At 47.4% G+C, this 60,948-nt stretch overlaps 1 protein-coding gene across 1 annotated transcript; it reads right to left on the reverse strand.

Annotated features, from left to right (window-relative positions):
* On the reverse strand, positions 13,806-38,053 carry LOC8075225 (protein PYRICULARIA ORYZAE RESISTANCE 21). The gene is made up of 3 exons (XM_002447694.2): positions 37,906-38,053; positions 15,458-15,541; positions 13,806-14,347 (listed from the first exon to the last, which is right to left on the reverse strand). The coding sequence occupies exons 1-3, from the start codon at positions 38,051-38,053 to the stop codon at positions 13,806-13,808; spliced, it is 774 nt and encodes a 257-aa protein (XP_002447739.2).

Below are 60,948 nucleotides of genomic sequence, written 5' to 3' on the forward strand. Positions count from 1 at the left end.
AAGGTCTGCGCACATTCTTCCATGAAGTGCATCAAGTCTGGACCACAGAGATTCTTCCCTGCACTATCGGTGATGCCTATGTAAGATTCCTGAGTCCTCTTGACAGAGAAAGATTTCTTGGACCTGTCTTTCAATTTGGAAACTATGCAATGTCTCTAGTCAAGAATGATGCTGCAGAAAATGCTATATCCTTTCAGTTAGATCGTGAAGCTTGGGTACTGCTAGTGGCCTACCTAGAGGATCTCAAAAACTCAGCCATGGTGGCTAAGGCGGTATCAGGCTTTGGAATTATGGTAGACTGGCATGAGATGGAAAATGTTGCTAGAGTGATTGTCAAGGTCTATCTGAATGATGACGCCAAAATACCAGACTCCATCAAAGTCAATGCCAGAGTTCCTCAGACAGGGAGATCATAGATGGTACCATGTTACGTGCTGAAGCGCCAAGGTGTGCAGGAACTGATGGATGAAGATGCCTCATGTAGGACCCCTTCACCCCGTTCCACCTCAAGCTCCTAGATGGATGGGACCAGCTGCAGCTGCTGGATCAGCCAACATCCAGGTGGGATCCAACAGCGGAGGGAACAAAAATACAGAGCCTGCTGATCGTGGTCGCTGGCAACAGAGAACTGCCCCAGTTGTCAGCGATCCAGATAGAACTATCACTCAGAACCATGACCTGAAAGAACATAGCATGCCCAATCAGGAGAAGAAGACCAAAGATGTCCCCCCTGCTGAGGCGGTACCTGGATCATCAATCCACCATAGAGGAGTTAACCAACCACCCCGAATGAAATCTGTCTTAGTGGGTCCTGCTGCTGACAAGGAGCCCCTGATCAGAGTGATTCCCTCCCTCCTGAAAGAAAAGGTACCGTTTATCATCTACTCATCACCCTCGCCTACTCCTTTTCGATCCATTGAGATCCTATTCATCGATTACAGTACCCCAATTCCTGATTATTTCAATGACTCTCGTCTCCTAATCCATTTGGCCTTTGCTCTTTACCCCCAGTTTGGAGATCAGGCCCTAAAGAAGATAGTTCTTGACTATCTAGACAGTGAGGAATAAGAGAACGAAGAGAGAAACCCTGATGTTGATGTTGATATGTCAATTGATGATGATGAGGAGATGATTGCCGCCAACAAAGAGGGGGGAGAAGAATCTAAAAACGAGCTAGAGATCTTAGAAGATGTGCCTGCTGTTTTTAAGACACCCAAGAAGAAAAAGACAGTGAAGGTGAAGGAACAACTAGATGATAGCTTCCTGAGGCGCAGTAACAGGCTCTCAATCAAGGCAGATGGTTACAAGGATGCCAGAAGTGCCAAGAAAGCCAAGAAGCCTGCCCATGCTGATGCCAGATCGATCAAGAAGAAGAACAAAAAGGCTGGGAAGTCCAAGACACCTGCTGAAAGTGAGGATGAACCTGTGCCCCTTGCCATGATCCCACCTGGCTTCACCCCTGCCCCGTATCTTCCCCAGGAGATCCTCCAAGGAATTGGGTAAGGGTTCCTATAGATTCAGCCTGAGTGTCTCAGCTGCCCTCCTGAAACATGAAGATATCGATGAATAGGTCACACATCAAGTTTGTTGGACCAGGATGGGTCCTGATAGTAGTGACATGTTTCTCTAAAGCTCTAGTTGATGATCACCCCCAGTCTGCGAACTGGTTGAATAAACTAGATACCTTTTGCTGTAATCGGTGTGCCGAGAACATCTTTTGCCCGTACTCTGTGATCTTTATCAATTTGTGTTGTTTCTGGTACTTTTTCGGGTTCCACTTTCCATCTTGTTATCCATGTGTGATGAGTTTCATGCTTCGATCCCTCTCCCTCTTTTGGCTCCTAGTGACCCAAATTTTATCTACTGCATGGTTATTTTATCATGAATAACAACAGACATACCAAAATCCTGTTTTGGAACATAAGAGGCATCAACTCCTAGGAAAAATGGGACGCAATCAGAGACAAAACTGTTGAAAGTGCTTGCCAAGTTTTGTGTTTGCAAGAAACAAAAAGAGAAAACTTCGACCCCTACTATCTTAAGAAATTCTGTCCCAGAAACCTGGACAGCTTTGCTTTCGCTCCATCCATAGGATCCTCTGGTGGGCTCCTTGCAGTTTGGAACAGTAGACTCTTTGATGGTATAGTTGTGCAGACCAACTCTTACTCCATCACAGTTAATCTTCTGGGGAGACTTGACAACGAAAGTATCCATGTGACCAACATCTATGGACCCTCTCAGCCTGCACAGAAACTACCCTTCATCACCTGGCTAATGAACCTGGATACAGATAATTATCAAAACTGGGTCTTAGGAGGAGATTTCAACCTCATCAGAAGCCCTGAAAACAGAAACAAACCTGGAGGGGACCTAGGAGAGATGAACCTCTTCAATGAGATGATCTCAGATTTAGACCTTGTGGAAATCCCCTTTAGTGGAAGAAATTACACCTGGAGCAATATGCAGTCTGACCCCCTTTTGGTAAAACTTGATTGGGTCTTCACATGCAGTAATTGGACCTCATCCTTCCTAGCAACCTTTGTCCAACCTCTATCCAAACCCACCTCAGATCATATCCCTTTTGTTCTACATATTAGTAGTGGGATCCCCAAAGCAAAGACCTTCAGATTTGAAAACTACTAGACCCAGCACCCAGGTTTCCTAGAGACAGTTGAACTCCACTAGAACAACTCCCTAGTTTTTAGCAATGCTACCAAAAATCTCTCCTCCAAACTAAAACAGGTCAGAGCTGGACTTAGGAACTGGAGGAAAAAGCTCTCCAACCTTAATAAACTCATATATAACTCCAAATGGGTGCTCCTTCTGCTCGATGGCCTAGAGGAGCAGATAATATTGTCAAGAATGGAGAAAAACTTTAGAAATCTGGTCAAAGCACATCTCTCAAACCTCCTTGAATCCAAGAGAATATATTGGAGGCAGCGCAACAAAACCAAATGGGTTAATTTGGGGAATGAGAATACTAGCTTCTTCCATAGCATAGCGATGATATCACATAAAATGAATTTCATAGTATAATTTTGTGATCACAATGACAATCAAATTTCTGATCATGAACAGAAAGCAAATCTTCTCTGGACAGCCTTTAAAGAAAGACTTGGTCACAGTGATTTCACCAGCATCTCCTTTGATCTAGGCTCCCTTCTTCAGAGACACAATCTGGAAGACATTGACAGCAACTTCACCCAAGAGGAAATTCAACGGTTTATTCATCAAAAAATGCTGGAATGTTATAAAGGGAGATTTTACCAGATTTTTGATGGATTTCTGCAGTGACAATGTAGATATTAGCAGCATCAACTCCTCAGTGATTGCCTTGGTCCCCAAGAAGGAAAATCCAGAAAAAGTTGATGACTTTAGGCCTATATCTCTGCTCAATTACAACCTCAAATGTATACCCAAAATACTCTCCATTAGGCTTCAGAAAGTGATCCTTGAGCTAGTGCACCAGAATAAATATGGCTTCATCAGAGGCAGAACTATCCAAGACTGTCTTGCATGGGCCTTCTAGTTTTTGCACCTCTGCCATCACTCCAAGAAGGAAATAGTGATTCTAAAACTGGATTTTGAAAAGGCCTTTGACAAAGTGGAGCACCAAGTCATCATTCAGGTCATGAAACACAAGGGCTTTCCTGACAAATGGATCAAATGGATTGAAAACATCCTAGGATCAGGCACTTCCTCCATCCTCCTGAACGGTATACCTGGTAAGATCTTTAAATGCAAAAGGGGTGTGAGACAAGGTGACCCACTGTCCCCCCTGCTCTTTGTCCTGGCTGCAGATCTGTTACAAAGTATTATCAACAAAGCATGGTTAATGGGAGTCCTGACCCACCCAATCTTAGATAACTTTGGAGGAGACTTCCCCATCCTCCAATATGCTAACGACACCTTGCTGGTCCTACCCGGCAATGCCAGAACTCTCTTCAACTTGAAAAGTCTTCTTAGGACCTTCTCTGACTCTTGCGGCCTACATGTCAATTTCAGCAAATCATTCTTAGTACTCATAAACATATCAAATGAAAGAGCTCAACATCTGGCCCGGACCTTTGGTTGCCAGTTAGGAACCATGCCTTTCACTTATCTTGGGCTCCCTCTAGGCACTATGAAACCTTCTATAGAGGACTTCACCCCTCTCCTTAGCAGAACTGAAAGAAGACTATCAGGGTTCAGCAGGTTGCTATCTTATGATGGATGACTAATCCTGGTCAATTCTGTCCTCACTGCTCTCCCCACCTTCTATATGTGCAGTCTCAAGCTTCCTCCACAGGTTGTCAAGCAGATTGATAAATACAGAAAGCACTGCCTTTGGAGCAAGGGTGACATCAATAGAAAGGGCTCATGCTTAGTAGCCTGGGAGACAGCCTGTAAGGCCAAAAACAAAGGAGGTTTGGGCATTATAGACATTGAAAAACAAAATGATGCCTTGCTGATGAAACATTTAAATAACTTCTACAACCATGCAGAACTCCCCTAGGTGAAATTGACATGGTCCAAATTATATGGCAGCAATCAAACCCCTCCACAAGCAAGAAGCCCAGTTGGATCTTTCTGGTGGAAAGAAGTCTTAAAATTATTTGGAGAATACAGGAAACTCACAGAATGCACACCCAATCAAGGAAACAGTGATCTTTTCTGGTCGGGTAATTGGTGCCCGACACCCCTGAAAGACAGATATCCTCAACTCTTCTCCTTTAGCAGAAAACCCAAATGCTCCATCAGGTTCTTCATTGATCATGAAATGGAAGTAAATTTTAGACTGCCGTTATCAACTCAAGCTGCTGGGCAATTAAGTGACCTACTGAATTCTGAGTTAGACAGAGATTGGGATGAAAATGTGATTGATATTTGGAAACTGCCTGGCAACAACACATATTTCAACAGCAAGAAAGTATACAAAGCCCTTAGTCAAAATACAGAAGAAGCTTCCCCATAGTTCTCTTGGCTCTAGTCCTCCAGTAAGCTTGGCAAACAGCTTATACCTCTTCTTTGGCTGTTCTTTCAGTCAGGGTTGCTGGAATTTCATATTAATCAATTGGAACCTGAATCTGCCACCCCTGGACATGGTACTAGAAGCTAGAATACAGTTTGGAAATACCATCTTCAGAGAAATAGTCATTACTGGTTGCTGGGTTATTTAGACTATGAGAAACTCCATCATCTTTGATAATGGATCCTGTAGCCTGTCACTCCGGAGAAGTAAACTCAAGGATGAGTTGGATTTGGTGTGCATCAAGGCCAACGAAAAGAGAAGAACCCCTTTAACAGCCTGGAGAGATAGTGTCCTCTGAGCCTTTTTTCCTCTTTTGGGCCAAAGAGCCTTGTAACTTACTTTTGCTTTGCCCTTTTCTCTTGTACAGTACATTCTTTTATTCAATTGAAATACAAAAAAATATAGGTAGGGAATTTCCCTACTGATTCCCTTCAAAAAAAGTCAGTGTGTTTAAAACTTTAGGCTACTAAAATAACTAAAGTTTAGCTAGGTAAAATTTAGCAATGGGAATCAAATAGGCCCTTAGTCTCGGTTTGGTCCCTTGCACCTTGCTTGGTGATTTGAAAAATCCTTGGTCCGAGGAAATCTAGTTTTTTTTTACAACAAACAACTTTATTCATTAGCAGCAGCGTACTGCAAGTAGTGTTACATCGTGCAAGTCTACAAAGTGTAGAACTTGAGAAACAGAGCAATGGTCATTGCCATGCTGATGGGAACACATTGTTTGTAAAGAAGATCCCTGTGAGCTAAGAGCCTGGCGTGCTAAGGCATCTGCTGTGGTGTTGTTATTCCTATTGATCTTGATGAGTCGAGCTGATATGGTATTGGTGAGGTTAAGATAAGTCTGGGTGAAAGGTTTAATTCTCCAGTCAGGTGGATCCGAGTGGTCAGCAGAGATTATAAAGTTCACCAGTTGCTGACAATCAGATAGGAAGCTGCATTTTGTGATGTTCAGATTATGCATGATCTTGATGGCAAGTGCCAGACTTGCCGCCTCTGCCATGAGCACTGAAGTGCATGCAAGCAGTCTCGCCCTGATGTAGATTGCTTGGGTCGGTTGGACCTGCAGATTGAGTATGAAGACACCAATGGTTAGAGATGGATTGTGGATGGTCAGAGATGAGTGTAGAGGCAAGATAAAAAAAATTAGAAACAAATTTTGCCTCCTTAATATTAGGTATCATAGATATAGGCAATGAACTACACACAACAAATTGCTCATTTAATTTAATTTGATTAGTGGGATTGAACCAAGTTATAATAAAATAGATTTTATTTCTAACAAAAATTACGACAAAAACTTCATGGTGAAAACCTCTAGTTCTTAAGAAATGAGTCAAGGGCTCAAAGATCCATACTCATTATATTTATCATTTATTATGATATTTATATTTATGGAAAAATAAAAAAATAGAAGTATTTAGAAAAGAAAGTGATTACGTGGAGGGCAAAATCCGAAACGGCCGCCACAAAAATAAAAAATAGAAGTATTTAGGAAGGAAAGTGATTTCGTTTCGCTGATAAACCATGACAGAAAGTATAATTTATTGTGAGAGAAAAACACTGCTGAATGGCTGGTAGATTCGGCTGATAACCCCAAACGAACAATTATTTGCCGACACAAGGAATTGAAACGGAGAGACCGAGAAATCTATTTGATTAGGATTGCAAATGGAGACAGTTTCTTTATTTACATAGTTAGTTAGAGGAGAGCTGGACGAAAAAAAAAATAGATGATTTTTTAATATTAGATATAAATATAGATAGATATATAGTTATAGAGCAAAAAAATTGTGCAGTAAAATTTTCTTCTAGCCATCTGCTTCTCTGAGTCGTTTTTCGTCAGGTCTCAAAGTCTTTTCTCTTTTTTCCCCTGCCCACGTCCGCTTTTTCTTCCATCGGACTTTCACCTTCCGTGACTTTCTTTTTCTTTATCACTTTATTTTTCTTTATCTTCCATTTTTTTCCTTGCAAACATAAAAATGTCGGCTGTTTCTCTTTTTTTTCTTTTTGCCCGGGTCAATTTTTTTCCATCGGACTTTTTTCTTTTATGTATAAATGGAAACAGAAATGAAGTATCTTCCATGTTTTCTTGTATATAAACATACAATTAAATAATAAATACAGTATTATGCGTTTATAAATATTGATCCTTCTCTAATAAATAAATATTTGCACAACTAAATTATTGATGTACGTAGTTTTCATATGAATAAAACTTATTACTGGGAACAGTACTCTTGCCCCTGTCTAGCAATCTAATTATGATTTTGTCATCTTTTTTCAATTTTATGATTTTCCCTTGCAAATTTGAAATGAAATATTTGCCCTGGATGTCCATCAGTTAAGGGTGAAATAAATGATTTTTCTAAAAAAGAAAACCTCATGGAAAGTAGGGGAAAACGAAGTTGCCCTTTATCCTTATCTCTTTCCCACTCACCCTACCCACATCAGAATTTTAGAACCCGAGCTTTTGGTCACGGTGGTGGTGGTGGTTGGAGGGGGGGGGGGGGGGTGGCAGCAGTGTGTAGACGAGACAGCTAGTGAAGGCGATGCGTGAGGTAGGTGGTGCGCAGGCGAACGCACCAGGGCAGGTCATGTGGGGGTGGCCGAGAAGTGAGGCGAGCAGCGCAATGACCACGACAACATTTTGTTCATCCTAGAGGGGTAGGCGTGGTTAAGGCCGTCTTTAGTTCTCGAAGCGAAAAACTTTGCGACGCTATAGCACTTTCGTTTGTTTGTGGTGATTATTATCTAATCATAGAATAACTAGGCTCAAAAGATTCGTCTCGTAAATTTTGATCAGACGGTGTAATTAATTTTTATTTTCGTATATATTTAATACTTCATGCATGTGATTCGATGTGACGGAAAATCTTAAAAAATTTTGGGTTTTGGAGTGGAAGTAAACAAGACCTAAAGCGACCTACTCTGCACGCTCATCGTGGTGCTGGGTAGCGGCAACTTTGTCGCGCTAGGTGATCCTACTAGTTAGGTTGTCCCTAGGCCGTGTTTAGTTCGTGGATGAAAAAAATTTACGATACTGTAACATTTTCGTTTGTTTGCGGTAATTATTGTCCAACCATTAACTAAAAAGACTCAAAAGATTCGTCTCGTAAATTTCGACCAAACTGTGTAATTAGTTTTTATTTTTATCTATATTTAATACTTCATGCATGCGTCTAAAGATTCGATGTGACGGAAAATTTTGAAAAATTTTAGATTTTGGGGTGGAAGTAAACAAGGCCCTAGTGGGGAAGCGATTCGGAAATGAATGGTGGACTTCTCAAAGAAAATGCAATGACTGGGGAAGGGACTCGCCCACCCAAACCTGCTCCCTATCATCACCTACCTCTTCAAGGAGGAGGAGAAGCCGCTGGTCATGGACTACATAGGGTCTATTTGGTTCATGTTCTATTCCAAGCCTGGCTAGCTTTTTGAGCCAGGTCACATTTAACTAGGTTAACACAAGCCAATACCCAGTTGTTTGGTTGGAGTGATTGCTGAAGCCTGGCTAAGTTTTGGTTTGTTTGGTTGCTGACTTTGACTTGTATAAAATCACCATATCCTAATATTGGTAAGTTTACCCCGTTGACACATTTTGCCAAACACATTACCTTCGCCATGGCCACTGCAACATCTCCAGCATGGATCGAGGCACCACCGTGCACACGCACATCAATCGGCGAGGCACCACCCACCACCGCTCTCGCTAGCTTCGTCCCGGGCTCCACCTCCACTGGCGATGTGAGATGGACGAGGCAGCGGCGAGGCGTCCTTCGCCCATGCACACTGACGACGAGGAAAGCCAAGGACCCCGCTGTCCACCCGCGGCGGCGAGTCGTATTTGAGCGCGAACGCCGAGGATGCTCGGACTCGGGCACGGACACCATCCCCACTGACCTTCCTACACGGGCGGAGGAGATGCAACATGGTGATGTGGAGGAGATGCGCGGGCGGGCGGACGAGGAGGGATAGGGCGAGTACGGAGGGGCTGAGGGAGGAGGGGGAAGACCTCCTACAGTGGTGGACTCAGAACGCCAGGACCTTGCCGCGGGGCGAGCACGGCTACCATGGCAGACTCGGTCGCGACCCACCCGCCGGATCTAGAGAAGGAGGAGCCCTGCCAGCGGCGTGGGGGAGCGGTGCGCCCTCTCCACGACGTTGGGGAGCGGCCGGATCCAGCAGCAGATTCGTCGGAGGTGGCAGATTCGTGTTGTTCGCATCGGTCGGATCCAGCAGCACCGCCGCGATGCCCTCAGCCATGGGCGGCGACGGCAGCAACACAGGCTCCGCGCGCAGGGGAGCAGCGTGTGGGGGAGGAGGAGGTGAGCGCGCCGGGGAGCAGCGCGTGGAGGAGGAGGGGAGCAGCACGGGCTCGAGGCAAGGGAGAAGGAGGTGACCGGATACGGCTGCGAGGGCTGGCCAAGCCAGGCTTGCGGAGAACGGCCGAATCGGCCGTTTCCAGCAAGCCACCCAAATCCCCTGATTTGGGCTTGCTGGAGCTTGGCTAGCAGGCCATCCAGCCAACCAAACAGGCTTAGGTTGCATTCCACAAGCCTGGCTAGACCCTTAAGCAGGCAACCAAACACACTCATAGTGAACAACTGCTTGGCTCACGCTCGATATCTAACTCTATCAATAATACATAGATATTATGAAAATTAAAGTTATGATATATGATATATTTGCATATTAATATTTCTATGCCTTACAATGAAAGAAAATCTATTAAGGTTGTATTTTAATTTGATAAATACATAATAGGACATACTCCCATCATACTCACAAAGGAAATCGTTTAGGAAAGCGACACCATCTCCAAAGCCTAACTTTGACTCCTTGTTTTTATAAAAAGAATTATTAGAAAGTGGAATATGTATATTTTTATGAAAGTATTTTTCAAAACAAATCTATTTATCTAATTTTCACATTTCCAAACTCAACAACTTAAAAGTTATTCATAATTTATATTCCCAATGTTTGATCCAAATCTTATCCAAAATGACTTCTTATATGAGTACATAGGAGACTAGTCATGTTATTGCCAATATTAACTTATATTACAATGCAAATAAATTATAGTTTTTCAAGTTACGTAAAGAATATATATATATATATATATATAAATATATATATATATATATATATATATATATATATATATATATGAAACATTCATGTCCTTATTTCCTATTATGCTTGATAGGTTGTTTTTCCCTCTGATTGCAATGCGCAAACATATTTGCTAGATTTATATATTATTTTCCTAGAGAAGAATCCAAATCCTCAATTTTGTCAAAGAACATCTTTATTGAAAAAATAGCTATTCAGATGCATTTGGAACTTGGGAAAAAATAGCTATTCAGATGCTATTCATCGACTTACACAAGCACAGAAAGTTAATTACGGCCCGGTCTAAGGTTTATTTGCAAAGCCCCCACTCTAAGAAATCTGTAGATTTCCTAGAGGTAGTCACCTATAGCTCTAGGAAATCCTGGATCTAGAGGTCCACGCATGTTAAATGCATTTATATAACACTGTCAGCCCTGTTTTCCTCTTTCATAGTGAAATGATAATAAACTCAACCACTGCCAATTTTAGATTGATAGTAAAAGTTATGACCACCACTGGATTCTTATACAAAACGACTACAATAATGGGGAAAAAGAATCTAGCTATTAGAGGACTAGGCCTGCTTCTAGCCCATTGCCACCTCCACCATCGTCATGTATTCTACTCTGCAAGTACATCGGTGGCTTCTTACCACAACCCATTGCCATCTCCTCATACAGTTTGTCATTGCTACTGCTAGATCCAAGAAGAACAATCGAGAGGGCGAGGGAGATTAAGAGAGGTAAGAGAGAGCAAAGGAGCTCAAAAGGGAGAGAGACAGAGGGAGAGAAGGGGGAAGGCTCGTGGGAGTGGGGTATCTTCAATTCGTACGTGGCCTCTGCGTGCCAGCCAACCTAGGGCGCCCCATGCAAGGACCCACTTGTAATTCACTGTAAAGAAACACAATATATGCAGATTGATTGGGTAGCAGAGTGACGCATGTGGGTGTGAGTGAGTCTACCTTTACTTTTCAATGTCAGCTGCTATATATGCCAACCAGAACTTTCACCTCTAGACCGACAATGATATGTTAACCATGGTTCTTATTAAAACCAGTTGGTGAAAACTGTTTCTATAGTAGTGAATTCTATCGAAAAAACACCAGAAAATTGCCAAAATGTTGTGTGGAATCAATTCGCGCCCTCCGCAGGTTAGCCGCTGTAAAAAAATATGATATATGTAGTTGATTTGGCAGCAGAGTGGCACACGCAGGTGTGAGTCTGCCTTACTTTCACCGCCCATATTTTATTATGAACCAAGAGTGATATGTTAACCATAGTTCCTATTAAAACCGCTTGGTGAAAACTATTTCTATAGTAGTGAACTATACCAAAAAAGAAACACCAGAAAAATGTCAAATGTCATTTGGATATACACACCGCATGAAAATCATAAGGACTTTCCTGATTGTGTTAACTAGACTCAACAAAAACACGACTTTAGACACCGAGAGGCCAGAAATGAAGAGATCAGTTTGTATTTATAGGATACTGAAGGAAAAAATTTTGGCGTGATGTTAGACCTGAAATTTGTCCCCTCCAACATGTCCAAAGATAGGTGTGTCTGGTACCAACCATTTTGAAAGCAAACTGGTGATCGGAAACAACATCCATATATAGGGGATTTATTTATTTAATTTTGTGTTGACATGCTACAAGATTCCACACAGCCATATGCTTTGGGAGGCTCCCCTAGGACCACCTATCTATAATGCATCAGTTTTACATGAAAGTAGTATATATATATCTCAAATTTAGTGGATATTAGAGCAGGGATCATCGAGATGGTGAGTATGGCAAACAGCTTACCCTGTTGGACCAGCTACTCGATCGCCTATACTCTCCACACAAAGCAAACAAGGATTGTTATCGAATTAAGCGTCGATGTCATAGGTGTAGCTAGCATATTGCCGGCCGGCCCGGCGAGCCCTGCCGGTCGTCGACAGTTTGTGGACGGATCGACGATATGTATGCTGCCACTATCAGATCGATCGTTTTCTTCTCGTTTTGGCTCCATTCGGCGTCGATGGGGGCTAGCCAACTACTGCTTCCAGCCAAAGTGTACTGCTGCTGGGGATGGACGGACGTCGACTGGGTGACAGGTCCGGCGAATAAGGCAGCACGCCTGGATCAGTATCAACCACGCTGGAACACAAGTTAGTGTTGCCAACCTGACGTTCCGCACACCATCCGGTTTATGGTGCCTCTCCGCGGACCACTGAATTGAAACACGTCTGGACTCTGGACTCTGGAGAAGGAATGCTATATATAGTATAGGCCGTTTAGTTTAGGAAGTGATTGAGTTGAATATGCAGTAAAAAAAAATACATTAATTTGATGTGTTGAAGTAAACATTTGATGTGTTGATGTGTCCTGATAGCTAGAACACAAAGAATATACATTGATGTGTTGAAGAGAATTTTTTTTTCTTAAATGAATGCAAATGACACGCTGCTGTGCTAAAGTCCCAAACAACATTCATTTTCATATATAGCTAGTACAGTAGTCAGTAGGGTGGATGGTAAACAGCCACTAAAATTTTAAAGAATCACTCTTTTCTTAGTAAAACCTCGTCTAGAACACAAGAAGTTTTCCCACAAGCACTAGTAGAAAAGAGTACAACGCCGATGCCCTCTTTTTATGCTACAGACGGTTGTAGTTATCACACGCCTGTGGTGTAAAAAGGGCGGTGTTAGAACTACGAACCGTCTGTGAAGATGCATTTTCACAGGCGGTTTTTCTAACTGAACCGCCTGTAGAAATCATGCATTTCTACAGGCGATTTTCCTAAGGAACCGCCACTAAAATATAATTTGAAAGTCGCCTATAGAAATAATTTGAAATTGATTTTTTTGAGTTTTTTAAATGACCTTGTTTGAAAAAACTGTCAAAATAAAAGTTGTAGATCTCGAAAAGTTACGAAACTTTGTAGTTGATAATTTTTTCATTTGACATCATCTTGTCGTCGAAAACTACGTTTGAATTTTTTAAATTTGAAATTCAAATTTTGTAAATGACCTCGGATGGAAAAACTTCCAATATAAAAGTCGTAGATCTTAAAAAGTTATGAAACTTTATAGTTGACAACTTTTTCATTTGAATCCGTTTAGGGCCTCAAATAAGCCCTATATGCTCGATTTGGGATAATATGTGGGGAACTAAACTCTAATATAGACACAAGTGAGTGATAGGTGGAGTGGTAGAGGAGGCTACGCGCAAGGGCAAGGTCTTAGCGAATCCCACCGGCCGCGAAGCACGCGATTTTATACGAAAAAAGCGCGACTTAGTTACCAATGGGCCTTTCCTATAATTAAATTTTTTTTTCTATTTTTAAAAGTCGATTTTGTATTTTCTGTAAAAACATTTCTACATGCGCGTGGTTCACATAACTGAACCGCCTGTAGAAATTCATTTTATTACCGCCTGTAGAATTGGTTCATTTCTACTGGCCTTCAGCGCAGGCGGTGCTGAAAAACACCAGTAGAAATAGATTTTCGGCCGCCTTTACAGTATGCCTCTGTACTAGTGAAGAAAACAACTACAGTAATTAATTGATAGTAGAAGGAACACACCACAACACATACAGCTAGTTATTAGACACGGGCATATACATATATGACGATCAGTTGAAGTTACATTGCATCGTCAGGCAGTAGTGGTAGCAGAATGGACGTTTGCAGTTACATGATGGCGCAGGTCGGCGGGCTGTCCTCGCAGACAACCATCGGGTACGGCATGGGCGGTGGGCAGGGTGGTGGCATGGGCGACGGCATGCACGGCTGGTACTGGTAGCCGCCGCTGCCGCAGTAGTGCGCGGGCTTGGGCGGGCTGGGCGGAGGCATGTACGGCTGGCCGTGGCCACAGTAGCACCATGGCGACGACCACGGCGGGCACTGGCACGCCGGCGGTTTCGGTAGCGGCGGCTTGGACTGGTGGCAACCACAGTGCGGCGTGGGGCAGCTGCTGCACGGCCACGCGCCGGGGCCGGGCTGTGGGCACGGATTTGGGTAATAAGGGCAAGAGTATACCAGCTTGCACTTGGGTTTGGGCTTGGGCTTGGCTTTGGGCTCGGGCTCTTTTTCTTTGACGACCTCGATGTTCTTGATGATCCTACCGGCCTTGGCCCAGAGGCTGCAGCTGAGCTTGTTGGCGTCGAAGGGCCCAGAAACGGTAACTTTGTCCTTCTCGTACTCCACCTTCTCGATCACCAACTCGCATTGCTCTGCGTACACACATTTAATTTGCTTTGCCTGATGAGTGAGTGAACCAGAAATTTTTTTGAGCTGTGCCTACCCGTTCCAACATAATCTGAGATTGATTTTGTTACTACTCAAACTTCGTCAAAGTTGAACAATTACTATCTATGCACAAAAAGGTTAACATCTACTCTCTCCACCCCAAATTATAAGTCATTCTAAGAATTTTGGAGAGTCGAACCATCTCAAATTTGACCAAATTTATATGGTAAAATAATAATATTTATGGTTTCAACTTAGTATCATTACATTGTTCATTAATTATATTTTCACATTATACCTATTTCATGTTATGAATCTTTGTAATTCTCTCTACAATTTTGGTCAAAGTTGAGATGTTTTGACTCTCCAACATTCTTGGAATGACTTACAATTTTGGATGGAGCACTAAATGCACAATTTAGAGTAGCGGTCCGTAAAATTGTACGGTGGTGTCATCTGGGTTCCTCACTCTCAAATTATGATTTATGGGTCCCTAAACTTGTATGACATTGTCATGGATCCATAACTCTAGAATTTTGATGTTTTGAGTCCTAGAACTTGTATGATGGTGTCATCTAGGTCCTCAAACTTGTGCATCAACACACTAATAATGGCATTAATAATGTGCCATGCTAATCATGTGTTAATGTGCAAGTTTAGGGGACCTACATAACACCGTTATACAAGTTCTAAGACTAAACAAAAATCAAAATTCGAGAACTAGGGAGCTGAATGACACCGCTGTACAAGTTTAAGAACCCATAAATCAAGACTCTGAGAGTTAGGGATCCAGAAGGCACCGCCGTGCAAGTTTAGGAACCGTTGGTGAATTTTACTCCATATTTGCTTGACACATTTGTCTAGTACATGTTAAAAATTAACATCTCTAAGTGTTTTTTTATAAATATAATTCAGTTGAAGTTGAAGATGTTTGACTTAGGTAAATTTATAAAACATGCATACTACATTAATTATTGTCGAACAAAGGAAATATATATATATATATATATATATATATATATATATATATATATATATATATATATATATATATATATATATATATATATATATATATATATATATATGCACACCTTGGATGCAGCACAGGACCTTCTGGATCTTGGTGCTGCAGCGGCTGCACTCCAGGTCCACCGTGATCTTCAACTTGCCCATCTCTGCAACAAACAAAAACTTTTCATGCACATGACATTCATGCGTGAACTCAAAACTTTTTCTTCTACTAGGAAGGGCTAGAAATTAATAAGTAAGCTAAAAATATGTAGCTGCACTCTGCCTTTTAATCTGTTTTTCCTGCATGCACTTTTGCATATATAGATCGAACCAACTCACTAGCTAATATACTGCAATATGACAGGCTACGAAAGTTCACCTTAATTCAAGTGAAGACGATTCTTATGAGGAAATGACAGGGGCTACAAGTGTGTTGATGAGCAGCTATACATTTGGGAGGCGCGAGACTTGCTACAACTCTACAAGCATGTGACGTACGTTGTCATCTCAGCAATCCGGTGAGAGAGCAATGTATGTACATGTATTATGTCTATATATAGATGATATATAGATGGTGTCTGTTGTGTATATATAGATATATACCTGATCGACGACGCGACGCTGCAGTAGTAGTCACAGCGCAGCATTTGGTGACTGGTGTAGGGATCACGTCTGCAGCTTTGCAATGGCCAATTGAAACGGCGCAAGCACATACATGCATGTCTCGATCAATTCTGGAGGGTTGTTAGGATTTCATGCATGCGAACACTGGGTTCAACTTCTCCCTCGTACGTCCTCTCTTCCTTTTTCTGTCAAGAAAATTTGGTGCACGATTGGATTAGAGAAGAAGGCGGAGTTCGGAGACGTACAGACGATCCTGCATTATACTGCATTGCATATGGGCTGGTATGAGAGCGAAATAAATAAATATATTAATTGAGTACGAGGTTTAGGTTACGACTTGAGTTTGTGTGTTCTATAGTCGTCCAAGCGGGTTGAGTTGTTGGATTAGTTGTTGCTAATTAAGGCCGGTTGACGACGACGACCTAGCTGCTGCTGTGCAATAGGCTGCTACATACGTCAACTTCAGCTTCCTAGCTACCACAGCCACAGGTAATCATTGACGACCACAGCCTAATTAAAGTCAGTTGTTGCTCGGTGGTCAGCAGGATGGTTCCAACGTAACGCTGACTGATTGCCAACTAACCAAATTGCTAATGATTGATTACCAACTAAACAATTGCTATTTTCGTTACCTCTACTAAATTCGATCTCAAAATTCAGTTCTTGTCATGCTCTTCAAAATTGGGATGCTCTTGTCTATCACCCATGGGCGGACCCAACACTAGCTAGGGCAGCTCAAGCCATGGCCCTAGTTAGCCCATATAATAAGGGAGTAAGGGGGTGTTTGGGACTGCTCCACAAACTCTACTCCACAAACTCCACTGTGGAGTAGCTCCACAAAAAACTGGAGTTTGTGGAGTACATCTTTAGGTGCTCTCACAACTCCACTCTTTTTTCTCGAACTGAGTGCGTGGAGCTGAAACCGTTTGGCTAAAAAACGTGGAGCGGAGCTGAAAAACGTGGAGCAGAGCAGTCCCAAACACCCCCTAAGTCTTTAGTTTTTGGCTCATCAAGCAGCCTAACACAAGCAGCCCAGGCTGCATGCAGCAGGCCAATAGCTCTCCTCTGCTTTTCTCATGTAGAGTACGCTCGAGAAATTTAAGGCTTTGCACTTATTCCTTATTTTCCATCCTATTCAGTTTTAGTTTAACTAGATTGAAAACTGAGTTATAAATTATGGTTAAATGATTGCTCAGTTTTGTACTAAAATTATTTTAGTTTAATTGGATTGAAAATTAAGTTATAAATTATGGTTAAATGATTGCTCACTTTTGTACTAAAATTACATATTTGCTTGGTTGTTCATGTTCTATTGAATCATCATCGTGATTAAATAATTGCTCGATTTTGTCTTAAATTTTATACTTTATTGGTTGTTCTATAAAATTACATACTACAAACCTGTTCGAAGAAATCATCTAAACTATTAGTAGTACTGTAGTATCTGTGGTACGTTCTTATTCAAGATTTACTATGCCAAATTTTGGCCCTAGTTTTGTCTAATTCCTAGGTCCGCCACTACTATCACCTGTCATTTGTTTCCCTGGTTCACTGACACGTGCTTCAGCTTGGGCTAGAATATCAAGAGGCATAACCATTAGCTACTTTGTTCCAAATTGTAAGTCTCTTTGACTCTTTTGGTATTCGAGGTATCAAAAAAAGTAAAAACGACTTATATGGAGGAAGTAGATCTTAAGCTAAGTACTTGTGACTAATAAAAATTGCAAATATTATTTTATATGTTTTTCTCTGCTTTATTTATTTTCTAAGACAATAGACATATATATGCTATGTACTAATTTGTATCCAATCATGATAAACAACTCAATTAGTTATCTATATTGCTTTCTCATATGTATCCATAGTTTTCCCTTTCCATATCTACTTTGTGTTTATTATGTAATAAGACAATAGACTTGTGATGACTTCAGTGAGGTGGAGAACAATGAACTCGTGAATGATGTGGAAAGGCTCAAGAAAGAGTTATCTACATTGAAACGCAAGTACAAAACATTGTCCAACCTCCTCAAGATATAATCATGACAACATGGTGAAAAAGCTTGAGTAGGGTGCAATTGTGACATGATTCAAGTGTCACAAAGAAGGCGACAAGTCCATGTGGGCAAGTTAATAAGGGATGATACAAGGTAGAAGAAAAGAACATCCATAGCAGCCACTACATATATATCCTTTGCAAAGTGAAGAATGAGATTGTGGTGGTTCATAGGCTAATCACAAGTGTAAGCTCAAAGGCCTCTCTCGAACTCACTCTCATGAGCTCATCCCAAATCCAAACACTTGTATTCATGTTGGATGAAGGAGAAGGTGAAGATCAAGGCTACCATCTCCATCTCAAGTGTAAGCTTGTTGTCGGTGTTTTTCCCCCGGGGGGTCACACCAACGAGTAAATTTGTATGTGTGCTCCCTTTCCCGGATGGTGATGCAAGAAGACACAGAGATTTATCCTGGTTCGGGCAAGAGAAGGCCCTACGTCCAGCGGGGGGAGAGAGTTTGTATTATCTTGCACCTAAGTGCTTGTACAGGGGCGAATACAAGCGTGGTATGAAGTGTGGAGCTCTACTACGTATGTGTGGCCTTGTGTCGTCGTGTGTTTCCCCGTTCTATTCCTGAGTCTCTCCTTTTATAGCTCCAAGGAGAGACCCAGGGTACATGCGTAGTCGCTAGAGTAGGGGTCGATAGCCGCATGGAGCGCTGACCTACTCGAGGCTTCCGTACGGCATGGCCTCGAGCCGTCCCATCTTGATAGCCCGGTGATGATTACGCGTGCTCCTGCGTTCGGCCCTGCCCGCCGCCTCGCGCTGGTTCTGAGGTCGCATGCCGGTACGGTATGGCGGCGGATCCGGCGGGGTAGCTGTGGTGTTGTCAGTCGACGCCCAACTTGCCCCTAGGAAGGGACCCTGTTCGGTCGAGGGTCGGACGCCGTGTAATGTGCTGATATCTGGAGCGCTGACCTTGGAGGTCTCGAGGGGGTCCCGATTAGACGTTCCATCCTCGTTTCCTGCGTCCTGACACGCCCTGGGTCGTTCGGTGGGAAGGCTGCAAAAAGATTGATGGGACGGAAGCCTGTTCCCTATCACGCCTCCCGTGACCTGTGCGTTAGGTGGGGAAACATCAGGCGCATTTAATGCTCCCGCCCGCGTGCGCGCGTCAGGCGGCGGATGGCGCCCTCGCGCTCGACGCCCCCCGGTTCGCATGAGCCTATTCCGTATTCGACGGTAACCGGCGCTCGACGCCTGATCGATTCGCTCGACGCTATTTCCGTCTTCGAGGTTACGGCCGTCGATGGCGGCGCATAGGTAAGATTAGAGCGTCGAATTGAGGGTCTCGACCTGCGTACGGACAATCTCATAATGCGCATCGCTGAGGGTACCCCTTACTGATACCCTCGACAGTAGCCCCCGAGCCTCCATTTGAGCGCTAGCGCTCGAGTGGGGGCTTTGTTTTGCGGTCGAATTTCCGTGGGGGCGCGCGAGCGACCCCGCGGGGGTAGCCCCCGAGCCCTCGAGGGAGTATTTAACTCCTTCGAGGGTTATTTTGCCAAATTTGCAGAAACGCTGTCAACACCCGTGGTGGAAGGTTCTGTTCGGCTTTGCTTTGCGTGGAGGTTTCGACGTACTCTCGATAGAGCGAGCGTCTTCCACCCCGGGTTGAGTTCCTAGCGGGTAGTCTAAGTGAGAACCTGTGCCCCTTTCGAGGGGGTCAGCTGTAGCCCGGAGGCGTCCTCATAAAGCAGGGTCGACGTGGTCGGGGATACCGGTCTCATTCGATAGAGTCCAGCGGCTCGATGCCTCCCTTCGGGGGGATTCCTCTCGACTGTCTCGACCCTACCTTAGACATCGCCAGCGAGCCCTCGAGGCGGGCCTCGATTTTCGACCACTCGCTGGGGATCCCTGACTCTTGGCGCTCGAGATCGGCTGTCGAACCCTTTCGATGGGCCAGCCATCGACCTCTCGAGACTATTGTGGGCGCATACCTTGGCTTACGAAGTAAAGAAGTGGCCGTGGCGGTTCGCCTTTCTGCCCGTTGGGCGCGCCTTTTTAGGCGGGTGACGTTGCGACACTGTATCGACGGGGAATTCGGAGAGTCCGGCCTGTGAGGAGAGAAAGGACTGTCAGACGGCGCATTTATGGGGGGAGTTACCTTATTTCTCGGATCTGTCCGTTGGCGGACTGCTGGCTATAAATACGCCGTCGCGTCGCCGCCGTTCTTCTCCCTTCTGCATTCTCGCTCTTATTCTCTTGTTGCCTTTGCTTTCTCGCCGTCTCACGAGCACACGCCTCCTCGAGCTGTAGTGAATCCACCGTCCCTCCAGCCGAGATGCCTGTAAGACTCGTCGCCGCCGACGACTGGCGCCCGTCGTCGATGACGGAGCGCCGGCTGTTAGAGCTTGAGAAAGAGGGACTGCTGCGCCGCCGCACCTCGCTATCGTCGCCGGAGTAGATCGCGCCGCCGGCGAGTCACAGGGGGCCTCAGCCGCCTGAGGGCTACGTGGTGTCGTTCGCCAAGTTCCACCGCCACGGTCTGGGCGCGCCCCCGAGCCGCTTCATGCGGGCCCTCTGCTTCCATTATGGGGTCGAGCTCCAGCACTTCTCTCCGAACGCCATCACCGTAGCAGCGGTTTTCGCCGCCGTGTGTGAGGGCTACCTGGGGATGATGCCGCACTGGGAGCTGTGGCTCCACCTCTACAGGGGCGAGCTTTTCCACGCCCCCACCGGAACCACGGGCGTAAGGAAGCCCGTGCGGGCGGGATGCCTCAATCTGGTGCAGAAGATGGGGAAGACGGACAGGCCGCGGGAGTACATCCCGGTAGGGTTGTCGACCAACCACGCCGGCTGGGACTCCCAGTGGTTTTACCTGCGGAACGACGACAATCTCCTGCCTTCCTACTCGGGCCGTCTGATCTTGGAGCGTCCAGCGGACTAGACATACGGCGTCGTCCAAGCTCATCAATCTCGGCTCGACCCCCTCCTCGATGCCCTGAAGAAGCTTCGCCAGGAGGGTTTGACCGCCGCTCTCGTCCTCTCGGCCGTCCATCACCGGAGAGTTCTCCCTCTGATGTCACGACCGTTGAGGATGGACGAGATGGGCCCTGGCGTCTCCTCTCGGGACCTCGAGGCGTGTCGGATGTCCAACGAGGCTCCGGCGGACGACGAAGTCGCGGCCCGAGTCAGGGCTGCAATTGCCGGTGATTTTCAGCCAGAGCATGTTAACGGCTTCCCCATGAGACCTGACGCAGGCTCGATCGATCTGGTACGCTTTCTTCTTGCGCGCAGCCTCGACTCTGGGTTTCCTTTCTCCCCTCTCTTTTTCCTAAGTCCACCTTAGTTTTGGCAGGGTCGGATTGATGTCCTGTCCTCGAGGCCTCCGGTAAAGGAGGACGAGGTCGATCGTGACAAACGGCGCCAATCTGCCGAAAAGCTAAAGTCTGCGAAGGACTCTGCAAAGAAGGGGGAGAAGAAGAAGAACCTCGACCGCCAAGCATTAGAGGCGCGTCGAGCCAAATCCAGGCAGAGGGGGGAGCCTGAGGAAGAATCCCCCAACGATGACGACGATGACGACGAGGACAGCGACGACTCTGAGGGGATGGCGTCGCGCCTCGATCGGATTCTCGAGGGCCCTCCTCGAGGTGACGTCGACGCCCCCCGGACGGAGGCGCCAGAGGAGGGTCCGAGCGGATCCCGTCGCCCTCGGGCCGACACCCCTCCCGCGACCAAGGCGGGCCAAGACGCACCGCGCCCTCCCCCAGTGCCCCGGGAGAGCAGTCTGGCTAGGCCCCCGGCGTCGGGGCCGCTAACTCGTGGCCGCGCCGCGGCCTCTGAGAAAGGAGATGCCGGCCGTAGGAGCGCCAGTCCCGGCGCCCGCTAGGCGGGGACCGACGCGCCTAGGCCAGTACCTGCCCTCGAGGGGCCTGGAGCTCTAACGCGGGGTGGCTCGAGGCCCACTGGTCGGGGTAGCGGGAGGCGAGCTGTTCTCCCTGTGGGGTAAGTCTTTTTTATGTTGCGGTTTTTGTCTTCCCATTCTTCCACCTTTCCTCATATGCCAACCTTTTCTCAGGCTGAAGCGGACCCTTGAGCAGGCCCAGCCGTCCATGGCAAAGAAGCTCAGAACGGGTGCCGCCTCCAAGGAACCTGGTTCGTAGTTTATTTCTGGGCGTTGCGATGTTCCTGTGTCGGTTATCGTAACGTCTGACCCTTACCCTTTGTTTCGTAGGCTCCTCCAGCTCCCAACCTCCAGCCGGCGTCGAGAGGGCTCCGCCTCGTCCCGCGCCTACTCCGTTGCCGCCGACTGGTGGTGAGGCGCCCCAGACGCAAGCGTCAGAGGGAGCCCCCGAGCCCCCTAGATTGGGGGTCGAGGGGGAACCCATCACCATCAGCGACACGTCTGATGGTGACGGAGCGTCTGGGGTGCCCGCCCCATGGAGGAGGAAACATCGACCCCTCATGTTAGGGGATCAACTCCCTGGCCCGCCGGCCTCCGCACCCTCGAGGAGCAGAAAAAGAAGAGGGAGGAGGATGAACAGCGGGAGCGCGAGGCGGCGCGGCAGCCACAGGAGCAGCAGCAGCAGCAGCAACCCCAGCCGGAGGAGCAACTGCAGCAGGAGCAGGGGGGCCAAGAGGACGAGCCACTCGAGCCCCCGCCTCAAGGTTTGGCCCAACCGGCGCCACTGGCGCCGCAAGAGCCCAGCGATCAGGAGGAAAATTTGCCGGTGTATGGCCCTCCTACCCCAGCGTGGCTCCTTCCGGGGGCGCCTGCCGCGATCCGGGCAGAGTCGGGGCGAGCGGACGGAGTGGTGGCGCTCGCCTGTATGATGCGCACCCCCACCGACCCCGAGTCCGAGATCAAGAGGACGATCTACGGCATGGACGGGATCGCCCCAGGGTTCCTTCGGGAGCGTCGAGCATGGGAGGACCACTTTCCCTCTGAGGAGGATGAGATTGGGTCGTCAGGGAGCAAGGACGGTACCTGGAAGACGGTGGATGACGACGGGCGGTTTCCTTGCCTCGCCGACCTGTTCTTGTGCCACGGGGGTTCCCTCGAGACCGTCGAGAACTTTATCCGCGGCGTCAAGGCGCGGGCTGATCGGGAGATGGAGAACTGGTGTCCCGATCGGATTCGTATCCGAGCTTCCACCGACCCGTCCGAGCCCAATATCTTCCTCGACGACAAGAAGGAGGTCGAGAAGTGGGAGCATGTCGAGGAGCTCCGCCTTTGGATGAAGCATGTGGTGGGGCTCCTATCGGACGTCATCAACAACGGGCTCGGGCCTGCTTATTTTGTAAGTGTTTCTCGAACTCCAATTTTCATGGTGCTTTCTGGTTTCTGTATTCTAATCCATCCGACCCTTGATTCGCAGGATATGAAAGAGACCTCTCGCATCAAGTCCAGCTTCATACACGCCACGAGGGGCGGTTGGGAGCAGCTCCCCCTCCTCAAGGATCAACTCCTCGAGTCGCAGGAAAAGCTCCTTAAAGCTTACAAAGATCTCATAGCACTCGAGGAGGAGAAGAAGGCGAGGGAGGCTGCTTTGGCCGAGGCCCGAGAGGCCTCGAAGAAGACGGAGGAGGAGGCGATGCAGCTACGGGAGCGGGCTCTTACGGTCGAGGAGGCCGCGTCCAGAGCCCGGGAGGAGGCCCTGTCCTACAAGAGCGTCATTGCGGACCTGGACAAGGAGAAGGGCCTTCTCAAGACCGACCTGGACTCCCTCCGCGATTCTTTCTAGAAGATGAAAGTGGCGTACGTGGACAGTGAGGTCGCAAGGGGTGCCGCCGAGGACGTAAAGAAGAAGGCCCTCGAAGACCTCGAGGCGGAGCGGGCTCGATCCCGCAGTCTCTCTGACGACGTCGAGCGTCTGAAGGGAGAATTGTTGGAGAAGAGTGGAGCCGTTGCTCAGGCTGGCAGGGTGATCGAAGATCTCCGCGTCGCCAATACTGAGCTGGCGCGCTCCAACAGAGAGATCGAGCGTGCCAACACCAGATTGGTCGGCGAGAACACGGCCCTAGAGGAGAGCATCAAAGGTATGTTTCCTTTGTCGAATTTCTTTTTCGAGGTGTGCTTGGTTTTTCCTAAGGTCTCTTTATATTGGCTCTTACAGGGCTCAAGGACGAACTCCTGGCCGCCCAAGCCGAGGCTCGCAACGCCAAGGCTCAGCTCGAGGCGGAGGTTGCTTTGAACCGTCGAGTGCGGACGGCGATAAGTGATCTCTCGACCTCTTGGGAGGTCGAGCCTATGGATGAGTCGAGGGAGGACGCTCGAGGCGACGCCCTGGTCGACCAGTTGTGCTACATAGGCGCGACGCTGCGAGATCGGGTGCGGGACGCCCTCCACATCGGGGTGAAGCGGGCGATGGCGGTTGTCTGCTCGGGCTTCTCCTACGACATGGAGGTGGTGTCCCATGGCTTCGTCACCGACATCTCCAAGACCGACGCGGAGAACGAGGAGAGGCTCCATGCCTTGATCGACGACGCGGAGGCTCCTGGGGAAAGGTTGGCCAAGCTCTTCGAGCCTGAGGTGCTCCCTCCTGAGGCTAGCTCGGGCGGAGGCGAGGGCGGTGAGGATCGTGCCGCGGACTGAGGCCTGCGAGCCTGCTCAGGGCGCCTGGGGCCCCTTGTATGATATTTTGTTGATTTTGTTGCTAAGCGATACGGTGTCTTTTTGTAATTGTTAAATGCTTATTTGTCTTTCCGCTCGAGGTCCTTTTATTTCTCTTTGTTCCTACGTTTGTATCCCTTGCTAGATCTTTCGTCAAAAAACAACCTCGATTACCTCAAGGGTAAGGAAGTGAGTAGAGTTTCCGTAGCCCGGGGGCGTGGGAGTTCTCCGGCTCGTTATCCCTCGGCCTTTGGGGGGCTCGAGGCGCCTTAACTACTCGAGCCATGCAAGGTTTACTAAGTAAGAAAAGAAAACTTCTTGGTTTTTTCGACGCTTGGGGGGGGTCGTCCCCCTGGTAGCCCCCGAGGGGGTGCTGACTATGATGGGTCATGGTCGGCATCCCCTTTTAACGTCGAGACTATGACTCGTAACTATTTTTAGCACAAAAAGAAGTCGCTCGAGAGAAAGACTTTATTTATTCACGCGTTCGTTTACAAAGTCTTCGTACAAAATGTAGGAACGTAAGTTTAGGACTTCTAGGGGTAGAATCGACGTAGCTGTTCGATGTTCCATGCGTTGGTGAAGATTGCCCCCTTTTCGTCCGCCAACTTGTACGTTCCTGGCTTAAGGACCTCGGCCACCACATACGGGCCTTCCCAAGGTGGAGTCAGCTTGTGGCGTCCTTGGTTGCTCTGCCGGCGTCGTAGGACAAGGTCGCCTACGTTGAGGTCCCTCTTGCGCACGTGCTTGTCGTGGTAGCGTCGGAGTCTCTGCTGATATCTGGCAGAGTTGAGGAGGGCCATGTCTCGAGCCTCCTCGAGTTGGTCGACCGCGTTTTCTTGAGTTTCTTTGTTCGATTGCTCGTTGTAAGCCTTGAGTCGAGGTGACCCGTACTCGAGGTCTGTGGGGAGGATAGCCTCAGAGCCGTAGACCATGAAGAACGGGGTGTATTTGGTGGCCCTGCTTGGCGTTGTCCTAAGGCTCCATAGGACTGAGGAAAGCTCCTCGACCCATTTCTTGCCGAATTTCTTCAATCGATTGTAGATCCTTGGCTTGAGTCCTTGCAAAATCATGCCGTTGGCACGCTCGACCTGGCCGTTAGTTCGAGGGTGGGCTACTGCAGACCAGTTCACACGGATATGATGCTGATCGCAGAAATCCAAGAACTTTCTACCGGTGAACTGGGTGCCGTTGTCGGTGTTGATGACATTAGGGATCCCAAACCGATGGATGATGTCGGTGAAGAAGAGGACGGCCTGCTCGGAGCGGATGTTGGTGATGGGTCGAGCCTCGATCCATTTTGAGAACTTGTCAATGGCCACCAGCAAATGGGTGTATCCTCCTTTCGCCTTTTGTAGAGGTCCTACTAAATCGAGCCCCCATACCGCAAACGGCCAGGTGATGGGGATCATCTGAAGAGCGTGGGCGGGCAGATGCGTCTGCTTGGCGTAGAACTGGCACCCATGACAAGAGCGTACGAGCTCGATGGCATCCGCCACAGCCGTTGGCCAGTAGAAGCCTTGCCGAAAAGCGTTCCCTACAAGGGTCCGTGAAGCGGCGTGGTGGCCACAAGCCCCCGAGTGCATGTCATCGAGGAGTTTTTGGCCTTCTTCTACGGTGATGCAACGTTGTAAGACCCCCGTCGGGCTCCGTCGATATAGCTCATTGTCTTCGCCATAGATCACATATGATTTGGCCCGTCGAGCGATACGACGAGCTTCTGTCTTGTCTTCTGGCAGCTCGCCGCGGATAAGGCAGTCGAGGAATGGTGTGCGCCAATCGAATGGTCGACCCGGTCGTCGTTCTATCTCCATCATCTCTTCCACCATCAAGAGCGTATCGACAGCATTGGTTGGTTGGGCGGTGGTGGCGTCGACGCCAGCCCCCGTGCCTAGGTCGACGGATGGCTCGTGAAGATCCTTTGAAAATGCATCAGGCGGCACTGTGCCTCTGGTAGATGCGATCTTGGCGAGTTCGTCGGCTGCCTCGTTGTAGCGTCGAGCGACATGGACAAGCTCGAGGCCGTGGAACCTGTCCTCGAGTCGACGGACCTCCTTGCAGTACGCTTCCATTTTTGGGTCGTGGCAGCTCGAGGTTTTCATTACTTGGTCGATGACGAGTTGGGAGTCACCTCGGACGTCGAGGCGTCGGACTCCTAACTCGATAGCGATCTTGAGACCGTTGACGAGGGCCTCATATTCCGCGACATTGTTAGATGCGGCAAAATGAATCCTGATTATGTACCTCATGTGGACGCCCAAGGGTGAGATGAACAGCAGGCCGGCTCCGGCTCCAGTTTTCATGAGCGACCCATCGAAATACATCGTCCATAGTTCCGCCTGGACCTGGGTCGGGGGGAGCTGGGTGTCCGTCCATTCTGCGATGAAGTCTACCAGGGCCTGCGATTTGATGGCCTTGCGAGGCGCATAAGTGAGAGTCTCACTCATGAGCTCGACCGACCATTTTGCTATTCTTCCCGTGGCTTCTTTGCTCTGGATTATTTCGCCTAAAGGAAAAGACGAGACCACCGTGATGGGGTGGCCAAGGAAGTAATGCTGCAGCTTGCGACGGGCAAGGATTACGGCGTAAATCAGCTTCTGGATTTGGGGATAACGTGCTTTGGTCTCCAAAAGCACCTCGCTGACGAAATATACTGGCCTCTGAACCGGTAACGCGTGTCCCTCCTCCTGCCTCTCGACCACTACCGCCGCGCTGACGACCTGGGTCGTCGACGCGACGTAGAGGAGCAGCGGCTCTGCAGGTTGAGGTGGGACCAGGACCGGTGCCGAGGTCAGCGTCTTCTTCAGTCTTTCAAGTGCTTCCTCGACCTCAGGGGTCCAAGCGAAGCGCTCGACCTTCTTTAGGAGTCGATATAATGGTAATGCTTTTTCTCCCTGTCTCGAGATGAAACGGCTCAGAGCCGCCAGGCACCCCGTGACTCTCTGTACACCCTTGATGTCTCGGATCGGCCCCATTTTCGTGATGGCCGAGACTTTTTCGGGGTTGGCTTCGATGCCGCGCTGTGAAACGATGTATCCTAGGAGCATGCCTCGAGGCACACCGAAAACGCACTTCTCGGGATTGAGCTTGATCCGGCTGGTGCGTAGGCAGCTAAAGGCAATCTCGAGGTCCTGGATCAGGTCTCCTCGTCGCTTTGACTTGACGACAATGTCGTCGACGTAGGCCTCGACCGTTGACCCTATATGTTTGCCGAATACGTGGAGCATGCAACGTTGATACGTGGCTCCGGCGTTTCGAAGCCCAAATGGCATGGTCACGTAGCAATACATCCCAAAAGGCGTCATGAAAGAGGTCGCGAGCTGGTCGGACTCCTTCATTTTTATTTGGTGGTAACCAGAATATGCATCAAGGAAAGAAAGGGTTTCACATCCCGCGGTAGAATCGACAATCTGGTCAATGCGTGGCAATGGAAAGGGAACTTTTGGACATGCTTTATTCAGACTAGTATAATCGACACACATCCTCATTTTCCCATTCTTTTTCTTAACTAATACAGGGTTTGCTAACCAGTCAGGATGATGAACCTCCTTGATGAATCCGGCCGTCAAAAGCTTGTGGACTTCCTCGCCAATGATCTTGCGCTTCTCTTCGTCGAATTGGCGCAACCGCTGCTTCACTGGCTTGGAGCCGGCTCGAATCTCCAAGGAGTGCTCGGCGACTTCCCTCGGTATGCCTGGCATGTCCGAGGGACTCCATGCAAACATGTCGGCATTTGCACGGAGAAAGTCGACGAGCACAGCTTCCTATTAGGGGTCGAGGTCGGTGCTGATCGTCAGCACTTTGCCGTCGGAGTTGTTGGGCTCGAGCGGGATCTTCTTGGTTCCTTCCGCCGCTTCGAAGCTGCCCGCGTGGCGTTTAGGCTCAGGAGCCTCAGCGGCCAGGGCCTCAAGCTTCGCGACGAGCTCGGTGGAGCTCTCGACCGCCTCCCCGTACTCGACGCATTCGACGTCGCACTCGTACGCGTGCTCGAAGGAGGAACTGACAGTGATGACGCCTTTGGGACCGGGCATCTTCAGCTTCAAGTAGGTGTTGTTGGGTATGGCCATGAACTTGGCGTAGCCCGGGCGCCCGATGATGGCGTGGTACGTGCCTCGGAACCCCACCACCTCAAAAGTGAGGGTCTCTTTCCTGAAGTTGGCCGCTGTGCCGAAGCAGACCGATAGGTCAATTCGACCTACTGGCAGTGCCTTTTTCCCTGGCACGACGCCATGGAAACCGCCGGCGCTTGGCTGGAGGCGTCCTCTATCGATGCCGAGGAGGTCGAGGGTCTCGAGGTAGATGATGTTGAGGCTGCTGCCACCATCCATCAGCACTTTCGAGAGTCGGGTGTTGACGATGATGGGGTCGACGACGAGCGGGTAGACGCCTGGGGCGACTACCTTGTCAGGGTGGTCTTCTCGGTCGAAAGTGATAGGAGTGCTCGACCAGCTAAGGTATTGGGGCACCGCCATTCTTGCTGCAAAGACTTCGCGACGCTCCCTTTTGCGCTGCCTCGTGGTCAACTGAGTCGAGGGCCCGCCATAGATCATGTAGCAGTCGTGGACGGCGGGGAAGCCGTCGTCATCTTTGTTGTACTCCTTGCTGCCAGCCTTCTCTTTCTTGGAGTCATCACGCGTATCTTTTTTGAACCCCTGACCGTCGAAATGCTTTCTCAGCATACGACAGTCCTTGAGTTTGTGGTTGGCGCCTCCCTTATGGTAAGGGCACGGCTCCTCCAACATCTTGTCAAAGATGCCTCCATCCGGAGGGCCTCGAGGCTTCTTTCGATCCATGGCGGTGACAAGGTCGTCATCGGAATCTTCCCGGTGGAACTGCCGCACTTTCTGTTTCTTTTTGTTTTTCTTGAGGCCTCGACTGGGGGTCCCATCTTCATCGACGGGCTGCTTGCCTTTCCTTCCTTCTGAGCTGAAGAAGGCGCCGACTGCCTCCTCCCCTGCCGCGTAGTTGGCTACTACGTCCATCAGCTCGTCGACGGTCTGAGGTCGATTGCGACCTAATTCCCGCACCAAGTCTCGGCTGGTGGTGCCCGAGACAAACGCCAAGATGACATCGTGGTCAGGGATGTGCGGCAGCACAGTGCGCTGCTTCGAGAAGCGCCGAGCATACTCCCGAAGAGTTTCTCCTGACTTCTGCTTGCACTTGCTGAGGTCCCATGAGTTCCCTGGTCGTATGTAGGTCCCTTTGAAGTTACCCTCGAAGACTCTGACCAGATCAACCCAGTTGTGGATCTGATTGGCAGGGAGTTCCTCGAGCCATCGACGGGCGGTGTCGGAGAGGAAAAGGGGTAGCTGTCTGATGATGGCTCGATCATCACCTCGAGCGCCACCTAGCTGATAGGCCAGCCTGAAGTCGGCCAGCCACAACTCTGGTTTGGTCTCTCCATTGTACTTCGCGATGCTGGTCGGGGGTCGAAATGGACTGGGCAGGGGCATGCTGCGGATCGCCCTGCTGAACACCCGTGGGCCTGGTGGCTCGGGAGCCACCCGGTCCTCGTCGCTGTCGTATCTCCCACCGCGATGCGCGCTATAACCGCGCTCTTCCGCGTCTCCGTGCCGGCGGCGTCGATTTTCTTTGATGTCGTGCCGCGCGTCGTGTCGATGTTGACCGTCGACGGGGAGGATGAGAGCGGTCTTTCTACCTCGAGGGGGAGGTTGTTGTTGGACTGACACCTCCTCTTCGTTTAGAGGTTGTTCGTCGCGCTTCTCCGTGGCAGCTCCTCGCCGTCGAGACGCCGAACTTTCGGCTTGTTGAACCGCCGCCACCTGGAGCAATGTCTGTACCTCATCTCGAATGCGTCGGGCCTGGGAATTCGACGGCTCTGGCATATTACGTAGCAGCATCGTCGCTGCCACTACGTTCTGGCCCGCTCGTGGGAAACGGCTGACAGGTTGCTCTGGCTCTTAGTCGCCGACGATCTGTCGATGAACCTCTCGAGCGCGTCTGCGGACACTTCCGCCCGGCGGGTAGGGTAGGTCTTGCTCGAGGATTTGCTCGAGCAGGACGAGGCGCTCGCGGTCTTCGTCGAGCTTCATCTTGAGCTCCCGCAGCTGCGCGAGCTGCGCGGTTCTGTCTTCATGAGGAGGGGGGTCGACCTGTCCGTCGTTCCCAGGCGTCCTGGGGTCTTCTCGCGCCGCGGGGGCTCGACCTCCCGCGGCAGCATCCCGGGTCTCGTCAGTAGTTTCTACCGCCCCGTCGATGTGATAGCATTCCCTCGTAGGGTCATAGCTGTCCGTCTCGGAGTCGGAGTCCGGTTCGGCGGCGTAGAAATACCCACGTCCTTCCTCTAGCAATCGTTGCCTGAGGGAGGTGATCGAGTATCGTCCGGGGCCTAGACGACGGAGGCCTCGTACTCGGGAAAGGTCCGGCAGTTCGGACGCCGGCCGCCGCGCTTCAGAGCTACGTGGGAGGACCATTGGTCTTTCTACGTACGTCTGGGCGTTTGGGCATATCGCCCTGGCGAGCGACGCCGCGGCGTTGTCCAACCCGAACGACAGTGCCGCCCTTGGAGAGAACAACCCGTGTGGAAGTAGCCTAGCTGCGGTGGGGGGAGAGCACGCGAGACGCGTCCCCTCCCGTCGTCGCGCGGTGCTGAGTCGTCGCGCTTGTTGCTCCGTCACAAGGTGCTGCCGCCTTGTGGCCCACGTCCTGCCTCGCACGAGCTGTTGGTCGTGCTGAAGCAGAGGGGCCGCGGTGGTGCTGTCTGCGCCTCTTCTTAGGCGGGGAGGCGTGGTGGTGAGGGCGTCTCGGGGCCTTCAACCGTGCTGGCGTAACGCGGGCTCCTTCTGGTCCTTTGACTGAGAGCAAGATCATGTCGTAGCCGGAGCCCGTAGACATGAACTCGAGACTCCCAAACCAAATCACCGTGGAGCGCGGAAACGGCGAGGCAAGAGTAGCCATCCGGAAAGGAGTGGGAAATCGATGAAAAACACGCAGGACCCCTACCTGGCGCGCCAACTGTCGGTGTTTTTCCCCCGGGGGGTCACACCAACGAGTAAATTTGTATGCGTGCTCCCTTTCCCGGATGGTGATGCAAGAAGACACAGAAATTTATCCTGGTTCGGGCAAGAGAAGGCCCTACGTCCAGCGGGGGGAGAGAGTTTGTATTATCTTGCACCTAAGTGCTTGTACAGGGGCGAATACAAGCGTGGTATGAAGTGTGGAGCTCTACTACGTATGTGTGGCCTTGTGTCGTCGTGTGTTTCCCCGTTCTCTTCCTGAGTCTCTCCTTTTATAGCTCCAAGGAGAGACCCAGGGTACATGCGTAGTCGCTAGAGTAGGGGTCGATAGCCGCATGGAGCGCTGACCTACTCGAGGCTTCCGTATGGCATGGCCTCGAGCCGTCCCATCTTGATAGCCCGGTGATGATTACGCGTGCTCCTGCGTTCGGCCCTGCCCGCCGCCTCGCGCTGGTTCTGAGGTCGCATGCCGGTACGGTATGGCGGCGGATCCGGCGGGGTAGCTGTGGTGTTGTCAGTCGACGCCCAACTTGCCCCTAGGAAGGGACCCTGTTCGGTCGAGGGTCGGACGCCGTGTAATGTGCTGATATCTGGAGCGCTGACCTTGGAGGTCTCGAGGGGGTCCCGATTAGACGTTCCATCCTCGTTTCCTGCGTCCTGACACACCCTGGGTCGTTCGGTGGGAAGGCTGCAAAAAGATTGATGGGACGGAAGCCTGTTCCCTATCACGCCTCCCGTGACCTGTGCGTTAGGTGGGGAAACATCAGGCGCATTTAATGCTCTCGCCCGCGTGCGCGCGTCAGGCTGCGGATGGCGCCCTCGCGCTCGACGCCCCCCGGTTCGCATGAGCCTATTCCGTATTCGACGGTAACCGGCGCTCGACGCCTGATCGATTCGCTCGACGCTATTTCCGTCTTCGAGGTTACGGCCGTCGATGGCGGCGCATAGGTAAGATTAGAGCGTCGAATTGAGGGTCTCGACCTGCGTACGGACAATCTCATAATGCGCATCGCTGAGGGTACCCCTTACTGATACCCTCGACACTTGTGATCCACATCAATCAAACCCTTGTGTTTCATCTCAATCTCCGTAGTTCATATGCTCATATGCAAGTATAATTTCCTCTTCCTCTCTAATCTCCAATCAAGCCTCTCCCATGGTGCAAGAAGGATAAGAAATGAAGCTTGAGCTTCGTGGATGCAAGTTTGAGACCCCCATAAGTAAGCTCAACATCATCTCCCTATCGATCTTTCTCTCAATCTCAAAATCTTGAATAGAGTACCCACACTAGAGGCATGAATGTTGACCTCACCGATTAGGCAAATACGGTTTGAAGGCAGCGGGCGCGGTGACCTTGCCGGTGTGCTGCAGCCCTGCATGTAGGTTAGCACTCATGTACTCCACTCAGCAAGTTGTGGACTTTTGGTATTATGGTCCAGCATTCCCTAAATCCCTATCTCCCTCGAAGGCCTAAAGGCCTCAACGGAACTGAATCTTGCCTCTGCCTGTCTTTGTCTATTGCTGTGTTGCTCCGTGCCTATCAGTTATCAGTTTTTAGTTCAACTCGACACTCCGCGACTCCACAATTCTGTGGCCAACGTTAAGTGATTTGCAGTTGCAGATTTGCAGTTCCAGTTTAGTTAATCTAATTTTTTGACATATTAGATATATACTACAAGTTATCTCTTATTAATAGTACTAGATATTTCAATCGTTATATTAAAACATTAGGTCGCCGGACCCATAGTGTCTTACTTGCACAAAGAACCTAAAAATTGTTGAGACGGTGCTGCACCTAAGCTAAAAGACTTAGCTAATAGCCTCTTGATAATCGGACGTATGTCCCACTTAGTTGGCCTGGACTTGATAGTTATTAATAGTACTAGATATTTCAATCGTTATATTAAAACATTAGGTCGCCGGACCCATAGTGTCTTGCTTGCACAAAGAACCTAAAAATTGTTGAGACAGTGCTGCACCTAAGCTAAAAGACTTAGCTAATAGCCTCTTTATAATCGGACGTATGTCCCACTTAGTTGGCCTAGACTTGATAGATGTCGAATGTGAGTGGGAACTCACGTTCGCGCATTATAGGAAGGTACACAAGGTTTCTTAATTAATCAATCAAAACTTGAAGGAAAAGGAATACTTGATAGGCTCTATAACATTATTATGGCCAACCGTGAACTTGACTTAAGGCCAGTCTCAATGCATAGTTTCATGGCACAGTTACCTAGACTATAAACTAGGTAATTAAGCCATATGAGTTTTATGGGGATGAAACTCCTCTCTCATCTGATGAAACTCCTTTATTTAATGATCCTGCCAAGTCAGCAATTCTGCTTATGTGGCACCCTATTTAATATACATGACACTCCCATAAAACATGCATTGAGACTGACCTAATAAGTAGATAAACTTGCTTGTGAGATATGGCTCAAAGGGGTAAGGCTCCGCGAGTGTGACATCTCGAGTAGCATAGCTCGTGGAATGGTTAAGGACTGCCTATTTGTCATAATAAGTCAAAGTAACCAGCTGTACAAACCACATATAAATTTATGAGCATGATAATAAGCCTAGTATCGAGTGGTAACAGGATAACCACGTGGATTCGGCTTGGGTTGTAGTGCGGGTAACTAAATGGGCTAGTACCTCGGCTCATCGTCGGACCATGCCAGTCTTATACATAGTTTGATCTAGTTCTTCGTGTTCTTCGTCTAGTTCATCAAGTTGTAAAGGGAGAGAGGAGGAGAGAGCTGGGGAGGATAGGATCTGGTTCGTCACTCAACAATCTCCATGTTCTTTAATTATTATTTTTAAGTTTAGTTCTTTATTTCATTCTTACTTTATTATACTTACTTGATCTCCGTTCGTATTGAGTGCTCTAGTTATCCTAGGTAATTAGAGTAGTAAACGCTAGTGTAGACGTAATGTCTAGGCTATAGTTTACCTGAGTTTGCACCCAATCCCGCGGATAGTTGTGGTAGCCCCAGGGGTGATAGCCCTGTCAGGCCTTTGTAATCCATCATGTTCGGATTGGTATTTCATAGAGCTTTTGGTAGCCTTCTCCCGACTACTTTCTTTCTAGTCTTCTTCGAGAGTTGAAAAGGACCTACTGCTCCATAGTAAGTATAGTATAGTAAGCCTGATCTTGATCACCCAATCAACTTAGAAAACTCTAGAAGGTTCCTCTCTACCCACCAAAAATATATATGTTTCTTCTCTTACATTTATCCTTGGACGACCTTGATTTCTCTAGTACACTTCACGTTCCTCATGGAAATCGATACTCTGAATTACTCCCGAGTGAAAGCTACATCGGTACTCGTGCGCTTGCGGATTTTTCTATTTGCGTTTAAAATACCCAACACGCGTCCATGATAGAGGGGTACTTAACCGAAGAGGCCATTGATTCTAGAGGTCCATTCTGCAACAAGGTCCTCAAAGACTATTGCAATAGGTTTGCCTCTGTCACGACATGAGGGTAGGCTGAATGGAAGAGTGAGGATGGGAAAGAAATCATACATCCCGAAACATTACAACATAGTCCTCGAGGCACATCATAGCATGCTACATCAGCTCTCAATAATGCAGCCTTTGATCGAGGAACACATTGATGAGCTTTGTAAACATAATCATAGGTGCACGGATGAATGGTTAATGATGGAATACAAAAATCGGTTCACCTCATGGCTACGGGAGCTAGACATTCCTGAGGGGGAAACAACTGAGGAACGCACCATCAAGGTGTTGGCATCTGGACCATCATGCCAGGTCACGACATGGCAAACCTATGACATTAGTGGCTTCACATTTTGTACCAAGTCCAAGAACAAAAAAGCATGACACAAAACAATGGTGTTCGATACGAGGCATTGGACTCTGAAACTAGTGAGGAAACTACATACTTTGGTTTCATTGAGTACATATAGGAACTAGACTATGGTACATTTTAGATCCCTGTGTTTCGATGTCAATGGGTTGAAGACAAACATATCATAGTGGACAACTATGGGGTCAAAGTACTTGATCTAAGTAAGGTAGGCTACAAAGATGATCCGTGGATACATGCTAACCATGCTGCACTGGTCTTCTATGCAGAATAGATCCTATCTCCTAATGATAAGAAGAAAAGTACCGATAAACCGAAGCATGTAGTTTTTCCTAGAAAGCAACAAGCTATAGGAGTTGATGGTGTATTTGACCTCGATGACTTTAATGAGTTGAGCGACATGTCTCTCTTTGTAGATGACCATCCAGCAAAGATAAGGCATATTGAGCGAAGCATCCCACAAAGCTCTTTGTCCTGGGTACGCCATAATGAAAAAGGATGAACGGTAGCTGCCTTGATTATATTTGACATTTTCCATGTAATATAAATGCTTTTAAATTATTATGCTTTGTATGAATGGAGGTGGATGGTACTGTAATATACATGAATTTCGGTATCGTATTTATAAAATAAGTCACATAGACAAATGGACATAACAGATTAATAGAGCATGATTTTAGAAAATTTTAGGAAAAAGAATCATCTCAATTGGAGTTATGTATGTGTGTGACAAAGTCTTGAATCAGACTTTATGAAACTATATGCGGGACCTGTGGATTTAGATCTGCTCTTTTATCACGCTTTGTCAAATGTAAAAGTGTCCTATGTATCAAATGTAGATCTTGATGAATGGAACAAACTTGTTATTCATGACTTTTTGAGTTGGGGCCGTCTAGGGTCCCAAAAACTTGCGTGTAGTCGTGAAAATTTAAAATTTCATAATTTGAGTGGTCAAAACCCTCTCAGATGAAAAGTTGACCATAACACCAAATGTGTATCTTGATAAGGTGGACAAACTTTGTATCATCAATTTTGTAGCTAAGACCATCTAGGGTCTGGTCAAAGTGACTTTTCTAAAAAATCCAATGTTTTACTTGGTCAAACTACGTCAAACTAGACAATAAAAGATCTCAAATGAAAAAATTATGAATACAAAAGAGTTAGACCTCACCAAGGTCTACCTTTGATACATAGTACATTTTTGTATTTGAAAAAGTTCCAGTAAACTCTAGTCACATGTTTTAAAAATCCAAGGCATGACTTGGTCGAACCTGGTCAAACGAGGCACTAAATGACCTCAAATGAAAAACTTTTGAATACAAGGGAGTTAGAGCTCATCAAGATACACATTCTATACATAGGATATTTTTGCATTTGACAAAGTGTTTGTAAACTCTAGTCATAAAGTCTTGAATCTCACAGAGAGTTTATGGAAACTATATGCGGGACCTGTGGATTTAGTACTGCACTTTCGTAACGAAAATGTCATATGTATTAAATGTAGATCTTGATGAGTAGAATAAACTTTTTATTCATGACTTTTCGAGTTGAGGCCGTCTATGATCCCGAAAACGTGCGTGTAGCTGTGAAAATTTAAAATTATCAAAATTTGAGTGGTCCAAACCCTCTTAGATGAAAAGTTGACGATTACACCAAATGTGTATCTTGATAAGGTGGACAAACTTTGTATTCATCAATTTTGAAGCTGAGACCATCTAGGGTCCGGTTAAAGTGTCTTTTCTAAAAAAACCAATGTTTGACTTGGTCAAACTAGGCAATAAAAGACCTCAAATAAAAGATCTTGTCTCATGAACAAATGGACACAACAGATGAACAGAGCATGATTTTAGAAAATTTTAGGAAAAAGAATCATCTCAATTGGAGTTAGTACGAGGGAGAAATAAAATTATAAATATAATTACAAATAAAATTACACATTTTATAAATTTATATATTATTAAAAAACAATTTTCACAGGCGCCTGTCCTAGTCAACCCGCCTGTCAAAATAATTTCCACTGGCGATTGCCCACGTCACCTGCCTGTGGCAATCATTTCCACTAGTGGTTGCCAACATTATCTGTTTGTGGAAATCATTTCCACTGGCGGTGGTCTTAGCCAGCCGCCTATGGAAATCATATGCACAGACGGCTGGCTAAGAGCACCACCAGTACAAATCATCCCTTTATATATATATCGCCTCCTAGACTCTAAATTTTTCTAAGTCTGGTGGACGCGTTTCAGTTTGAAATACACCGTGAGGCTGCCAAATTTTCCAGCGAACTCTACGCGGCCACCACTGAGCTCCACGCCACCCGCCACTTAGCTCCGCGTCACCGCCATCGTATCTTCGTCGTGCTGGCACGAGGGACCTCGCTCGTGCCACCACCAAAGGTGCTCCGGTGCCGTGAAGCATCCCCACTGCGCAGCCCTTCTTCTCCGGTGCCGTTCCGCCGTCGCCCTGTCCAAGGTGAGGCTCCCCTCACCTTCCTCTGCCCATGCGCCGCCCAGGCCGGCCGCGTGCAGTGCCCGGGTGCCCTGGCCCTGGTGCCCCTTGCTCTCCACCTTGGCGGCCCTGGTGCCCCAGCCAGCCGCGCGCAGCGTCGAGGCAGGCCGGCCTACACGCTGGGCCATGTTGGGCCCTAGCAGGCCGGCCTGCCGCTTTTTCTTATTTAAAAAACAAATAAAATATATTTAAAAAGCAAATAAAAATAGTAAATCACTAAATGAAATTTATATTAATAAATTAAATTCTATTATTAATTGAGCAATTATTTATAAAATGATTTATAAATGTTTCATATTTAGCAATTATTTATAAATTGTTTTATAAATGTTTCATATTTATGCAACACTTCTGTAATTGAGCTCTTATATGCACTAAAATTTAAAAATAATATAAATATATGTAATAAACATATTTAAAAAGCAAATAAAAATCAGAAATCACTAAATGAAATTTTATATTACTAAATTTAATTTTATTATTAGATGAGAAATTATTTGTAAAATTATTTATAATTTTTTCATATTTAGCAATTATTTATAAATTGATTTATAAATGTTTCATATTTATGCAACACTTATGTACTTGAGCTCTTATATGCACTAAAATTGAAAAATAGTTTAAATATATGTAATAAACATATTTAAAAAGCAAATAAAAATCAGAAATCACTAAATAAAATTTTGTATTACTAAATTAAAATTTATTATTAGTTGAGCAATTATTTATAAATTGATTTATAAATGTTTCATATTTTTGCAAAACTTATGTAATTGAGCTCTTATATGCAACACTAAAATTTAAAAGTAGTTTAAATATATGTAATAAACATATTTAAAAAGCAAATAAAAATCATAAATCACTAAATCAAATTTTGTGTTACTAAATTAAATTTTGTATTATATGCAACACTAAAATTGAGTTCTTATATGCAACACGAATGTTTAACGACCATCTCCCGCACTCGAATGTACAGATCGATTTTTGCGATGAGTTCTCCGCGCAAGGACCAAGCACAAGGGTCCAAACACACGGAACAAGTCCCAGGGTCTGATCCCACGACGCAAGTACAAGAGACCCACGAAACGGTCCGAGTCCTAGGGTCTGACCCCACGGTGCAAGTACAAGGGACTCACGAAACGGTAGCCCTAGCGTCGTCCCACCCCACGGAGAAAGTAGAGCAAGAACAAGGGACCCACAAAACGGCCTCATAACCATCTAGAGACTCCACTCCCTCATACCAAGCAGAAGCTAGTTACGACATGGAGCCTCCCCAAGTGAGGAAGGCTCGTCGTGAATTGACATGTGACCCTGATTACAATCCACTAGCCAATGAGGTAATTACGCATCCATGATTTCATGTTTATATTTGATTACATGATTCGGATTCGTAATGTCCATATGATTGACAATGTATATACTCAGGCAGCATTGTCTCAAATGCAATCGCTAATCGAGCAACACGAAATGGAACGTGATGCATCAGATGCACCGGAACCGACCGCCACTGTGAGTTTAAGGAAAAGGAAGCGGAGCGGTTTGAAATAAGGAGAGAGGGGTATGAATAAGTTTCCAGAAGAAACATATTACATTGAGGAAGTGAGTTCGATCGGACGGCCACTACGTCCTGCAGAGGCCCTACCCAAGTACCAGAACGCAATGGCTTCTGTGTTAGGGACATTCTTAAGTGCATCATTCGGGTTTGGTCCAGTGTGGCAGAAGATGACAAGGAAGACATATGGAATAAAATAAAGATGGGTTTCAGTTTCCTCATAACCTACCAGAGGCACTAGTAAGGGAATATACAATGAAGCAGTGTGCGATCAGTTTCCAAAACTGGAGGTACGAGTTGAATAACAAGTATGCAAAGCAGAACAAGGACCCTACAAGAAGGTATAAGATTACCAAAGGTCAGTGGGTGGTATTTCTAGAGCAGAGGAAATAGCCAGACTTCATAGCTCAGAGCGAAGCCAACTTTGAGCTTGCAAAGAAGAACAAGTACCACCACCGTCTAGGCACATGTGGTTACCAGCGCCAGATCCCAAAATAGAGGCAAGAAGAGGATGCGAAGAAGGTGACAGGGTTGCCAGTGCTGTTCGAGCAAGTTGGTGAACGGTCTACAAATTGGATTCTTGCTCGGAAACCAAAGGAAACCGAGAGCGGTGTGTCCTTTGAGGACCCTAAGGTTTATGAAGCAGCAAAGAGCATCTTTGCGGTGGTAGCCAAGCAGCGCGAAGGTCAATTCAAGCCATAAAGGGAGAGGGACATCCTTAGTGCCGCCCTGGGTAACCCCAAGCATCCTGGCCGTGTTCGAGGCATCTCATCTAAAGAAGGATGGAAGGATGGATTCGGCCCTAAGTGGCAAGGTGAGTACATGAAACATGATCGATACAAGGAACAAATGGCAACTTTCTTTCAGCAGCAGGCTCAGAAAGAGTTCACATCGATGATGGGGAAATTGCTAGAAGATCCTCCTCTTGAGTTGATGCAGAAACTGGCGAGTGCGATGTCAAATTAACAGATGAGCACTCAGGCCCCCCAGATGTAGCTAGTCCCAGTGGTGGCACAACCAGTGGTGTCATAGTGTCCAACAGACATTCGAAGCAGTGTCGTGTCTACGACAACCAAGGCTCACTATTCGGTTGACGACATTGTTACTCCCATGACTTGCTCCCTAGTCATAAGGTATGGCCTTAACAATCAGTGTACAAGTGAACTAGCCACAGGCAAAGCGATCCCACGAGGACCCACATACCATGGTGCCAACATTCCTGAAGACTACTGCACAGTTGCAGTTGAGACTGTGGGTAAAGAATACGAGGATAAGATTCTAGACATCCCCGGTCCCGAGGGCATCGAGAAACTCAAACAAGTGATAAACAATTTCATCCTTTGACCTCGGCGGGATGTCCAGCTGAGGGAGCCACCACCATCCTCTCAAGAGGTACCACCCACTCAGGAGTGGTCAGCACCCATCGATCCTCATCCTAACCCACTGCCATCATCACCTCCCCAGTCTCTTCCTGACCGTCAACCATCACATCCCCTTTCTCTTCCTGACCCTCAACCATCACCTCCCCATGATGATCTTCCTATCCCACCATCGTGTCTGCCACCATTAAATTCCACACCTTTCCCACAACCCAAAGATCCTTCCTCACCAAAAAAGCCAACAAAAAAAATTTTGGTGCCAAAGTTGATTTCCTGATACGAGCCAAAGAAAAAAATAGCTGGCACCACCAAATTTATGTCACGCATTGGATGGAAACACACTATAGAAGTGCATGACTTGTCTAAGCTCACGAAGGCAGCAAAGCTGGTGCCTAAGGTAATTCCCTGCACAATCAAGGTGCCAACTAAACAAGATTACAAGAACATACCTAAAAAATTTGTGGTTGGAAGGCCTCTACTCAAGTGGGAGAAACTCTTAAAGCTGCCAACCAATATAAAAAGGCTGCATGACTGGTACATGAGAGCCTCTTCTATTGGCATCGATACCATCAGCATATGTATACCACAAAAGGCATTTCTCAGTCCAACTAGAAGTGCATGATTAACTTTGAAGACATATGGTTCATGATGAACCTTGAGAGACTGGACATACAGATCATAACAGCATTTGCATTGTAAGTGTTACATACTTCTATGTGCATTATACTTGCATCAATGATCAATCTCTGACATGCATGTGTCTTGCAGAATGCTATATGAGCAACAGGAGTTGTATTATAGTCCAAATATTAATTATGAAGCTAATGAAAGGGTTGCCTATCTGAACCCAATTGATATATGCCAAGAATGGCACACCTTCATAATCAGGAATGATAATGAAGAGTTATTGGGCTTAGAAGGTGAAGAATGTGCCGCGAAAATCAAACCGTTGAAGTTGAAATTTGAATCCGAGTACGCCTTCTACATTGGGCAATCACTAAAAACGTATCAAGATAGGGAATTAGTAGTCCTTCAATACCACTTTGGGTAAGTGTGAGTTTGCCTAGATGAAACTAAATAATTTCAATGCACAAGTGCACTAAAAATTTGATTCGTGTAGGGACCACTAGATCTGTGTCCGCATTAAGCCCAAAGAAGAAATGGTGATGATAGAAGACTCCTTAAATTACCCTAAAGAATCCTATGCACAATTCCTTGAACTCTTAGAGCTGTAAGTCGAGATATGCATTCATAATTTTGCATTATGAGATTTTGAGAATAACATGGTGATTCTATTTGATATCATAGGGCATATAGGTTCTGTAAGATAATAGATGGAAAGTGCGAGTCCAAGACAGAAGGGCAGCCATTGCATGTTCAATATGACTAGCAGATATGTCTTTTACAAATACAAATCATACATGTATGATACATAGGACCATGGTTGCATCTACAAATAACCACTTTCCGGTTATATAGTGTCACAAGCGATCACCCAGATCTATCCTCTGTGGATACTATTTGTGCGAGCACATGAGAGAGATCGGACGATTCGCCAGCAACCCTTCCAAGGTAATTAATATAAGTAATAGTCATGTATATCGTAGTTGTGACATTAATTAAAAGTGCAAATTTTAAGTATATGATGTTTATAAACTTTATTTGCAGAAATATAAGGAAGAAAAGACGACGCACATCACCGAAAATGCTTTATACAACATAGTTGAGGACGTGTGCACATTCATTTTGAAACATGTGATTCTATGCAAAGAGAAGTATCATGATCATGACAGCGAATTATCTAAGCCAGAGTTCCAGATGCTAACAAAGATTATTAGTAGACTAAACCTTACTAGGACAGGTTATTAGAGCATAGGTGTAAACTTTGATGTATAGAATATGTGATGTATATACTCTTGTAATTAACTTTATATTCGTGAGCATTAAACTTTTATGTATATAAATATACGTATGAAATGTTCAAATTGCATGATGCTATATTTGAACACCATCTATCCAATATTAGTTCCGATATCAATATATATAGTTATTCATAATAATATTAAAATAATACTAAATATTAATAATACAAAATATAACCAAATATTAATATTAATTCAATGTTTACAGGCGGCTCCCTTAGAGAACCGCCTATATAAATACACAATTTATACAGGTGGTTCACTAAATGAGCCACCTATGGTAACAATTACCGTGGTTCTTCGTGAACCGCCTGTGGTATTGTCCTATTTGTACAGGCCCTCTAGCGCAGTCGGCGCTGAGGAAGGCCTGAACAAATGTATTCTCAACCGCCTGCATAGTATGTCTATATACTAGTGCTTTGACCAATCAAATACGAATATTAGCAATATCTGATTTCTACGTGCCTTCTAGCGGACATGTTAGCAACCACTCGTGAACATCTGGGAAAAAATAAACGCATTTATTTTGAGGTAATTACTTTGTGCCCTTTTATTGTAGTGGTAAATATCGACAATTCAGAAGAAAATATTTGAATTCGCTGTGTTAGTATTTTTTTTTTGTAATGCCAAAGGTAGGGTATATAGAATTAGACATCGAGGTGCTTGTGTGAGTTTTTGATAAGGAAAAGCACCATTTACTCCTTCCGCTCGAAAATGGTGTCCAGATACATAATTTTGTGTTCAGCTTACATATAATTCTGTAAAGAAGTTCGGTTGGTCCGATCTACCCCTTAATAAGATTACTATTTTTCTCCATGAGTTTTAAATTTGAAATTTTTGGACATATGTTACATCATAATATAATTTTCATCATTATTTTGTAGGTTTGGCACATAATAGTAAATTAAACTATAATATATTTTTCTAACTTAATTTATAATGTCAGGTAGCACCCCACAAATAATTTGAACCTAAAATTCAAGTTGGATGTGCAGAAACAAAAATACAAAACTGAAGGTACATTTAGATTGGACAAACTGAAGTATTTTTGGGTAAACTAAACACAAAGCTACTTAGGCGGCTATCCGGACAACGTTTAGATCAAAAGTCGTTGGTAAATTTGAAGAATATTTTTACATAGTTAGAGAGGCGATGAGAACTGATTGATGTGTCCATAGTCAGTGGACCCAGAACATGGAAAGCTATAAGATACGATGGAAGTAAGACAATGGGAGGCGATAGGTGTGTCTATGTTCAGTGGGCCATATATGTCACGTTGCCTCCCATCACCTCTGATCGTCTACGAAATTGAGGGGATTTGGACTTCTGTCGACGAAAGCTAGTCGGCAGTCTACCTTAGGGTATACCCACGATAGTAGTTTATCGGCAGACAGGTGCGCAAGCTACGAACTTGATGGTGACGCAAGACACGGACAAGGATTTTATCCAGGTTCGGCCGCCATATGGGCGTAATACCTACGTCCTGCGTCCGATTGTATTGTTGTGTGTTGAATTGAATTGTCTAAGGAGGGTGCCTTGCCTCTCTTTATATAGTCCAGAGGGCAGGGTTACAGATTTGGAAACTAATCCTAGTCGGTTACAATTGTCATAGATAATGTGATATCAATTCCTATTCTAACCAACTAGAATCCTGCTTGATCTCCACGTCTTGTTTCCTTGCGTGTAACTCCGAGCTGTTGGATCAAGTCTCAAACTGCCTCGTAATGGGCCAAATCTCCTGGCCCAAGTCTAGCCGTAAGGGTATAGAGGTTTATACCCCCACAGCTAGTCCCCGAGCACTATGTATTGTGATGTAACACGCCGTCTTTGACCTTCTTCGACCAGTGAGGCTTGACGTCTCCGACCAATAGGAAAATCGCTCGAACAGTTGACAGTTGATCAATGTCAACACCGAAGAAGCAGGTTGTTCGAATAATGCATGGTGCTCTTAATCAAAAAAGATTTCTTTCCTGATGAAGTGTGCCCACTTTACTTTTCTAAAAACTATAGGCATTCAAAAAACATGCATATTCACCGTCAGGTGAAGTGTGCCCACTTAGTTCACGAGCCTGGTAGTAGGTGACATAGACACGTGGTGCCAGGGTCTAAAAAGAAAGTTCCACGTAGAAATTGTGATGTTAAGATGCATCGCCAGATGCATCATACCGATGTAGTCCCCGAGCTTGCTGAAAGACGAAGTATGAGCCTTGTAGCAAGGTCTAAAAAGTAATAACAATATGAAAGGTCCTTGTTTGGTTTTGGTAATTGAGTGACAACTTAGGTAGACTAATAGTGTTTATGTGAGATACACAGGAGATTAGTACACAAGTGATGATGTGATGATGAAGGAGCTCATTGCATATGAGACATGACATGGAGTCATGTGACCAAGGTGGAGAAGATCAAGATGAGGCTTGGCTTGATGGACCGATTGCAAGAGTGAAGGGCAAGTCGGAGGCTTTGAAGCGAGGGACCGCGTGTGACGGTGAAGCTTGAGCAAGACTTGGCGCCGATGGACCGAGGCAACGGTGAAGAGCAAGTGAGGTCAAGATCGATGAACCAATATGGTCACGTGATGATATGAAGTGGATCATATCATTTGGTGATTGGTTGGTGCATGTGTTGCATCAACATTGGAGGACATGAAATGGAAAGCGCAAGGCAAAGGTATAACCTAGGGCTTTTCCATTTCACCGGTCATAGGTGTGTAGAGAAGTTTATGACCGGATTTAGGATAGATGGTCGTACTATCAAGAGGGGCAAACTTGTTTGCATATCGGTCATCTAGTGCCACTTGAGCGATCTAACCTTGCATACGTGTTAGGATCGAGTGGCGTGGCAAGTTGAGAGGCTAACTCCTTTGGGAAAATGTTTGTGAAAATGCTAACACACTTGCACATGGTGGTGTACACTTGGTGGTGTTGGCACATTTGCAAAGGAGGTGGAGTTCCTAGGGTAGAGAGAGGTTCGGCGCTTTTGAGAAAATTAAGTGTATATTTTCTGTTGCGCCGGTGGGAAATTTGGAGAAGTTACGGGAGTGTTTCTCGCCGGACGCTGGTGTTGGCAGCACCGGACGCTGGTCCAGAGCGTCCGGTGTGGTGTCTGTGGCGCAGGTGTGCACCGAACGCACCGGAGTGAGTCCGGTGGTCAGCGTCCGGTGTGCGGGCGGTTTGGTGACCCTCTCTGTGCTTGAGTCCGGTGAGCACCGGACGCTCAGGGTGCGTCTGGTGGCTCGCGTCCGGTGACCCTGCGAGTTTGTGGATCTCTCTGCGCACGGGTCCGGTGTGCACAGGACGAGTCCGGTATGACGCAGTAGAGCGTCCGGTGGTGCTGTGCAGGCGCGCGTGCGCAGTAGCTGTTGGCGGTAACGGTCGAGTTCAAACAGCCAGTGACACGTGGTTGACGCCTGAGCACCGGACGCTGGGAGTTGAGTGTCCGGTGGCTCCCTGTGAGCGTCCGGTGCCCTCGTGTTTTGCCCAGTGAAGGGGCAACGACTAGTTTAGCCCTTGGGGCTATAAATAGGAGTGGTGGCCGGCCTTGGCCGGTGCTGAGCACCCTTGGGACTTAGTGTCCATGCTTGGGGAGTGCTAGGAAAGCCTCTAACTCACTTGTGCTTGCAAGAGTGTGAATCAATAGCGAGTGAGTGATTCTAGTGCGTTGCATTGAGAGATTGCATCGAGTGGCACTAGGTGTTCGTGTTGCAAGCCGGTGGTGCTTGTTACTCTTGGAGGTTGCCACCTCCTAGACGGCTTGGTGGCTTGTGACTCCGTCGAAGCACGCAAGAAGATTGTGCGGTGCTCCGGAGAAGAGATGGTGAGGGGTACGGTGCTCACCCCGCGGGGATCGCGAAGAGCAACTCTAGTTGAGCGAGACGTGAAGAGCGACAAGTGGTCCGGCCGAGTCAAGTGCTAGAGATTGTGGTAAGCACTCCACGTGGGAGAGTGTGACTTGCGGGTCACCACTAGCAAGAGGACCGGCGGCAACCTTGGAGCTTGTCTCAACGGGGATATAGCTTGGTGGCAACCAAGTGAACCTCGGGAGAAAATCATCGTGTCAACATTGTTCTTCCCGTTGGTTTGCATGTCCCTAACACAAGCTTGTTCTTACATTCATATACTTGTGCTTGTGTAGTTGCTCTTGTAATTAGTTAGCTTGTGTAGCTTGCTAGTTACCTTCTTGCTTGTGTAGCTAGAAGTAGTTCCCTTGCGTGACTAATTTAGTTTGTGTAACCTTGTTAGTCGCTTTGCTTAGTTTGTGTAGCTAAGTAATTTGCGCTCTTTAATTTGGCATTGGTTACCTTGTTATTGAGCTTTGCTAGTGAGCTTAGGAGTTTTGTGCTTTTGCTTACTAGTTGTGTAGGAGCTCCCCGTTTTGCAAAGTACTAGTGGCATAGGTTTGTGTGACCTTGCTTCTAAAATTGGTTAGGTGAGCTCTTGCTAAGGTAGCACCTTGCTTGCTTGTTTAGGATCTTTTCAAGGTGCTAGAGAACTTAGATAGAGGGGTGTAGTCTTGGCTAGACCGATAGTTTTAATTCCGCACTTGTTTCGGTTAGCTAGCGTGTTAATTTTTAGAAAGGACTATTCACCCCCCCTCTAGTCCACCATCTTGACCCTTCACAATATCACTTCTGAATTGTATGCAAAGTCGAGTCAAACATAATCAGTAATCAGCATAAACAGCTGCCTCGTATACAGATGAATCGACCAGTCCCCGAGCGTATCATGCTCGGTGGTCGATGTAATCCCTAGATTGCATCCAGGCGAGCTGATCGACCAGTCTCCAAGCATACCGTGCTCGGTGGTCGGTATAGTCCCTAGATTTGCATCCAGGCGGGCTAGTCGACCAGTCCCTGAGCATACCGTGCTCGGTAGTCGGTGTAATCCCCAAATTTCATTCAGGTGAGCTGGTCGACCAGTCCCCGAGCATATCATGCTCGGTGGTCGGTGCAGTCCCCAGATTTTTGGACGAATCCAAATAGACTTCTTATCATCAGTAAATTGGTTATTTAAATTTGGGAAATATCATTTCTCTTCATTAATTGGCGACATGATAGGGCGTCCTGCCGTCCCATCAGTCCAAGACATGAAAAGGGATGCCTTCTGATGGCACAGCCGCTCATCACATGGACCAAGAAAGGAGAAGCATTAATCAAAAAAGGAAGCCAAATTTACTGCAATAGAAGTTGAAAACCGAAACTCCATTGCCGCCGCAAAGAGCGCACATTTCCCCAGAAGTCGGGAAGTGGAAGAGGTGGTACTGCTGTTATAAAGAGTCCATCAGAGTATTCTTAGAATCTCACCCAACAGTCGCACTCTAGCCTCCTGCCTTCATCCCCTTACTGCGTCCTGCCTTCAATCTCCTCACTATCTCCAAAACCACCAGATCCAGTTCAAAGTTCTTTGCCCAAAAAATGGCTAAGAGCAACTCAAAGAAGAGGGCCGAGATGATAGCCAAGGAATGGAAGAAATCCCGGTGCACCACCAGGTCTCTGAACGACCTCGTCGAGATGGGGCTACTGCACAACCAGGAGCTTGGCGGCTGGAGGGCGCCGGAGGGAGAAAGCTACACGGATCCCCAAGCCGGTGAGATTGTAGTATTCAAGGATTTCTTTAAGAGGGGCTTTGGGGTGCTGGTTCATCCTTTTCTTCAGGGATTGCTTCTTTACTATGGGATTGGGATTTGCAATCTGCACCCGAATTCTATTCTGCTCATGGCAACATTCATTCACCTCTGTGAGGCGTTTGTGGGGATTGAGCCACATTTTGATTTGTTTCGTTACTTATTCTGCCTGAGGAAGAAAGGAGCGGTTGGAGGCTCTAAGATTGCAGGTGGAGTATACCTCGATCTCCACAATAGGATGAAGAACCGCTACCTCAGCTGCCCCTAGAACACATCCTTGACTGAATGGTACAGGAGGTGGTTCTACATCAGGGAGGAACCGGGCAGCGCCACATTCTGCGACGTCGGCTATGTTCCCGAGAAGAGGGTCAGCTGGACAGACTGACCAGAGTATACTTGTCAGGTAGAGGAGCTGATGAATCTGATCGACTGGTCATGCTTGGACGGGCCTGGAGTGGTCGGGAACTTCCTTAGCCGACGAGTCATGCCATGCCAGAGGAGGGTGCACTCGGCATATGAGTACTAGGGTGGCCAAGACTCGACCAGGATGCACCAGGACAACCTAGAGAAGTCGGAGATCTAACGAAGGATCAACAAGCTGTTCAACCTGGCCGACAACAGCTTCGTGCGAAGCGATGACCGGATGCACGCGTACAAGCTGGGTCGACCAGCTCCCAAGGTAAATGATGACTTTAGCTGATTTGTAATGTTGTAAACTGTCATGCCCTTGTACTGATAACTCATTGCCTCTGTCTTGCAGATCGAAGACATTGACCGGGCGATGGTGTATGTATCACTGGCGCCCGGTATGGAGCACCCGACCGGGGTGGATCCTCCGGTGGACAACGCTGCTCGGTGTTACTGGTACACCCGTAGCGACAAAGATGACAACCAACCGGCGCCGACCACCGATGAAAGGGTGGCCGGCAAGAAACCGATGGCCATGGGACCATCCCAAGCAGGAGCGGCGCCAGCAGGAGCAGCCCTAGCGCCTGTAAGTGGTCAAGGCTCGGCCTCAGGAAGCCGAGCACCTAAGCACCGCTGACTCCTTCGAGTCATCGACGACGATGATGAAGAGGAAGAAGCAGCCCCGATGCTGGTCCGCAAGCCCCGCAGCCACCCGGACATTGCCCCGCCGATAGTGGTCAGGTTGCCGAGGACCCGCCCACCGCACACATTGAGCAGGCGCGCCCAAGCAAGGCAGAGGCAGCTGCGGCGGCTGGGCGTGCCAGGTGGAGGGTCTTCACGGCATCACACAGGAGCTCCAACTTGTATGTTAAGAAAAAATAGTTACATTTTTCGTGAAGTTTGTGTTCCAGTGTGGTAATTCTAGATTGAAACTTTACAGCACCGCCTCGGACATTGACCCCAGCACTATTTTGGGCTTGGGGCGAACTGAACCAGTTATTAGTGGGCAGACCACCGTGGGGCAGGCTGCCACAGAGCAGCACATGGCACCGCCCGCTACTGCCCCGACGATAGAGAGGATCGCCGAGGACCTGGCCCGAGGACGGGCCGACATGAGTGCCCCGATAAGGGATGAGGGGGCTGTGGGCACTCCCCCACTGAGCAGTGTGGCGGAAGAGGATAACAGAGCTCTGTCCCCTGCTCGGGTGGAGGAGGAGCCTGTAGAGGATGCCGCACCGGAGGGTGCTCCCGACCTTGGTAAGGGGCCAATGATGCCTTCGACCATGGCGGTGCGGCAGAACCTCCTAAGTGTTTGGGCCCACCGACACCTGTCATTGTCCCAAGGACCTCTGACGGTGATGCCGGGGATCCTCCCACTCTAGAAGTCCGATGAGCATCTCAGGACGCTCATTCCACCACTACCTGGGGCGTATCAAACAAGCTCGTCCTGACCACTAGCAATGGTCATTTAATGAAAATTTCTTCTCCTCGCCCTTACAGGATATCAAGTGGCTACCTTAACACCAGGATCACTCGTTGCGAAGACATTGCAGTATCCCAAACGACATAAGACCAAAATAATATTTCAGAGTAAAACAGCTAAAGTATTACATAACTTATTTTACAAAAGGAGTTCTTCCAAATGGTAGAGTGTTATTACAAGCTAGGTCCAGCGGAGCAACTTAAACTTTAGTACACAGAGTACAAATTTACAGACCCTGCCCATGGGTCACGCTCACTCTTCCTCGTCGTCAACCTCGACGACGGACACACAACAGGGTCCGAAACATGTCGGCTCCTGAGCTTCACCTGCAACAGGGGTTATAAAACCCTGAGTACGGGAGTACTCAACAAGACTTACCCGGCGGGAAAAGAGGAGAAAATAGGAATGCAGGTTTGGGGTAGACAAGGAGTGGCTGAGCAACGAGCCAAAGTGTTTTGCCAAAAAGCTTACTAATAGTGCATCCTTACTTTCAAGTTTTATCCACGAATTCCTCTTCTTAAGAGGCCGAGGAGTTTGAGGACAGTCTATCTAGTTGCCTCCCACAGACAAGTCTGTGAGTTCCTAGTCCTAAATCAAAGTATTATCTATCCAACGGCCATAGCTTCATGTCACTCTGAGTCCGGGAATTGGGATCCGAACCTCATGAGACATTTCCCCCTTTCTCAACCCATCAGGCCACCAACGGACCGGTCCTTAACCGACACAGTTGGAGACACTACTTTAAGACTCCATTCTTAAAGCAAGTCCACCGACCGGTCTCAAGTTGAAGCATCATTGACCATAAGTGCATTCCACAACAACCCTTCAAACTTTCTTGTTTGAAAACCTGTCTAGTAGCAGGGCTAAGCATCACTACGCAGTTTTAAAACAAAACGGATGCCAAGGACAAGATAACAAATATCAAGGTAGTAAATGCAGCAAGTAGGTTAACCCAATTCTCAACTACCTAATGCAGCATTTTCAATTCATAAGTGATAAAAGATTTAAAACATTCAAGGAGGGGTTTAATGCATCCGGGGCTTGCCTTGGTTGCAGAGCTGATAGGGACCCTCGAAGGCTTCCCAAGTCTCGGATCCTACTTCCTCGAACGGAGCACCGACCTCGAAGTTCGGTTCAACGGTCGCTCCTTCGGTCACGGGCACTATACGCAAAACGATGAATGCTCATGATATGCGAAAGACAGATATTTGAGAAGGACCAAGTTAAGTACAATTGGCCTTCCTCGGTGCAACACAGATTAAATAATAATTAAAGTTGTTTATCATCTTAGTGTCTTTACCCTAGAGGTTGCATCTGTAAACTAAGATTCCTCTTAATTCATAATTATCTTAAATTAACTAATTATTAATCCTTTTTATACTAATTAATTCTTAATTAAGTATTAATGACAGTAATTAAGCATTAATGCCAAACAATAATTAAATGCCAAAGGTCATTAAGGTTAATGACCTCAGGTCATCACACAATTCCAAAATCACTCAAATCCTAATTTGAGAATTTAACTAATTATTATCTAATTATTCAAGAATTATTATTTAATTACTAAATAAGGGTTTAATAATATTTTATTAAAACCTTATCCAAATGCCACCAAATTTTGTGTGGAGCCAGGGAATAACATTCAGAGACCACCCACAAATTTTGGTGATTTTTGGAAATGCCAAAAAATTATAAAAATTCATGGAAGTTTTATTGATTAAATAAAAGATAGAAATTTTATCTATGTTCAAAGTATCAGAAAATGAACTTTAGTATTTTTCCTATATTCTACTTATTTTATAGAACCTGCATAAAAATTCCCATAATTTTTGAATCAGTGCATGATTTTCTATTCAATTTCAAACATCCATCAAATTTTGCATAAACAGAAAAAGAAAAACAACACTGCTACCGCGAGTGGCCCAGGAATTCGGCCCGCAGGCCGGCCCGTCCGAGCTCGGCCCACGCGGGCGCTGCGTGTGCCTTCCCCTTCCTCAGGTGGTCACTGACGGGCGGGTCCCGCTCGTTAGGCTCCCCCTTCTCTCCTCTCTGCGAGACGCTGAGGGGAAGGTCCCACCCGTCAGCTTCTCCTTCAACACGCACGGCGGCTCGGCTATGACTCCGGCCGCCGGTGGCGAGGGTCTCAGCCCACGCGCGCGTGCGCACCAGCACCGCCTCACCTTCGCGACATCACTGTTGTCCCCTAATCGCGCTCTACCGTCTCCCGGGGCGTCCACATCGCGTGGTGACGCGGTCGGCAAGCAGCTGCGTGGCGGCGAGGTGCGCGCGCGGCGCTGCACGCAGCAGCTCTGCCCCGGCGGCAGAGCATCCCCCCTGCTCAACACTGTAGCAAGCCATATCCACTGGAACCCAGTTTTGTGGTTTTGCAAATTTCGCCCAAAATTTGAACTGAAGACAAAATTCCACCAAAATGAAAGTTGTGCAAAATTTTATAAGCTACAAAACATCTGTTGTTGGCCAAAACTAATTCTGAGTGGACATTAGTGAATTTGTCAAAACATTTTGCAATTCAAATCCCAATTCAGGGAAATTCAAATTTCTAAATTGGGGCAAAACAGAATTTCCAAAATTACTTTTGATTTTCCAAAACAACTTGAAAAATTCCCAACATGAAAGTTGTTCAACTTTTTGAGCTCTACAACTTTCATGTTGGTCACTTTTCAAAATTCCAAATAGATTTTGAATTGGGGATTCAAATTAGAAAAGGGGACACTTTCTGGAAATCTGTATTTTCAAAATTACTTTGAATTTTGTATTGAAACTTCAAAAACTCAAAACACCAAAGTTGTACATCTTGACAAGATCTACAACTTTGCTTTTGATCTCAACCTCAAATTTTGCTTGGTTTTTAAATTGTGCAAAAGGGGGCAATTCTAGGGTTCAAAAATCAGGGTTTTCCCCCCTAACCTTTCGGAAATCTTTCACCCTAGGGTTTTAGCAACCAACACAAGTATCCATACACAATATAAACACACTTTAATTCCCTAAGAACATTCAACCAAATTAAACTTGTTTTAAGTTAATGCATCAGGGTGTGCTTGACAAATATGCTGTGCAATGCTGATGATGACATCGGGGATGTTACAGCCCTTCCCCCTTAAAGAAATCTCGTCCTCGAGATTTAAAGCCTTAGGGTAAGTAATGGAAAAGGAAATTTGTCAAACCATTTCATCATCAATTCTTTCATAAGACAAGAAACTGGGGAATACTACTCAATTATAAACATATATGTACACTAATTACATAGCTTTGGCTACTCTTTTCCTTCACTAGAGTACACTTTTTTATTTATTGGATGTTGTTTTGGAGGGAAGCATGGAACTCGGGAAAATTCTCCAGCAGATAATCTTCAGATTCCCATGTGGCTTCCTCTTCCGAATGTTGGCTCCACTGCACCTTGTACCACTTGGTAGTTGTTCTTCGAGTAACTCTGTCTCTTTGGTCCAATACTCGGATAGGATACTCCGAATAAGTTAGATCCGGTTCAAGTTCCACATCTTCGATATCTCGAACCTGGTCCGGTACTCGAAGGCACCTTTTCAGTTGAGACACATGGAATACATTATGTATCCCAGATAATCGTTCGGGCAGTTTAAGGCGGTAAGCCACCTGTCCACATCGGTCAAGGATTGGAAATGGACCAATGTAACGGGGCGCTAACTTGCCTTTAATGCCAAAACGATTTACTCCTTTCATTGGGGATACTTTCAAATACACATGGTCACCCTTGGCGAATCTTAATGGTCGACGTCTTCGATCGGCATAACTTTTCTGTCGGGACTGAGCAACTTTCAAGTTATTTTGAATTTGTCTAACTTTGTTCTCAGTCTCTTTCACTAAGTCAACCCTAAAGAACCATCTTTCTCCGGGCTCCGACCAGTGCAACAGAGTTCGACATCGACGGCCATATAGTGCCTCAAAGGGAGCCATCTTGATACTCTCTTGGTAGCTATTGTTGTAAGAAAACTCTGCTAGAGGCAAGCAGTCATCCCACTTATCAGGAAAATTCAGGGCACAAGATCTTAATAGATCTTCTAGGGTTTGATTCACTCTCTCTGTTTGCCCACCTGTTTGAGGGTGGTAGGCTGTACTGTATAGATGCTTGGTGCCCAAAGATTCATGTAAGCATTTCCAGAACTGGGAGACAAATTGTGTGCCTCTATCTGACACTATTGTCTTTGGCACCCCATGCAGACTTAGTATACGATCAAAATAAATCTTAGCATAGGTGGAGGTATAGTACGATTTCTTTACAGGTAAGAAGTGTGCTGTTTTGGTGAGACGATCCACAATGACCCAAATAGAATCAAAGCCTTTCGCCGTCTTGGGCAATCCTACTATGAAATCCATACTAATGTCATCCCATTTCCATGCCGGAATAGGCAAGGGTTGCAACTCTCCAGCGGATTTGAGATGAATAGCTTTGACTTTTCGACAGGTGTCGCATTGGGCCACATAACGGGCTATTTCTATCTTCATTTTCGTCCACCAAAACATTTGCTTCAAGTCCTCATACATTTTATTGCTTCCCGGATGAATAGAATACCTCGTGGTATGAGCTTCAGCCAGGATTTGTTGACGTAGCTCAGGTATCTTTGGGACCACTAACCAGTTTTTGAACCAGATTACTCCTGCATCATCCACCTTAAAGTCTGCGGGTGCTCTATTAGAAATTTTCTCTTTAAGATATTTCATGTCTTTGTCTTCCTTTTGTGCCTTTATGATTTGAGCTTCAAGATTGAATTCAATCTTTAGATTGGCAAGGCTTCCTTGGGAAATCATTTCTATCCCCAAGTTCTCTAGCTCTTGGCACAAAGTTATGTCTTTAGGCGTCACTGTTAAGCAATTACAGTGAGCCTTACGACTGAGGGCATCAGCTACTACATTCGCCTTGCCAGGGTGGTAATGCACCTCAAGGTCATAATCCTTGATCAACTCTAGCCACCTTCACTGGCGCATATTCAGTTCAGCTTGAGTAAAGATGTACTTCAAGCTTTTGTGATCTGTGTATAGATGACATGTGTTCCCCAACAGATAATGGCGCCAGAACTTTAATGCATGTACTACGGCGGCTAGTTCAAGATCATGGGTCGGGTAATTCTCTTCATGGGGTTTAAGCTGTCTGGAAGCATACGCAACTACTCGACCCTCCTGCATTAGCACACAGCCTATCCCAATTCCTGATGCGTCACAATACACATCGAAGGGTTTTTCAATGTCTGGCTGGGCTAAGACAGGTGCAGTTGTCAATAACCTTTTCAGAGTCTGGAAGGCTTGCTCACATTGAAGGGACCAAACAAATTTCGTTTGATTCTTGAGCAAGGTCGTGATTGGTTTGGCGACTCTTGAAAAGTCTGGGATAAATCGACGGTAATATCCCGCCATACCGAGAAAACTACAGACCTCATGTACCGTAGTCGGGGGTTTCCAATTCAACACATCCTCTACTTTACCTGGGTCTACAGCGACTCCCTCCGCTGATAATACATGACCCAAGAAATGAACTTTGTTTAGCCAGAACTCACATTTGCTGAACTTGGCATACAACTGATGCTCCCTGAGGCGGTTCAGCACAATTCTCAGATGTTCAGCATGTTCTTTCTTAGTTTTGGAATAAATCAAGATGTCATCAATGAAGACGACCACGAATTTGTCGAGTTCTGGCATGAAGACAGAGTTCATCAAGTACATGAAATGGGTCGGTGCATTGGTCAACCCAAAAGACATTACCAAGTATTCATACAGCCCGTAACGGGTTGTAAAAGCTGTTTTGGGTACATCTTCCGGCCGAATTTTAATTTGGTGGTACCTGTGGGGGTATAAACCCCTATACCCTTACGGCTGGACTTGGGCCAGGAGGCTTGGCCCATTACGAGACGAGTCCAAAGCTTGATCCGACAACCTGGAGTTCCGCGCAAGGAAACAAGATGTGGAGATCAAGCAGGATTCTGGTCGGTTAGAATAGGAATTGATATCGAATTATCCATGGCAATTGTAACCGACTAGGATTAGTTTCCAGATCTGTAACCCTGCCCTCTAGACTATATAAGGAGGGGCAAGGGACCCCCCTAGGACACATCATATTCTCTCAACACAAATCAATACAACCAGACGCAGGACGTAGGTATTACGCCAACTCGGCGGCCGAACCTGGATAAAAAGCTTGTCCATGTCTTGCGTCACCACCGAGTTCGTAGTTTGCGCACCGTCTACCGATAAATTACTACCGTGGGTATACCGCAAGGTAGACTGCCGACTAGCTTTCGTCGACAGTGGCGCGCCAGGTAGGGGGTGTGCGTGCAACTTTTCCGGCGAACAAGATGGTCACGATCCCAGCTTCCGCGACCGTGCCCGAAGGCCTCACGTTCACCGTCGGCCAGATCACGTGGACGACGTGCAGCGGCGGCTTCGCGACCACGGTTCCGAAAGAGATCCAGATCCAATCTGAGATCACGCCGTCTCCGACCACACGCATGACGGCACCAAGCGTCCGACCACCGTTCCCCCTCTACAAGGGAAAGGAGATCGACTGCTCGGACCTCCTCCAAGCGCTCGATCGCGCTGACTCCAAGCTACTCGAAGTCTCCCAACTAATAGATGGAGTTCTGCGCCGGCCCGACCAAGCTGCTCGAGCGGATTTTTCGAAATCCCGCCGGCCAACTCGTGTCGCCACACACGAACGGCTGGGAACGTCCCTGACGATAACCTCAACCCCCTCAGGACGATCCGTCGAGCTCAAAAAGGAAGACTATCCTTGCGGCCTGAACAACTCGGCCTCTGTTTACTCACAGCATGTCCAATCCGTTTTCAGCAAGGCGGGTTGGTCGCCGACAAGGAACAATCGTCACCATGTCAACATGGTGACAATCCGAGAGCTACGGGACGGCCAGGTTTCCAGCACCAACTCAAGCACCGGCTCCGTCCCCACCGAGGTTATAAACACCGAAGACGAGGGCTACGACCTGGATTTTCCTTCACACCCTCCGGGTTTCGACCAATTCCCGATATTCCCCCCCCCCGGCGAGGGGATATTGTGTTCAATGTCAGCGCCGACGAACCGGCCGTTGACGGAGAAACAGATGACCAGAGGCAACTCCGCGAACAGCGTAACGCCGATCGCGCCCGACGGCGTGCGGACGAGCAACAACAGATGCCACCAAGTAACCTCAACGATGCCTTTGACATGGTCGGGGACCAGCCAGTCTACAAAACGCCAAGCGCCAACGTGGCTGTCGCCATGGCCAACCTGGATCGGCTTCCTGACACCCCCGAATGCCAGGGAGTCCGGACCAGCATCCGAGCACACCTGATCGCCGCAATGGGACAGACAGCCACTCTGCTCAAGAGAGTCCAGGACGTCTCTTATACGGAAGCCGCCTCCGACCAGACTAATCGTAGCCAGGTCTCACCCAGCAGGCGTCACCGCAGCCGCTCCCCCGACAACCGTCGAGGGGACTCGCGGCGCGACGATGGTGGTCGGGACGCCGATGGCCGCCGCAAGCAAATTCATGGCGTACGCGGCCAAGAAGAAGATCAACACAGGGATCTCCGCCACAACATCCCTCCCAAAGATGCCCGGGACCGCATCAACAGGCGCGCCGCAGAGAGAGCAGTCCACGAAAACCTGCGCCGCATCGAGTACGATGCGACCCACGGTCCTCCGGGCCTAAGACAGTTCTCTTCACACCTCCGCCAGGTCGTGTGGCCCCGCAATTTCAAGCTCGAAAAACTTAAAAAATACGACGGCAAGGAAAATCCAGAGAACTGGATCACTCTCTATGAAATCGCCGTCCGATCAGCGGCAGGAGATGAGCACGTCATGGCTAACTACTTCCCCGTAGTCCTCGACCAGGCTGGTCATCAGTGGCTTCTCGGCTTGCCCGAGGACTCCTTCGACTCTTGGGAAGAGCTACGCCAGGCTTTCATCGACAACTTCATCGCCACATGCGAGCAGCCCGGAAACAAGTATGACCTTGAAAGGATAAGAGACAGGAAGAATGAACCTCTGCGCGATTACATCCGACGATTCTCGGATATGCGCCTCAAAATCCCGAAGATTTCTCATGACGAGGCCATCTCAGCCTTTATCAAGGGCTTGCGTTTCCATGAAGCGCTGAGGAACAAGCTGTTGCGTAAGCGCCCATCAACGGTAGCAGAGCTCCTCGCCACGGCTAAAAATTACGCCGATGCCGATGACGCAGAAAAACTAATCCGAGACGATGCGAGAGGCCCCGACCAGCCTTCCCGGCGAGATGACGGTCGTGGTCGCTACGACAACAGAAATCACCGCCGCTCCGACAACCGCGATCACCGAGAGGGTTGGGATTGGCGGCGCGACAGCCGCGACGACTTCAGAGGAAAGCGCCCTCGCGACTACGACCACGAAGTAAATACGGTCAAACGTCCCAATGGACGACGGGACTACCAAGACGACTACAACAAAACGTTGAAGGGACCGTGCCAGCTTCACCCAAAGTCTAACCATACCATGGAAGAGTGCCGCGTCCTCAAAAGTATCTATACACGGCGGGCCGCCCAAGAGGACTCCGCCAAGAAAAATAACAAGCGCGACGGGCACGACCATGAAGATGAGGATGAGGACCAAGATAGGGACCCCCGACACCAATACGTCAGCCCCACTGACGTGGTCCACTCCATTTTCGGGGGCAAGGTCTCCACTGAGTCCATGCGAGAAAGAAAGCTGTTAAAGAGAGCCTGCCTCAACATAGACAGCACGGACGGGCTGATCGCAGATCCGAAATTTCCCGCGTGGTCCCACAGGGAGATCTCGTTCAGCAGGAAGGACCAGTGGGCCGCTATCCCAGAGCCGGGTCGTTTCCCACTGATTCTTGATCCCTGCATCAATAGCATCAGATTAGAGCGCGTGCTCGTGGACGGGGGAAGCTCCATCGACATCCTCTTCCGCAACAGCCTGCCCGCCCTCAAGATATCATCGGCACAACTAAAACCTTACGACGCCCAATTCTGGGGGGTTTTGCCGGGTCAAAGTTCAGTGCCCCTTGGACAGATAACATTGCCTGTCCAATTCGGCACACCCGACCACTTCCGGACGGAGTTCATCAACTTCGTAGTCGCGGATTTCGACGGGACCTATCACGCCATACTGGGCCGCCCATCGCTGACAAAGTTCATGGCAGTACCGCACTACTCATACCTGGTCCTTAAGATGCCCACGGAGAAGGGCGTCCTAACCGTCAGAGGCAACGTCTACACTGCGTACACCTGCGAAGAAGAAAGCTTCAAGATCACCGAGGCAATCGACCTCTTAATCCGCATGGCGGAAACAGCAAACCAAGCCGCACAGCTACCTCCCGATCAGCTCCGATTACCCGAACAGGCGACAGCCAGGAAGAACTCAAAATCCAAGGAGTACAAAGAAGTGCAGCTGGTCGAAGGCAACCCCGAGAAGACAGCCCTCATCGGGGCCAACCTGGATCCAAAATAGGAAGACGCGCTCGTCAGGTTTCTAAGGGACAACGTGAGCGTTTTCGCATGGAAACCCGCAGACATGCCCGGTGTCCCACGAAACCTGATCGAGCACTCCTTAAATGTCTCGAAGACCGCAAGACCAATCAAGCAAAAACTGCGACGGTTCGCTCGTGACAAAAAGGAGGCTATTAGGGCAGAAATAACACGGCTTCTAGCAGCCGGATTCATAAAAGAAGTGTATCACCCCGATTGGCTCGCCAATCCGGTTCTTGTACGCAAAAAGAATAATGAATGGCGAATGTGCGTTGATTACACTGATCTTAACAAACACTGTCCTAAAGATCCTTTTGGTCTCCCTCACATCGACGAGGTGGTCGACTCAATGGCCGGATGCGAACTCCTCTCCTTTCTAGACTGCTACTCTGGTTATCACCAGATCTCGCTAAAGGAGGAAGATCAGATCAAAACATCCTTCATCACACCCTTCGGCGCATACTGCTACACGACCATGTCTTTTGGACTCAAAAACGCCGGGGCCACTTATCAAAGGGCCATCCAGCAATGCCTCCACGACGAGATTCGCGATGACCTCGTCGAGGCCTATGTGGACGACGTGGTCGTAAAAACAAGGGACGCGAGCACCCTAATCGACAACTTAGACCGAACCTTCAAGGCACTCAATAGGTACAAGTGGAAGCTCAACCCCAAGAAATGCATTTTCGGCGTTCCTTCCGGTCTACTGCTCGGCAACGTCGTCAGTCGCGACGGCATACGGCCAAACCCTTCAAAAGTCAAAGCCGTACTCGACATGCGACCACTGAAGAACGTCAAGGACATTCAGAAGCTAACCGGATGCATGGCCGCCCTCAGTCGTTTCATCTCAAGGCTGGGAGAAAAAGGCCTCCCTTTCTTCAAACTATTGAAAGCGTCAGAAAAATTTTCTTGGACAGATGAAGCCGACGCTGCGTTCACTCAGCTTAAGACCTTCCTCACTTCGTCACCTGTCCTCACAGCGCCTCAGCCCAATGAAGACCTACTTCTTTACATTGCTGCAACCGACAGGGTTGTTTCCACGGCAATAGTGGTCGAGCGAGATGAACCAGGTCACGCCTACAAGGTCCAGAGACCCGTTTACTTCATAAGTGAAGTCCTAAACGAGTCCAAGGCTAGGTATCCACAAATACAGAAG

Source organism: Sorghum bicolor, chromosome 6, assembly GCF_000003195.3.
Source record: "Sorghum bicolor cultivar BTx623 chromosome 6, Sorghum_bicolor_NCBIv3, whole genome shotgun sequence".
In the NCBI taxonomy this organism is placed as follows: domain Eukaryota; kingdom Viridiplantae; phylum Streptophyta; class Magnoliopsida; order Poales; family Poaceae; genus Sorghum; species Sorghum bicolor.

Excerpts from the sequence above, each read along its gene's own strand:
- LOC8075225 (XM_002447694.2), bottom strand. The coding sequence starts at position 38,053 with ATGGCCCAGCGTGTAGGCCGGCCTGCCTCGACGCTGCGCGCGGCTGGC. Across the intron at positions 15,542-37,905 it reads CGGCGCATGGGCAGAGGAAG|AGATGGGCAAGTTGAAGATC; the intron begins GTGAGGGGAGCC and ends TGTTTGTTGCAG. Across the intron at positions 14,348-15,457 it reads GGTCCTGTGCTGCATCCAAG|AGCAATGCGAGTTGGTGATC; the intron begins GTGTGCATATAT and ends GTGTGTACGCAG.